General features: G+C 36.9%; 3 protein-coding genes, 4 long non-coding RNA genes and 1 other non-coding gene across 10 annotated transcripts in view; 5 read left to right on the top strand and 3 right to left on the bottom strand.

The window, feature by feature from the left end:
- Positions 1-1393, top strand: part of LOC141653026 (uncharacterized) — a 5784-nt gene extending 4391 nt beyond the window's left edge. Inside the window, exons 3-4 of the long non-coding RNA XR_012547302.1 lie at positions 1-485; positions 725-1393. The exon at positions 1-485 is cut by the window's left edge and continues 3269 nt beyond it. This is a non-coding gene — a long non-coding RNA (uncharacterized LOC141653026). The remainder of the gene's footprint in view (positions 486-724) is intronic.
- Positions 1394-18240: 16847 nt separating this feature from the next.
- LOC141654522 (small nucleolar RNA R71) lies at positions 18241-18347 on the top strand. The gene has a single exon (XR_012548080.1). It is a non-coding gene; the product is annotated as a small nucleolar RNA R71 (small nucleolar RNA).
- Positions 18348-22606: 4259 nt separating this feature from the next.
- On the top strand, positions 22607-28944 carry LOC141653024 (uncharacterized). 2 transcript variants are annotated; one of them, XR_012547300.1, is made up of 5 exons: positions 22607-22819; positions 23407-23597; positions 27397-27467; positions 27707-27833; positions 28581-28944. It is a non-coding gene; the product is annotated as an uncharacterized LOC141653024 (long non-coding RNA). The 2 variants fall into 2 exon arrangements; XR_012547299.1 differs by having other exon boundaries at positions 27397-27833.
- On the bottom strand, positions 24066-27661 carry LOC141653023 (receptor-like protein 6). Its single transcript, XM_074460666.1, has one exon. The coding sequence runs from the start codon at positions 27252-27254 to the stop codon at positions 24222-24224; it is 3033 nt and encodes a 1010-aa protein (XP_074316767.1). The 5' UTR covers positions 27255-27661; the 3' UTR covers positions 24066-24221.
- A 2134-nt stretch (positions 28945-31078) lies between the features above and the next one.
- On the top strand, positions 31079-32127 carry LOC141653025 (uncharacterized). Its single transcript, XR_012547301.1, has 2 exons — positions 31079-31406; positions 31959-32127. It is a non-coding gene; the product is annotated as an uncharacterized LOC141653025 (long non-coding RNA).
- A 3859-nt stretch (positions 32128-35986) lies between these two features.
- Positions 35987-41919, top strand: LOC141653022 (uncharacterized). The gene is made up of 4 exons (XR_012547298.1): positions 35987-36225; positions 36819-37004; positions 41311-41363; positions 41530-41919. It is a non-coding gene; the product is annotated as an uncharacterized LOC141653022 (long non-coding RNA).
- Positions 37937-41108, bottom strand: LOC141653856 (receptor-like protein 7). Its single transcript, XM_074461725.1, has one exon. The coding sequence runs from the start codon at positions 41106-41108 to the stop codon at positions 38097-38099; it is 3012 nt and encodes a 1003-aa protein (XP_074317826.1). The 3' UTR covers positions 37937-38096.
- Positions 41920-45776: 3857 nt separating the features above from the next.
- Positions 45777-53959, bottom strand: LOC141653020 (protein NETWORKED 1D). 2 transcript variants are annotated; one of them, XM_074460664.1, is made up of 5 exons: positions 53599-53959; positions 52701-52936; positions 50886-52141; positions 48077-50596; positions 45777-47150 (listed from the first exon to the last, which is right to left on the bottom strand). In XM_074460664.1, exons 2-5 carry the CDS (start codon positions 52801-52803, stop codon positions 45984-45986), a joined length of 5046 nt encoding a protein of 1681 aa, XP_074316765.1. In that variant the 5' UTR covers positions 52804-52936; positions 53599-53959; the 3' UTR covers positions 45777-45983. The 2 variants fall into 2 exon arrangements, with proteins under 2 accessions (XP_074316765.1, XP_074316766.1); XM_074460665.1 differs by having other exon boundaries at positions 53644-53911.
- Positions 53960-72089: the final 18130 nt, after the last annotated feature.

Raw genomic sequence — 72089 nt, 5'->3', positions numbered from 1 at the left:
TGACCGGATTTCCTGTTGCATTCGACACCGTCCCATGAACAGCAATCCACACTTGGCCCTCCTACCCATGATTTCATCTTTTCATACGGTATGATATCTGGATGGCTATTAGGAGAGTCACGCGAACAGTTTATATGGAAACTATTCTTGAACTGCAGCAAGGCTAATCGCTCTTGATGAGGACATGGTGGCTGAAAAGAAGACAGTGAGTTAGAATGTATTATTATGACATTAAAAGATACTACAAGTAGGCTAAAGTACAAGTGATGCATTGATGCTGATTTTTATGTGCAATTTTTTTCGTGTTTTTAGTTAATGCTTCGATTTTGGGATTAAGGCTCTGATGTTGTTGTTGTGTTAGTTATACTTCGATTGATTTGCAGAGATGAGAACTTGCTTGGGCTGGTTTTATAGGTACCCAAGGTTCAACCAAGTTAATGTCATTATCTGCCAACTTCTTTGTTTAATGTTTGCTTTGTTTTGAGGTTAGTAGATTCCTTTGATGCAGTTTTCAACGCAATTTTCATCTTGAATCAGAGACTCTTTCTGTTACTAGCAGAAGGGGAAGGTTTTATATATTCGACCCCCTATATCCTACAATTTGCAGGAGTCCTTGTGACACTCGGATAACGTTCTTGTATAGGGCTCTTCGTCTTTTTAATGGTCCATACTCCTTGATGTTAAATTTTATGTACTGATTCATTTATACTTGTTTATCTTATAGCTACTTGGATCGCCTTCCACTTGTCGTGATTGGATTCTTCTACTCCATTCACCATGTTGTATGAAGTGAGAGATGGGGCAGAAGACTTGGTGGATCGATTTCATACTTCAATATCGATAACATACTGGTATTATTGGTTGTCAATTGACTCTATTTATTCGGATTTACGTATATCACTTGGTTGGTTACTTACGTTAATTGTAACCTGATCATAAGAACTTTCTCAAAACAGCGTAGTCTAACGCATAAACTCGCAATCGTATCAAATGCCACTAATGGAGTGGAGTATGAATAACATATGATTGAGTTATGGAGACTGATTACTGGAATTATGGAGATGCAGACTATTTTGACTCACTCAAGAAGTCAAGAGTCGAGAGTCAAGACACACTTACGACTATTTTAACCTTCTAGGCTTCTATGATTGTACATGAGATCGATAGCCGGTAATCTTTTGTTACGTTAATTAATTACTCAACGTACAACTTTTTTCGTGTTTATTATATTTCCCAAGTTTTACTTTCCTGAAAATTTAGCTAGACAGACGCAAATTTCTTGAGGCAGTTAGAGCGACAATGACTTGGCTACTTGTGTTGTGTATGATAGATTTGGTTGTGTCATTGTGTGTGACATAGAGATCGATACCCATGATTTCATCTTTTCATACGGTATGATAACTGCATCAAGGCTAACCGCTCTTTTCGTGTTTTTAATCCCCCTACTACTAAGAGAATAAAAATTCTTTTAGTTTTCCCTCCAAAAGACATCTAGCTAAATAAGGTAACAAGTAAAAAAAATTCATTACATTATTATCTTTTCAATTAATATATTCTTATAATTAAACTCTAATATTTTTAATTAAAATTTATATTTATGATTTTTTCACTGAAATCCGTAATTTATTATGCAATCATTTCCATTTACATAAATATTATTTTTCATCAGTTACACTCTAAAATTACGCAAACCTGCTTCTTATGCAGTCTTTAACATAATTATTGTCATCACTTACACCCTAAAATTACGTAAATCTGTTTCTTATATTATCCTTCATCGGTTACACACTAAATATGGTGTATATTTTAAAGGACGTAACAATTTTTATGTTTTTTTTTAATTAAAAATAAAAAAATATTAGTCTAATTATTCGTAAATTGTCATTTTAAGTGCGTGGTATACTGTTATTACCTCTTATTGTTATAAGGTTTATACGCATTTTAATTAGATTTTACATTTTTACATCACTTAATTGTAATTTAATGTCATAAATTAGTTTCAAACAATGATATAGCATTATAGAGTTAATTTTTATAGTAAAGTAAAAATAGTTTAAGACAAAAATAACTTAACTTAAAATGTCTTTTGATGGTAATAAACTTTCATTTTCTACCTCTTACTAAGATTATATTAGTACATTATAACATTAAAGGTACAATTAATTTATGCAATTAATATAATGAGAATGTCTCTTTATAAAACAAAACAAAAAAATATCGTGTTGTAGCACGGGGATCTACACTAGTTATTCTTCAAGAGATGAAAACTTGGGTTGGTTTTATAGGTACCCAAGGCAGGGTAACCTCAAAGCCTCCTAAGGAGGAATTGCGAGGTCCTGGGTTCGATTCCCTAGATGAACACTTTCCTGGGGACCTGACGCCCGGAGAGGGAATAATCCCCGCGGGAAAGAACTCACATGGTACATGCGCCTAACAGGGTGGGGTCCTGTATCCGGGGAGGATCCAACCTCTTCGTCATCAAAAAAAAATAAAAAAAAGGTTCAATCAAGTCAATGTCGTTATCTACCAGCTTCTTTGTTTTGGGTTAGAACTGATGGGCCTACCGCCTACATAAGGGTATGTGAGATTTTTTTTTTTTTTTTTTTTTTTTTTTTTGGCAGCAACAAATAGTATAGCTTACAACAGAGCTTCTTGAGCAAGATTATGAGCTATCCTATTCACTCCCTTAGGACAAAAGCTAAGAGAGCAACAGTGAAAATGAGACGCAATAGACTTAAAATCCTGGATAATGCAAGTAATAGACGCAATAGGCTTTTCCGCTCCGGCCACCTGCATAACCAAGACAAGGCAATCCGTAACCAATCTAACATGAAGATACCCTTCATCCAACGCCCATTTTAGCGCCTTGATAGCAGCCTGACCTTCAGCTTGCAGGGCAGAAGAGGCAAACGAGCGAGCATGCGCAGTATTCTTTAAGGTCCCATCACCATCCAACAAGCACCACCCCATGCCAGAACTTCTATCATCCCTCCAAGCAGCATCACACTTAACACTGCAAACATTTTCACACACAGGTCCACCAACAATCCAATAGGGAAATGAGTTTCTAATTCTCTTTGCTAGTTCAAAATCAGAAGAGAAGTCCAACAAAGGCGCTTGAAGGAGGCAAGCATCCTTATTGCACACAACCTCATTCATACACTGAATGTCTCCAAGAACAGAACTGAGGGCACCCATAGGCCAAGGGCGACAACTCCTGAAGACCATATCATTCCTACAATACCAAATTCTCCAAAGGGTAGCGATAAGGGGAAAAAGGAGGGAGGTAGGATCTGGGCCATTTAAGAAATACTTGACCCAGTTTATGACCCAAATCCTAACATCAATATCCCCCCCCCCCTAGTGATTCTAAATCCTAAAGGGTAGCCAAACCAAAGAGCTTTTGCAAAGTAACAATCTCTGAAGAGGTGAGAAATAGATTCCACACAAGAAGGTAAGCCATCGCAGAGAGTACAAGAGGAGCACGAACTCATCTTGCGTTTGAGAAATTCAGAACCCACGGGAAGGGCATTAGCCATAAATTTCCATAAAAACACCCTTAGTTTGTTAGAAATAGGCAACTTCCAAAGCTTTGATTTGCAGAAAGCCACAATGGTTGGAGACATTCTAGAGCGATCAGCACTCGTGGCAGGTCCATCAGATAAGGCCTTAGCAGCATAGTAACCCGACTTGACAGTTTAAACACCATGTTTAGAAAATTTCCAATAGAAGGAGTCATCTGAAGGTTGACACAGAATATAAGTTGCGAGGATTTTCCTTGTAACTTCCTCACCCGGATCGAAACCAAGAGAGGAAAGATCCCATTTTCTGTGATTATCGTAAAGGTCACCTACCAAGAGCGTGGAGTTAGTAGGAACATCCAGAGAATCCCCACAAATATCATGAAGACTATAACCCTCTATCCATTTACTCTTCCAAGCATTACGGAAATGCAGACTATTACGAGTCACTCAACGAATCCGGAGTCGAGACTGACTTGTGACTATTTTAAACTTCCGTAGGTCTCTGACATGTACGTGAATTTTGTATTGGTGGTTTTTTTTTTTTCCTTTTTGACTTTTTCCAGTTAAATTGTTTAGACACTAAAATCTGATTACTTTTTTACCATGAAACTTATGAGTCTCCCAACGTGCGACTTTTGTTTTGAATTGTCAAATCTCGTGTTTTTAGATTGAGAGAGCAATCCGTTTCATTATAGACGGACACTATCCGTTTAAAGCTGTAGACGGATAGTAGTCATCTCACAAAATGCAAGTGGGAGGGCAAGTGAGGGTATCCATTTCCCACTTGCACTATCCATTCTCATTTTGTGAGAGAGACACTATTCGTTTACAGTTTTAGACGGATAGTGTCCGTCTAAAAGTGATAATTTGTGTTGAGAGACATTGAGGAAAATGTATAAAGGAATTTTTAAAGGCAAGTAAATTTCTTTGTTTGTTTAGATAAATGGGGGCGGAGAGGAAAAAAATGGAGAAAAGGGGCAATTAGTCAATTACCTCTTTTTTTTTTCAGTTGGTCTTGCTTTAGACGGGCCATTTTGGTCTGAAGCAATAAGACGGGAATTTGTAACCATTTTACAGTCACAACGTGACCACCATTAAAAAACAAGTTACCCTAAGTGGTAACACTGGCTATATTATTATGGTTACATTTAACCATAAAATTGTCACATATGCTCGTCTGAAGCTTCAGACGAAAAGTGACCGTTTGAAATAAGAATTTGTGCTTTTTTTTAGGTAACATAAAATGCTTAGCAAAGGCAGCTAGTCTTGCTATAGACGGATAGATCCGTCTATAGTTAAAGACGGGTCAAATAACTTGAAAGTGGTGACATTTTTTGCCCCCACCACCCTACTTGTTACTTGTTCTATTAGAAATGTGGTATTGTATTTGACCCGTCTTTAGTCTCTTAAATCAACATTCTTTTTAATTTCTAGTTCCAGCAGGACCATTACAGCACTCGGAATTTCCAAGTTACATCAATTTTTTGATGACTAGCTATTTACAATTACTAGTTGGTTGCACCGCGCGCGCAAGCGCGCGGTAGCCCAAGATATTTTAATCTACGACGTTTCACTTGCATTGATGCGTTTTACCTTGCGCTCATTAATTTGCGTAAACATTTTAATAACTGTATTTAGCGCAATTATTTTGCTTAGGGCTATTTTGCTGGCTAAAAGATAACTTTAGCATGATCAATATACAGTGAATGGTCTCTTGGCCTATGTTCAGTTTAATTTACTATACATTGAACAGTTGTAGTTTTTACATATAACTAGTGCTTTTAATTTAAACTGACATTTCAATTGTTTACGTTTCACCTGCACTAAATCGTTTGTTAGGGAACTTGTTTGTTCGATTTTACAGTTTGAGTATTGAATATAGGTGTTCACTGAATTGCTTAGAAATTTACTTGAACATCATATTGGGATTGAATATCATTTAGCATTGTAGGTGTAAGACAATCTGCAATGCGTATTGCTAAATACCCATTTGAAACGGCATATAATTTAGGGATGTTTGAAATAAGAAACCCTTGACTTATAATCATAACTTACAGATTACGTGTTCTTGCCATAATACTTTTTGGGTAAGATGGCATAACAAAGTGGTTTTAATTTGTTACATACTACTAACCATTGCCTAGTTCAAGAATAGCCTCACCAATTTATCCCTTAGTAGTCTACGTGCAACTTCCTTTGCGTACTTATACCTTAAACATGCGGGTGTTGCATGTCAAAATGTGTATCTGAGCATAAGTTTTTCAAAAGTTTTCCAAGCCTTCAAAGCTCCACTTTAGGTTCGAGACACTTGTTTGAGATACCACTCTAGTACCTTGTGCCCTTGAGAGAGAATTTTTCGGCGCCACCTCGATGTAAATTGGAGTACTTCTAATCTGATTTTCAACTTGGCCAAGGTAGTCTTCTCTTTCCTGCATTCAAAATGATTCATATGGATGATTAGTCGGATATTATATTTCTTACGTGAGTCCGTAAGTGCGGTGCTAAAGGTGACAAGCGTGAAAAGGCACGAGGGTCATTTATATGTGCCCGAATTGATGCACTTTTTGAAATAGGCACTGTGTTTAGGGTAGAATTAGAAGGATTTGTTAGGCAAACTTGCTTCAAATGTTATGGCCATCCTGCACTTATAATTGCCCTACTCCATTAGATTTAATAGTTTGTTCGGATAACATTTTTTTGGTTTAGGGATTCTTTACCTAGGAGTTGAAATAGCATTTTCTCAAAAACAGATCGGTGCATGTATACACAACCTCAATGTCTTCATTGTTCCCCTTCTCCGATCAGCCGCAACCTGACACATAAGCGTAGTCTTGTATGGTCAAATTCTTTCAGTTGTACTTGCAACCAGTGGCGTTCTTCCTGTAGAGTGTTTTGAACCTGTCAATTGCAATGAACATTTGCAATTATCTATAGCACCCAGCTATCAGCCGGTACTTCGCACGCAATTTTTTGGTAATAAGATGGACACTTACTTCTTTAGGAGGGTTTGTATGGTAGTTAATATGCGCTGCGTTTGTGGACGACGCACTTCACAGATTTGTTGGTTCTTTGCAGGTGAGTAGATCTATATTTGCCTCTCCCCAGTAACATTTTCTTGTTTAACTCAGATTATTTTGGTGCAATGCAAGTACGAAATGAGTGATTGAATTTTTACCAAGCACGCAGTGAAGCAGCATCCTCCCCTTGTGGATATAAGTTGATAAATGTTAAATAGGTTGTGAAGCGAAGATCCTCCCCTTGCGGGTGACACTAACCATACAATTATTTCTAGGACCACCTAATACTTAGCCGGTCCCTAAAATCCATTGGCGACCTCACTTTGATTGCTCCAAATGACGCCCGATGATTCACGCACGCACCACTGACTGAACCGGATTCATTGCAAAAGTCCTTGGTTTTTTTTTTGGGGGGGGAGTGGTGGTGGTAAAGTTAAACCTGAGAAAATACCATATGAGGGTCCTTCAGGGGTGTGGTAGCTATTAGCAATAAAGAGAGGCACTTATTCTAAATCAGCGGGTAGACAAATGTGGCGTTCTCTGGCAAATAATACCTACGCCTCTGAAACCCACACTGAATCTGTGAACACTTCATCCTATTGAAGTTGGCATCCTTCAGAGAGAACCCATAAAGGTTTTGACAGAAGTGGATCGCTTTCTTGGCCAAGCTATGCCTTGCTTTGTCTACAGTGGAACAACTATCTCCGATAAAATACCTCTCTCTGGATGCGTGGTCAGGCCAGGTAACTGTAAAACAACAAACATAGCGACCATCTGCCTGGGTCATGAAGTCCGCTTCATCAGCAGTTACTTTGTACGCCACCACCACCTGAAGCCAAATGGCCCACAGATCTGCACTGACCATCTTAGGTAGGGAAGCAGGCAGAGTGATCTTTTTCTTTTTGTAGATCCCCAGCTTACCATAGGATTTGGGTTGCTCTATAGACTCCAACACCGTGCTCTTCTCCATAAAGAACTGACAACAAGACTTATACATGTTCCTCATTTCTAAATTGATGTCTTTAATGATGACCTGATTTTTCTGAACAAGAAAATTCACTGCCTGCTCAGCTGTCTGCTCCTCGGATTCAGCAAGGTCCCTTCCTGGTTCCCCTCAAACAAACATGAGTTGGGCCCAAGGTCTCTAGCCAGCACCAAATTAGCCTTGGTCCTGGTTAAGTTGGCCTGGTTGTATATCGGATGTGCCCACTTTAGTGCCTTAGTTACATCAGACAATAGTCCGCGGAAGGAAATCTTGAACTCTCTTTTCTCACTTGCCATCTGAAACTCAACCTGTGAACCGAACAAATTAAAAGACTGCCCACAACGAACCAATTGCCTGCGCTGCCAACATCTAGTGAATGCTACTTTCTTGGAGCTTAAAAGAATGAGCAACTGAAGTATAAATATAAATACAACTGGACATGAACAGTTGCCAGCACTATACAAGACCACAATGACTCACTCTTTCAACTGGCCCAAGTTGCTAGCCAGCTGCCCCCTTTTCTACCTCCCCCTCCCCCTCCCCTTCCCCCTCCCCCCTTTTCTTCACGGAGGAAAGTAGTTGGCACCAAATCCGACAACGTTTATCCACCTGCCTAAATGGCATCTCCAACCATTCAGGCCATCAGAAGATAAATAACTTCATATTCTAGGAGGCACTCCAATTTCCAGGGGACGAAAGCGCAGCTTGAGCGCATGACCGCAGACTGTAAGGCAACAAAGCTCCACGCACCAAGCAAAAAACACCACTGCACCATTAATGAACCTGGTTCTCTATTCCTGTGGTTTCGTACAACTGCGTGCCTTCATCCACACAACTATGAAACACCACAATCCTAAAAGGATGTATTTTTTCAACAAATAGGCTTGCAAGACTGCCACCCTATACTGAGTATTCACTCACTCCCTAACAATGACCAAACCAGACCATAAAACGCCACACATTTTTCAAACCACAGATCCAATAAACAAGTCACGTCCTGAAGCACTATCGCTTGTAAAGCTACACACCCAAATCCAACATCAAATTTCAGTGGAACAACACGTGAAAGGTGTGGTACTTTGACTATAGGACACCCTACATCGCAAGAACAATAAACATCCAACGTACTTGAAACCACAATTAAACTAACCATACAACTGACAACCAACCAAGTATAACTGCCCTTTTACACTTCCTGGCAAAATTAAAGTTAACAAACCACAAATCGAAATAAACCACCATAATATAACGACCATCCCCAATTGTATATAGACAATGTCAGACACTTTTTTTGAACCCCTAAACCTATCCAAGTAATAAAAATATGCTATACACCGCCAATATCAAAACAGCAAGACGCCCTCCAAAACTCACACACCTAAAAATACAAGTAGCAGTTAGCAAGTGACAATCATCGCATATTAAAAAAATTAACAGCAATCCTTGTTTGACAAAAATATGCTACATCGCCAATATCAAAACAGCAAGACGCCCTCCAAAAACTCACACACCTAAAAATACAAGTAGGAGTTAACAAGTGACAATCATCGCATATAAAAAAATTGAACAGCGGTCCTTGTTTTACCTCTGCCCTGAGCTGCACTAAGTGTTGTTCCAATTACTGACCTGCGAGGCATACACCCAAAAAATCAAATTACGGCCGACAAAAGCAAGTAAAAGGATTAGGGTTAAAGCCTTAGATAAAATTGGACCTCGGGCTTGTGGAGGAATGAACTGTTTTTTTTTACTGTCCCAAGTAGACATTATATATAGCTGCCTAGACAACACACCTTCTTACAAGTACTATTCATGTAGTGTACACTTACATCACCACACCCTACCTCCTTGCTTAATTTACATGGTCAAAGGTCACCTCACCTTACATTTTTAGCTCTACTACAAGGCACCACTTAACCAAAACCCCACTCTAATTCACACAAACAATTATAATATAACAATCAAGTACCAATATAAGGTACCAATAAACTAAAAACCCCTAAGCTAAACAAGCTACACTGAAAACTACATAGCTCTAAATTTAACAATTACATAAACCATATCTCTGACCACTGGTCATTGCCTTTTTCCAATAAATAACAAGTACCTAAACCATATCTGTAATCTATCATTGCACGTTTAAGTACTGCCTATACCTCACTAAAATCACCCAAAAATTATGTGTAATCATTCCTTACCTACAAACCTACACAAAACTTTATAAGTGACTATTTGTAAACTCTAATCCATAAAACCCCTAAACCCAACACAAATTCAAGGCGCCAAACCAAACACAAATTCTAATTCAGTATAAACACAACATTTCTGATAAAACTTAATTCACAAAAGTGGTTTAAACTGCTCTACCTCTAAACGACACTTAAAATTAATTTCAGTGTCATTAATCAAAATAAAATGACCGCACACAAATTCAAGGCACCAAACCAATCACAAATTCATAGAATTTAATCCACAAAACTGGTATTAAATGCTGTAGCTCTAAACGGCAATTTATTTATGTGTCATTATTAAAGCACCAATATGTAGTTAATTCAAAAGTTAATTATCGGCACACATATCATTAATTAATCCAAAGGCATATAATATAGTTTTCAGGGCAAAATTATACGTAAAACGCAAAATTATCTCCGAACCTTCCAGTCGATCCCAAACTTGACATGCAAAATATGGGGAAGTACGGACAGCCTGTGACAGCTGTGGCCGTGCCGAAAATGGCGCCATCAAGATGGTGTTGTTGAAAGGAGCCCATCAAAGGTGATGGTAATGAAGATAATGTAGTTTTACTTTGTTAGCATCTAAGGTGTGACGGTGGGGTATGAATGACGAGGCAAGGGAGTGGCTTGTAGATGATGGAGAGTTAGAGAGATTGAGATAAACATGCGACGCTGAAGTATTAGCAAAGGCCCACTATGCCATGATGAGGGTAATTCATAACTCAGCCCCAAAAGAGCCCAATCCCGCACAAAACATCCAGCCCAACCTGCCAAGGAGGTACTATTCATTAGGCAAGTTACTATTCATCGATGAATAGTAACATGAGTGCTCTCACATTTTATAAAGGTGTTAGATTAGATACTTAATATGTGTCACCATTCAAATCTAATGGTGTAGCAGAAACTGTCCACTGACTGTTGTCACCAACAAACAAAAGATTGAGAATTAGGATATTAAAACAAACTAATATTGCTAATTTAACCTACAACAATGTAAAATATGGAAGACACTGAGCAAAGTTGCAACAAAAGACAGCATAAGAGATACTTGGGGGTAAAAAAACACACAGATCACCTGATATATAGGGCCCATGCCATTTAGCGGAAAATGGCATGGCTCTATTCCAAATGACTCCATGTTTACAGTAAAAGGCTGCAGAAACAACATTAAAAACAATAACAGTAAGCATACAAATAACAGTAGAAGCGAACCCTGGCCAAAAATAAATATATACCAAGAAGCGAACCTTGCCTAGAAACAAGGATTCATTATTCACTATTTCGGATTGGCAACTACCAGTTATCGTAAAACATAATTTTCCTCATGAGTGACCATGCCCAAAACAAATAATATACTCCCCCATCCCAATCATTTGTTTACCTTTGACTAAAATATCAAATGAGACAGAGGGAATACTTTCCAACTTTGTGAATTGCTCGACTACTAATGATTCAGTGTTATTCAATGGCAAATGCTAAGTGGGTCAGTTAGCCAAACAAAAATGTATGTCTACGATCTCCTCTATGAGATCGCTTGGAAAAATCACATTTGTTTAGGTATCAAACTGCAATAAATAACTAAATCACATTTGATAAAACTAAGTGGAAACTAATTAGTGACTTCTCCACAATCTCATCTAAGCTCTGTAGAACAGGATTGCGTTGAATTAGAAGCACGCTCTAATTTAATGCGAAGAAGGTGATAAACTAAGAGCTCAAAGACACAACAGTACCGATTTTCACCCGGTTGATGAAATGACTACTTAGCTTATTTACTATTAGCTTTGAACACCAAAAGAATAGACAACGCCACCACTTTCAACCACCATTGACGTCGTCATCTGGAACTTCGATCTCCAATAACAGTTAGTCAGTACCACCAAATGGATAGTACCCAAAGGATGAATAGTTGAAAGCAACTACCCTAAAAGGGTAGTTGAAACCAACTACCCTCAAATCGGCAACATTCAAACCAACTACCCTAAAATTGAATAAAACCACCTAAAATTGAACAAAACCATTTTGATTTCATACCTTTAAGAATTAAAATTCGATGGATCCCACAGCTGAGTTGTTTAAAATCAGCAAGATATCAATAATTGATAGAATAATTGAAAGATGAACAAACAATTGCTATTGCTAGAGGAAATAAATGAAACATGAAGAGGGGAGAAAAGGAGAATGAATGGTTGAAGACTGAGAAGGGAAATGAGTGGCTGACAAAGGAAGAGAGTACAAAAGGATGTAAGACAACCCAAATAAAATGTGGTAAAAAGCCTCCGTGAAACAACTGGCCAATATAAGGTACCAATAAACTAAAAACCCTAAGCTAAACAAGCTACACTGAAAACTACATAGCTCTAAATTTAACAATTACATAAACCATATCTCTGACCACTGGTCATTGCCTTTTTCCAACAAATAACAAGTACCTAAACCATATCTGTAATCTACCATTGCACGTTTAAGTACTGCCTATATCTCACTAAAATCACCCAAAAATTATGTGTAATCATTCCTTACCTACAAACCTATACAAAACTTTATAAGTGACTAATTGTAAACTCTAATCCATAAAACCCCTAAACCCAACACAAATTCAAGGCGCCAAACCAAACACAAATTCTAATTCAGTATAAACACAACATTTCTGATAAAACTTAATTCACAAAAGTGGTTTAAACTGCTCTACCTCTAAACGACACTTAAAATTAATTTCAGTGTCATTAATCAAAATAAAATGACCGCACACAAATTCAAGGCACCAAACCAATCACAAATTCATAGAATTTAATCCACAAAACTGGTATTAAATGCTGTAGCTCTAAACGGCAATTTATTTATGTGTCATTATTAAAGCACCAATATGTAGTTAATTCAAAAGATTATCGGCACACATATCATTAATTAATCCAAAGGCACATAATATAGTTTTTCAGGGCAAAATTATACGTAAAACGCAAAATTATCTCCTAACCTTCCAGTCGATCCCAAACTTGACATGCAAAATATGGGGAAGTACGGACAGCCTGTGACAGCTGTGGCCGTGCCGAAAATGGCGCCATCAAGATGGTGTTGTTGAAAGGAGCCCATCAAAGGTGATGGTAATGAAGATAATGTAGTTTTACTTTGTTAGCATCTAAGGTGTGACGGTGGGGTATGAATGACGAGGCAAGGGAGTGGCTTGTAGATGATGGAGAGTTAGAGAGATTGAGATAAACATGCGACGCTGAAGTATTGGCAAAGGCCCACTGATAGGTTTTATCGCGTACCTATGCAAAGATAATTTCCCTAGACACAATTAAATGTAGTAATAGGGGTCGAACACAAGGAAACGGGAATTACGTCTTGAATTGTTGTGAGTAGATTTTTATCAAGGTTGATTACGATTTTGGTTTTGTTTGTTTGTTTGATGATTAATGAAAATGCAATGTAAATAAAATATGATTAAAGGTAGTCTAAAGGGGTCGGGTTACCCATGCAAAGGTAAACATAATAACATGATAAACTTGTTAGTAATAATCTTGTCAATTGCTTAGGCTTAAAGACACCCACCTTACGGCATTAGTGTCAACCATAGACCGGGTCCTAGAGAAACTCTCGTCCATGACTAGGTCGTCCTACCACACATGCTTAGTCTAATTCAATTCCGTGCCTCTCGACTTTAGAACGAATGAACAAACTTAATCAATGACTATGGCCGATAATCAAAGATTAAACATAACAAAACAAGCATGTGGTGGAAACAATTGATCAATATTATTATGAACTTTATTTAGTCATATTATATGTTTGATTTTGCATGGCTCCCCTAGCCTTTAGACTAGAGGACTTAGCTACTCATACTAAGATGTAAAATGCAAACTAATTTGTAAAGAATATTAAACATGGTTATATGAATTATATTAGTTAAGTGATATAACATATGTAAAGAACAAAGCTAAAGCAAATATGAAAAACTTGATTATAATGACTATGTGATAACTAAAGTAATGGTGTAAATTGTAAACTTGTAATGAGAAATACCTTAATAAGGAAGATTTGTATGGAAGAACAAGTAACTAATAACCAAAAGATTGAATGACAAATGCTTGAAAATCTCTTGAAATACAAACTATTGAAAGATTAACTAAGGAATGCTTAAACAACTTATAACTTAAATGAAAACTAAAGAGAGAAAACTTATAATGCTTGAGGCTTATTGTAGTAGAATTAGACGTAAAATGAGATACTTAGAACCTAGGAATACCTCTCCTATTTATAGGAGAGGAGGAAGAACAAAAACAACCGAGAATCAAGCGGCCCCGATCGGGGTTGGGCGGCCCCGATCGGGGTGGTGTGCCCCTTCGTCATTCCACTACGTCCGTGCTTGATTGCGTGAGGGATCTCTATGCTTCTTTCGGTAGTGCTCAATTCCTAGCATCCTAAGCTCTTCTTGGCATCCAAAGCTTTCATAGCATCCAATGCTTGACCTTAGTAAGGACATTGAAGTTGGGCTTGACTTTGATTGTTGGCAACATTTGTAATTCTTATTTCAATCCAACAAATCTTCATGCAAACATCAATCCAATGCTCCATGCTTAGTCCAATGTTTGGCCTTGTTTAGCTTAGTGAACTTTGGTGTACAAAATCATAGGAAAAAGCCTCTAAATGCTTAGATTCCTACAAAACCGTAACAAACACAACAATACACCTAGAACACAAAATTAGCTCAAAAGTATACTAATTAAAGTATGATAATCAATAGAAACCGAGCTAAAATGAGGGGTAAAAGTATATATAAAATGAACATATCAAACTCCCCCAAGCTAAACCCTTGCTTGTCCTCAAGCAAGAAACCAAATCCATCAAATGCTATATCCTAAACAAGCTAAGCATAACGATTTTAAAAACCCGAAACAACATGGGCAAGGAATAAAGCAAGACATGGATGAGATTTATATGACGGCGTAGCATAGAAAACTTTGAATGAACCTTTAAGCTTTTGCATGATCTTTTGACTTATGGACTCTCACGGGACACTCAAACTCTTTTATATGTGAAAGGACAATTTTTGTGAGTGAACACTCAACTATCCTCAACTTATAACAATGTGTCCGCAATCTAATATGGTAAACATGTCAAAACTAGTAAGCAAGGATAATCATATGTAAGCATGATAAAGAAGCCAAATGGGTAGGAAGAAGGCAATAATGTAATGGGTAAGAAGGGGGAACAAATGAATTATGGTAATGTGGAGCTAAGTCAAGCTAGCAACTACCAAATTGTAAAGGTGCTCAATCCTATGTCTAACCCAATTTTGCAATGCAAATCATGAGAAAATCCTCCAAAATATATGAATAATGCATGAGATTTTCTCACATCAACTTCTTCTCTTTTTCCCCCTTTTTTTTTTTCTTTTTCAATTTATTCATCTCTTTTTTTCATTTTCTTTCATGCTTATTCATTTCTTTTTCTTCTTGATTTTTTTTTTTTTTTTTTCAATTCAATTCATCATCACTTTTTCTTCTTTTCTTTCTTGAGCATTAAGACCAAGCTCACATGATTGTCCAAACTTTGAAATAAATCCCAATTGAGCACCCGAACAAGGACAAACAAAGCTACTAGCTCAACAAGGGTAGGCAATTTATAATGTAGCTAGGGAGAATTGTTTGTGAAAGGAAAATTCTCCAAAATGCTATAACAGATGAATGAATGCTTACCAAGAGATGACATGAGAACCATACTTGTGCGTTTTGATAAAACACATATCATAAGGAGACCTACACTCACCTAAGAGAGACCGGATATGGATGCATCGGTCAAAAAGAGGCTCTACCTTACCATTTTGTAGCTTGCCAAAAGTCAAGACCAAGCCCATTCGATTCATTCTTTATCTCCCGCCTACTATGTCAAGACATCCCCATGTAGCTAATATCCCATCATTATAGAATAAATCATTAGCAACAAGCTATTAATAGGATAAGCAAAGAGGAAAGTAGGCTATAAGCAAGCATAAAGCAAAAATTTCTCTCAAAATTTTCAAATTTTCTACACTACATGCAACTACACTATATGCAAAAGCATGCAATCTATACTATATGCAAATGCAATCCCCCCCAAGCTAAACATCACATTGTCCTCAATGTGCCAACTATTCAAATTACCCAATCAAACCAAAAAAATGGCTCAAAGCACAAAACAGGAAGGACTAGAGGTTATGTTTAATGGGTTGTGAGATTTAAACTAATATGCAAAGCAATTAAAAACTTACTCAATTTGCTAATCGAGTATTTTATTTCTAATCTACGAAAAACAGTAAATTGCAGCAAAATGAGAAAAATAAAAGCAATAAAAAGCTTGGGTTGCCTCCCAAGAAGCGCTGGTTTAACGTCCCGCACGACGTAAGAAGCTATTTGATTTAAGTTTTGTCATTGAGCTTGCCACCGACCAAGCTCCATTTCATAGCTATCTTTGCATTTCTCAACCATTTGAAATTGTTCAAATAAAATTTCCTCTTCCTCTTGGCACTCCTAGCATTAGTGCCTTTAGCATCGTCTCCTACAAGGCAAACAACACCCATATCGTCCTCCAATGGATCCGTTAGTGATGACCCAAGCATAGTAGAGGCATAAGAAGAGTCCACAGTGCTAAATAAATAACAAGACTCTTGTAACATTGGACTTCTAATGGTGTTGTTTTTGCTAAAGGAAAACCGGTCATCACCCACTTCCAACGTCAACCTCCCATTTTTCACATCAATTAGCGCACCCGCGGTGTGTAAAAATGGCCTACCCAATATAATTGGGGTTTGTAAATCCTCGGCCATATCAAGTATGAGGAAGTCAACGGGTATGAAAAACTTGCCAACTTTGACGGGAACATCTTCTAAGACACCTAGAGGTCGCTTTAAAGAACGGTCCGCCATTTGCAATGTAATACTTGTGCATTTTAAAGCACTCATGTTAAGTTTTTCACAAAGGGAATAGGGCATGACGCTTACACTAGCACCTAGGTCACAAAGGGCCTTATCAATGGTATATTTGCCTATAGTGCAAGGAATAGAATAGCTACCGGGGTCCTTCGATTTTCGGGGAGACTTGTTTTGTAAGAGTGCACTACACTCTTCGGTGAAAGCAATGGTCTCAACCACATTGAGGGATCTCTTCTTTGAGAGGATTTCCTTCATAAACTTTGCGTAAGAAGGGACTTGGGTAATCAATTCCATAAACGGGATGGTGACTTGCAAATTCTTACAAACTTCCAAAAATTTAGCAAACTTACCTTCCTCCTTGTGCTTTGCTAGACGGTGGGGAAATGGCATTTGAACAACTTCTTTTGGAGGAGCATCCTCCACATCATTCACTATCTCTTTGGGAGCACTCTCCTTGTTTGAAACGACATCACTCTCCTTAGAATTAGGAGAGATTTCTTCAATAACCACCTCATCACTTTCTTTTTGCATAGGAGACCCAACATCTTTGGTATCAAGCTTGCTCTTCCTCTTTATCATCAACAATCGATGAGGAAATGGCACACGATTTTTAACAATAGGCTCTTCACTAGCCTTCCCTTTGTCATTTCCCCCAAGCTTAGCCTTTTTAACAACCACCTCATCATCCAAAGTCATGGATGGCCCATCATAGCTTGAACCACTTCTCAAGGAAATAGAATTAGCGGTTTCATGTGGTTGCTCACCTTGGGGAGGTAGTTGACCGTTCTTCCTTTGAGAGCTAGAAGCGGCTAATTGAGCCACTTGTTGTTCCAACATCTTGACCGCGGCACTATGAGCTTGATCATTCTTTTGAATTTGAGCCAACAACTCCCTTTGCATTTGGATTATCATGCCCTCAAGCTTACCACCTCCTTGATTGTTTTGTTGGCTATTTTGTGGTGGATTTTGTTGGTAATTATTTTGTGGGGGCCTTTGTTGATTTTGATAACCCGGTGGAGGGGTATACTTTTGTTGTTGAGGAACATAGGCATTTTGTTGTTGTGGGGGTTGAGGGTTTAGCACATTATTGCTAGTGTAAGACAAGTTCGGATGGAATTTTGAATTCGGGTTGTAAGTGTTGGAAAATGCACCCGGTGGATATGAACTTTGTCTAAAAACTTGAAAAGCATTTACCTCTTCAATGGGGGCTCGGCATTGAGCGGCATAATGACCCGCACCTCCACATCCATCACAAACGATGATTTGGCTTGTTGAAGACACAACATTGAGTTGTTGGATGGAATCTTTAGCATCTCTCTCCGCCAATTGTTGTTGGAGCAAGGCAATTTGAGCTAGCAAGACGGAGTTGTTGGAGGATTCTTCTTTACCTTTAGATGGCACAACTCGGGAATTGACATATTGGGCATCATGAATTGCCATAGATTCTATCGTGGAATGAGCAAGATTGGTGTCAATTTGATCAAACCGCCCATTGTTGGCGGAATCGAGAATCCTTCGGGACTCGGCACAACATCCATTGTAGAATGTTATTGCCAGAAACCAATCATCTAGCCCATGGTGTGGGCATTGCCTTTGAAGCTCTTTGTACCTCTCCCCAGCTTCATATAAGCTCTCAAGAGCTTGTTGACGGAATCCGGTGATTTGGCTCCTCAAAGTTTGAGTTTTCTCCGTGGAAAAACTTTTGATAAAAAGCGAGAGCCAAGGTCTCCCAATTGGTGATTTTCAAGGTGGTGCGGTCAAGGCTATTGATCCAAAGCTTGGCCTTGTCCTTTAAAGAGAAAGGGAAAAGTATTTCCCTTATTTGCTCTTGGGTGACGCCTTTTGACGGATCATGGAGCAATAGTCACAAAAGTTTTGCACATGCAAATTGGGATCCTCCAAAGGACTTCCCCCAAATTGTCTTCTCTCCACAAGGCTGATAAAAGCCGGTTTGATCTCGAAGTCTGGTGCGGTGATTTGAGTGGTTGTGATTCCAGCCGGAAGCATAGCCGCGGTGGGCTTCGAGTGATCGGAAAGTCTCACCATCTTTTTGGTAGTAGATGGTGGTGGTGGAGTTGATGAACAAGAAACTACCTCCCCTTCCAGAACCTCTAGATCGTCTAAATAAGACTTTCTAGCACTTTCAATTTGTATGGGAGAAGCGGCTTCTTTTACTTCCTTCCAAAAACGTCGTCTTCTCCTAAATGTTTTCTCGGGATCGGAATCCGGTGAAAGCAATTCTCCACTTCGAGAGGACCTGGGCATAAGACGACAATCTCTAGAAAAGTGATAAGTAACGGTCTCAAGGAACAAGTGTTCCTTAAGACAAAGAAAAACAAGATAAAAATCGACAATTCAATAGTCAATAAAACCGTTTCCCCGGCAACGGCGCCAAAATTTGATAGGTTTTATCGCGTACCTATGCAAAGATAATTTCCCTAGACACAATTAAATGTAGTAATAGGGGTCGAACACAAGGAAACGGGAATTACGTCTTGAATTGTTGTGAGTAGATTTTTATCAAGGTTGATTACGATTTTGGTTTTGTTTGTTTGTTTGATGATTAATGAAAATGCAATGTAAATAAAATATGATTAAAGGTAGTCTAAAGGAGTCGGGTTACCCATGCAAAGGTAAACATAATAACATGATAAACTTGTTAGTAATAATCTTGTCAATTGCTTAGGCTTAAAGACACCCACCTTACGGCATTAGTGTCAACCATAGACCGGGTCCTAGAGAAACTCTCGTCCATGACTAGGTCGTCCTACCACACATGCTTAGTCTAATTCAATTCCGTGCCTCTCGACTTTAGAACGAATGAACAAACTTAATCAATGACTATGGCCGATAATCAAAGATTAAACATAACAAAACAAGCATGTGGTGGAAACAATTGATCAATATTATTATGAACTTTATTTAGTCATATTATATGTTTGATTTTGCATGGCTCCCCTAGCCTTTAGACTAGAGGACTTAGCTACTCATACTAAGATGTAAAATGCAAACTAATTTGTAAAGAATATTAAACATGGTTATATGAATTATATTAGTTAAGTGATATAACATATGTAAAGAACAAAGCTAAAGCAAATATGAAAAACTTGATTATAATGACTATGTGATAACTAAAGTAATGGTGTAAATTGTAAACTTGTAATGAGAAATACCTTAATAAGGAAGATTTGTATGGAAGAACAAGTAACTAATAACCAAAAGATTGAATGACAAATGCTTGAAAATCTCTTGAAATACAAACTATTGAAAGATTAACTAAGGAATGCTTAAACAACTTATAACTTAAATGAAAACTAAAGAGAGAAAACTTATAATGCTTGAGGCTTATCAGAGTAGAATTAGACGTAAAATGAGATACTTAGAACCTAGGAATACCTCTCCTATTTATAGGAGAGGAGGAAGAACAAAAACAACCGAGAATCAGCGGCCCCGATCGACGGGGTCATGGCGGCCCCGATCGGGGTGGTGTGCCCCTTCGTCATTCCACTACGTCCGTGCTTGATTGCGTGAGGGATCTCTATGCTTCTTTCGGTAGTGCTCAATTCCTAGCATCCTAAGCTCTTCTTGGCATCCAAAGCTTTCATAGCATCCAATGCTTGACCTTAGTAAGGACATTGAAGTTGGGCTTGACTTTGATTGTTGGCAACATTTGTAATTCTTATTTCAATCCAACAAATCTTCATGCAAACATCAATCCAATGCTCCATGCTTAGTCCAATGTTTGGCCTTGTTTAGCTTAGTGAACTTTGGTGTACAAAATCATAGGAAAAAGCCTCTAAATGCTTAGATTCCTACAAAACCGTAACAAACACAACAATACACCTAGAACACAAAATTAGCTCAAAAGTATACTAATTAAAGTATGATAATCAATAGAAACCGAGCTAAAATGAGGGGTAAAAGTATATATAAAATGAACATATCACCCACTATGCCATGATGAGGGTAATTCATAACTAACCCCAAAAGAGCCCAAAACCGCACAAAACATCCAGCCCAACCCGCCAAGGAGGTACTATTCATTAGGCAAGTTACTATTCATCGATGAATAGTAACATGGGTGCTCTCACATTTTATAAAGGTGTTAGATTAGATACTTAATATGTACAATATATGAGATATTGGTGAGAAATTAGCAATCCGGCGAGATTTTGACCGAAAAAGTAAAAGGGGGCTTGATTTCACTTTAGAGCAAAGTTAAGGGGTTGTTTACACCAAATTAAAGTTCACAAAATCTCATTGAAGACGGCACATATCCGTCACTCCAGAGTGACGGATACCATTTCCTCTCACAAATGACCCAAATAGAGGAGAGAGAGAAGCACATGGGGGTGCCCCCACCTTGTCCCCCATATCCGTTTTGTGAGTGACATTACCCGTCACTTGCTCCGACCCGTCTTCAGCAAGACTAATTGATTAAAGTTAGGGGTTATTCTCACATTGATGCAAACTTAAGGGGTTACTTTACCACTTCCCCGATTTACTAAACTTCTAGAACTCAAAAAATATACAAAAACTCAAAAAAAGTCATTAAGTATCTTATCTTTATTAATTCAGAAGACAATACTTTATTCAGGACGTGCCACATCATTAATACAACTTTTTTTTTTGAAATTCATGTTATGGTGGGACCCGTTAATGTGCAAAGTATATATTTCTTCAGAATTCCGCCAATACAAACATGCGACAAATTCCGTCTAAGCACAAATCCAATGAAATAATACTATGAAATAATTTTATACATTTCGAATAAATGAAAGTGATGGCATATAAGCGGTATGAATTACAAATCGGAATAAATGAAACTAATTACAAATTATAGAATTTACATAATTATAAAAAAAATTAAATAACAATAAAATTACATAATTACGAGAAGGATTTATATTTAATTACGGGATTGAATTACATATAATGCGAATAAATTACATGCATAATTTTTTAAAACTAGATAGTACGATATATTTAAAAAAAACATGACGGAGTATTTACTTACAGTAAAAAAATTCGGCAACTTAACTACCAGCCGCGCACACCGAAAATGGTAGGGGACAATGATAGGCTACCGAGTAAATTTATTCTTCAACACGCGTTTCAAGCATTTCAAGGGTCACACGAAAAGAAAGCTTGAAAATTCTAATTTGTGATTCAGATATGTGTACTTCTACTACGACTACTAATGTAGTCTATCATGAAATTTTTCAATTTTTAGAATAATTTGCATTAAAGTAGATTATTAAATTATATTTTTTTTCGAGGTGTAAAGTTTTTTTATGTATGCAACTTTTATGTACAATAGTATATTACGTTATTTCCTCTTAAACCATTGCATTTGAGCACGTATTCGCTGATTTAGACAAACTACATAATTACAATAGAAATGCAAATAAAAAAATTTCATCCAAAAACATTAATACCGGCTCAAATACATACCCGTGCAAAATTGCACGGATTTAAAACTTGTGAGATATTATATCTAATGTACAATCATTTCTCTCGGTTCTGTAATCGTGTTTTTTTCAATTTTTGTTTCTCCTTTAGACCATCCCTGCCAGCGTCAATCACAGTCACGACCTTTACTTTGGTCACACTAATCACCACTTAATTAGAAAATTATGGTGACCTTTGGAGAGAAGAGGTCAATTTGTGACCTTTGGTGGAGCAAATTGACCTACCTCATGACCTATATGTGGCGATATATGATTGGTTGACAATATTAATAATTAATAAAAAAAATATATATGAAAAAGGTTATATAATGTGGAGAGATGTAATTGGTTGGAAAGTGAAAAATGATTGAGTTGATGACTGCAGGTCGTGACCTTCGGGAGGGTGAAAGTAGGTCAAGAGATAAAAATAAAGTGGGATTAAGAAAGAAAACCTGGCCGCGACCAATTAACACGACTGCCGGGATGGTCTTAAAGTAACACGGTTGGATGCGTATTAATTATTTTTCCCGCCGATGTTATATTGTCGGTATTTTCGCCCAAATCAATTTCTCCGCCCAAACTCTTCATGATTTGTTAGGGTTCTGAATTCCAATTGATGTGCATTATCTGGGCAATGGATCCATCTTATTCGAAGAAATCAAAGATGAGGGAGTAACCACCTGCGAGTCAATTTCTCAGGTACTCCAGATTTTTTCCCCAATTCTCTTTTTAATTTAAAACATTCAGTTGTTAATTAGTTATGATTTTGCATGTTTTACTGTGTAATAATTAGTATTTGGATTATGTTAATATGCTTAAATTATGGATTAATTTTGAGTATTGTGTGGCCAATTTAAGTGAGAAATTTATCGTTTATTATGGAGTAGCAGTCGTTCGATACAGTTCTATACACAATTTTCATTCTAGATCGTTCGAAAATAAGCTATTTGTGTTGCGGGTAAGGTTGCGTACATCAAACACTTCTTACACCGAATTTGAGAAATCCTTGACGTAAAAGGGTAATGTTGTGGAGTAAGAAATTGTGTTTTCAAGGATGATATTGATATTTATGAAATATGATACCTGGAGAAACATTAGATTTGAATTTTGATGCACATAGTGATGAATAAGGGAAAGAAGACCTCTCCTTACGGCTATTTTAACCTTCAATGATTGTGCATGAGATTAATGATGATATTGTCTTTGGCCCGGTCTTTTAGATGATGAATTTCATTATGGCGGTGCCTCATTCTTTGAGACTTGATTTGTTTTGTTATTTATTACAGTTTAGTTCAATTCAAATGGTTTCAATTGCAAAGCAGTCCGAAAGAACTTGACCACTTGATGAAGTTTCATCGAACACAGATTTGACTATGACAAGGAACCAGCATTTCATGTCTTCACCAGCATTTTAATTGGGTTCCTTGAAGTGACCCTTCCCAACTCCAATGCTATGCACAAGAGTTTTCCTTTCCAGGTAAGCCCAAGTTTAATGTTATCGCACGTTGAGCTGTTAATAGCTCATGCGATTGAAACGTATTTACTATTAGATTAGTTTTTGTTTGCTTGATGATTTCTATCTGATTACTGCAGAAAAATGTGATTGGTAGTTTTGCCTGAAAGGCTGAAATTGTATCAATTCAGTTCAGTCAGTGGAGAATTATGGTAATATGCTCATATCATGGATTAACTCTGAGGGTAACTGGAGTACTAGACCAAGTGGAGTGAGTAGTGACAAATTGTACACTAATCTTATACTCCATAAGGCAGTCTCATGATAAACTTAACTGTAGAGCTACACAATATATGTTATGTTGCACATTATCTTAGTGTGAGACAGTCTCTTAAGAGACTTTCTTGAAATTTTATTTTCTAGAGAATGGTATTTATGACCTTAAGTTGCTCTAAATTGGCTAAAAAAAAGTTACTTGGAGAAACATTTGGGTTTGATAGTACAAACTACAAAGTGATGAATAAGGGAAATAATACATTAGAAGTATACTTTACTTGATATCATATGATGAGCGACTTCTTGCTTAACACATAACTAAATAAAAGGTAACATATGAGAGACTTCTTGCTTAACACATAACTAAAGGTTTTAAAAAAGCATATTCAACAGCTGACGTTGCCGTCTTTTTGCTCTCTTCACTTTCCTCCTTGGCCTCTGTTGAAATGTCTCCATAAACCATTCATGATACTTGTCGGTAATGTAGAGCTTCCCAATAACAATACCAATTATAAATCCGCTCACACACCCGCATGATCTAACTACCCAGTCAACTAATCTGGAATGCTCACTGCGCTCGTCCTCTGTCATTGGCGGGGATACCACAGCTTCTGCATTGTTACATTTTTTAGATATTAGGTTTCCACACAGTCTTGAGTTTCCCAAATAAGAGCCGCTTAAGAAGGTGTCAAACTGGTTTCCTTGTGGTATAGGACCTTCTAAATCGTTGTAGGAAACATCAAAGACCTCAAGAGATGTTAACTGAGCCAACTCTGGGGGAATGACTCCGTAGAGCTTGTTCCGAGAAAGGTCCAAGGACTCAAGATCTATCATGTTAGCCACTGAGGTCGGAATCCTGCCATCTAGATTGTTGTTCGATAAGTTGAGTGCTTGCAGACCTTTGAGTTCCCCAATGACATCTGGAATCTTGCCTGTGAAGTTATTGCTGGAGAAGTCGATGACTCGAAAGACTTCAAGTATCTTTGAGTAAAGTCGCTCCTTGCCTTTGCTTGTTATAGTCATCGAGTATTGAATTGTCTCAAAAATTACAGATCCCTCTTCATCTTCACCCACCCCCACTACAAAAGTAATCCTTGTACTATATGAATCAGTTTGTCCCTCTTTCACAGCCATCATGTTGCTCCAATTTCGAAGATATCTCGATGGTAATTTACCAGTGTAAAAGTTGTGTGATAGATCAATGATGCGCAGATTACAAAACGGACAGCCTAAATCTTGATCAGAGATGTTTCCATGAAAATTGTTATGGCTTAGAACCAGAACTTGTAAGTTGGGGAGACTTCCTAACCATGACGGGAAAGTATCATTCATACGATTTTTTCCTATATCGAGAACCTCAAGCCTTGTACAATTTTCCAACGACCTTGGCAGGTCGCCTTCCAATTGATTTTCACTCAGGTTTATCATCTTTAAATTGCAGTTCGATGTGAAAGATATGGGCATACTTCCATGGAATTTATTCTCTCTCAAGTTCAAAACTCGTAATGAACTGCCAAGCTGTTCCCCTATGCAATGAGGGATCAGCTGCCTACTCAAGTTGTTGCTGGACAAATCCAGCATGATTAAAGATCTAGCCATGCATAATTGTTTTGGTATTACTCCTGAAAACAGATTGTTTGAGACATCGTAGCTCTTTATAGACACTGGTGGGATAGGAAGTTCTCCTTGGAAGTTATTACCCCCAATGTCAAATACTTCCAAACGAGTCCATGGGAGGGTAGTCACTGGTTGTTCAAAACCAGTTAAATTATTATGAGCAAGCTCAAAACTGAGGAGACTTTCTTTACTTGTGTTCACAAACCATTGTGGAATGCTACCCTTGATAAAGTTTTTTTCAATCCGCAAATGCTCTAGTTTCTTCTGATCTCGCAAGAATCCTGGGAATTCTGTTAAGTTGCAAGATTCTAGAAATAGGAGTTGTAGGTTGAGAAGAGATGAATTGGTCTGTGAAGTGGGGGGAAACGTTAGGTTAGTACCTGATAAACCTAGAAAGCGGAGGTTTTCTAAACCATAAAATGTCTCAAAGTTGCCAAACAGGTTATTGTAAAGCAGTGCCAGACCTTGTAGATTTTTTAGCTGAGTAAACCAATGTGGTATCTGACCCTCCAACTGATTTCCTCCTAGTTGTAGAATCTCTAACTGGGTTAGGTTCGCTATCCAGTGTGGAAGTAGACCCGTTACTTGAGTATTGGAGAGAAATAATTCACGAAGTGCTGTGAGGTTGGCGAAAGAAGGTGGGATCTTATCTCCTAGTGCCATTCCGCTGAGGCCAACGGAGGTTAATGTATGTAGCTTAGCCAAGTTTGAGATCAGTTGTCCAGGCTTAACATTGAGATTCATGAGAAATAGTGCTTCAAGATTTGTTAGATTTGATATAGAGGGTGGGACGACACCGCTAATATCATTGTCATCAAGGTACAAATGTGAGAGCTTTGTCAGGTTACCTAGAGAAGATGGGATATATCCTGATAATTGACATAGGGATAATTCTAGTGTTTCCAGTTGAGCAAGTTTTCCAATTGAAGGGGGTAAACCCCCGGACAACGATGTGCCAGATAAAAAAATCCTTTTGAGAGGACTATGAAATTGAAACTCCGGAAGAGACCCACCAATATCGCCATTGAAACTCAATCTGAGGGTCTCAAGATGTGGCAAATGAAAAAGATTTGGTGGAAGGTTACCATGCAAATTACAGTTGTCAATGCTAATCTGTTTTAAAGTCGTCAAGTTTTGGAGGCTGACTGGCACAAAGGAGGACGCATCAATATTTTTTAAATCGAGCTCTTGGAGATGAGTGAGATTTTGTATTAACTTGTCAAGGGAAGGTTTTTGAAGTTTTAGCAATTTATTTTCCATTGAATCCTCTCCAAGTTCTAGGACAGTGAGCGCGGACAACTTTGAAATTTCTGCTGGTATTTGCCCACTAAATTTGGACTTGAATAGCCTGAGGACTTGCAACTTAGAAAGTTGGTCTATCTCAGAAGGGATTCGAGAATATTTGAAGTTGTTATAACTAAGGATAAGTTTTGTGAGAAAGGCGAGGTTAAAGATAGTGCTGTTTGGAGGAAAAGTACCGGAAAGGCAACTGGCTGTGAGGTCAAGACCGATCACATGACCGGATTTCCTGTTGCATTCGACACCGTCCCATGAACAGCAATCCACACTTGGCCCTCCTACCCATGATTTCATCTTTTCATACGGTATGATATCTGGATGGCTATTAGGAGAGTCACGTGAACAGTTTATATGGAAACTATTCTTGAACTGCAGCAAGGCTAATCGCTCTTGATGAGGACATGGTGGCTGAAAAGAAGACAGTGAGTTAGAATGTATTATTATGACATTAAAAGATACTACAAGTAGGCTAAAGTACAAGTGATGCATTGATGCTGATTTTTATGTGCAATTTTTTTCGTGTTTTTAGTTAATGCTTCGATTTTGGGATTAAGGCTCTGATGTTGTTGTTGTGTTAGTTATACTTCGATTGATTTGCAGAGATGAGAACTTGCTTGGGCTGGTTTTATAGGTACCCAAGGTTCAACCAAGTTAATGTCATTATCTGCCAACTTCTTTGTTTAATGTTTGCTTTGTTTTGAGGTTAGTAGATTCCTTTGATGCAGTTTTCAACGCAATTTTCATCTTGAATCAGAGACTCTTTCTGTTACTAGCAGAAGGGGAAGGTTTTATATATTCAACCCCCTATATCCTACAATTTGCAGGAGTCCTTGTGACACTCGGATAACGTTCTTGTATAGGGCTCTTCGTCTTTTTAATGGTCCATACTCCTTGATGTTAAATTTTATGTACTGATTCATTTATACTTGTTTATCTTATAGCTACTTGGATCGCCTTCCACTTGTCGTGATTGGATTCTTCTACTCCATTCACCATGTAGTATGAAGTGAGAGATGGGGCAGAAGACTTGGTGGATCGATTTCATACTTCAATATCGATAACATACTGGTATTATTGGTTGTCAATTGACTCTATTTATTCGGATTTACGTATATCACTTGGTTGGTTACTTACGTTAATTGTAACCTGATCATAAGAACTTTCTCAAAACAGCGTAGTCTAACGCATAAACTCGCAATCGTATCAAATGCCACTAATGGAGTGGAGTATGAATAACATATGATTGAGTTATGGAGACTGATTACTGGAATTATGGAGATGCAGACTATTTTGACTCACTCAAGCACTCAAGAAGTCAAGAGTCGAGAGTCAAGACATACTTACGACTATTTTAACCTTCTAGGCTTCTATGATTGTACACGAAATCGATAGCCGGTAGTCTTTTGTTACGTTAATTAATTACTCAACGTACAACTTTTTTCGTGATTATTATATTTCCCATGTTTTACTTTCCTGAAAATTTAGCTAGACAGACCCAAATTTCTTGAGGCAGTTAGAGCGACAATGACTTGGCTACTTGTGTATGATAGATTTGGTTGTGTCATTGTGTGTGACATAGAGATCGATACCCATGATTTCATCTTTTCATACGGTATGATAACTGCATCAAGGCTAACCGCTCTTGATCAGGACAGGGTGGCGGAAAAGAAGACAAAGAGTTAGAATGTATTATTATGACATTAAAAGAGAGTAAGAGACTACAAGTAGGCTAAACAAGTACAAGTGATGCATTGATGCTGATTTTTATGTGCAGTTTTTTTTCGTGTTTTTAATTATTCTTCGATTGATATGCAGAGATGAAAACTTGGGCTGGTTTTATAGGTACCCAAGGTTATATCAAGCCAATGTCATTATCTACCAGCTTCTTTGTTCCTGGAGACGAGAGAGTGGTATCGGAAATGGCTACCACCTGGAGACGCCCTGTCATTGTCATTACGAAATGCAGACTATTGCGAGTCACTCAACAAATCCGGAGTCGAGGCTGACTTATGACTTCTAAACTTGGGTAGGTCTATGACATGTACGTGAATTGATAGCTGATATTCTTTTTGTATTGGTGGGGGTTTTTTTTTTCGTGATTTTTTTGAAATTTACAACGTAAATCAAAACATTTAAAATGTGCGTTCTATGTTGAATTTTTATACAATTGTTTGGTTAATTCATGAGTTTTAATAATGTGAATTTATAATGTTTTATATGACGATAGTAGCACGCATGTTCAGTAGTTATGTATCTTAATCGGTGATAAAATTTAAAGTTTAATTGGTAACATTGTTGGCATGATAGTATGAGTAAAATTGGATAGCTTAATTTGATTTTAATCAAGAGTGAAATGTTTATACGAGTCCAGTTGTTTGCATATTTTATATACATTTGGCATGCTGTAATATCTCTGGTGTGTTCATAACATTTGCATAGTGGTCGGATATATATAAATATAAAACTATATTGTCATATCTTCGTGAAGCAGATGGCGTTAAAAGTAATTTGATTATTCTAATATACTCGCATGAAAATTACAATAGTTATGTTTAAAAGTTTACACATGGATGGAAGTAATGATTGTGTCTAAATGTTCACACGTGTAGGATGTCATCTGAGTTCTAATGTCTTTCATATGAGTTGTGTGCCCATAGTTATAATTATTATCTTCATCGCATTAAATGATTTCAATTGAACCTAAACCTATGACACGATAATAAACAGTGTGTTATTTCTTATTGGATATATTCGTTATTACATTGTCATAAAATGCTAAAATAATCTTGCTATTGTAGCCCGACATTTGACATATCTATATTCTCGAGTCGTTACTATCAACCATATTTTAATAAAGATTGTTTATGATAATGAGATTGGCAATTATAATGGGATAACCATTTTAGGATTCACATGATATGCATTGTTTTAAATGATAGTCGTTATAGTTACGTTTAATTGAGCCGTGAATATAATTGAGTAAAGAAGTGCAACTAAAATCCTGATGTTGAAGTAATAGTCGTTCATTAATAAAGATAGGACTGAATTGAATAAGATGAACCGGTAAATTACAATATGTGAGTCGACACCTAAGCTGGTTTTGTTTAAAGGAATTAAATTAAGTTTATCTGATTTTGAGTTCGTAGTAAGTTTTGGACCCTAATTCTTTTCTCATGTTGATTGATTCCCTATGTTTCTAAGGTAAAAGATTACAATAATTGGTAAAATGAATAATTACTAATGATTTTACGGGTAACGGTAGCCTCTTTCAGTTGTTAGCAGTAGTTTGAGAACTTTTGTCATAATAATGAAGGTTACGAGGACGTAACCATGTTTTTAGTTGGGGAGGATTGTAAAATCTTGATGCTTAATTTGCACTTGTTTGTAGGTTATTGTTGACCAAGTTGATCTTTAGTTGTGGGATACCTATGCGAATGAGTTCTATATGTTTTGTTCCTACTTCTGTCGGTTGGTCGATGTGTAAAAAGGAGAGTGTGATTAAACTACTGGTAATGAGTTATGAGTTGGCCTATGAGCCGAGTGATGATTACGGGAGTTATGTTTACGGTCCCGTGCGACCATGGTTATTGAGTTACTTGAGTTTGAGATCGGAATTTAGATGGAAGATGACGGTGTTCTCAGATAATTATATAATTATTATATATCTGTGTTCGCATGTAGTTATTAGTTGTAGTTAATTGGGTTAAGTAAAGAAGAGCTAAAACTTCGGGACGAAGTTTATTTTTAGGAGGGCAGAATGTAACATTCCGTGTTTGTCAAGTTTAATTGAAGTGTCAAGTGGGTGTTAACCGTGTTAGAAATTCGTGACATCCGTAAGTACAATATACAATACCTTTCTGTTGTTGAGTATGGGAGCGAACTTCGGGACGAAGTTCATTTTAAGGGAGGAAGACTGTAATACCCCGTATTTTTATATAATAAATTAAACGGATATTATTGAATTAAACGTATATTATTGAATCAAACGGATATTATTGAATTAAACGGATATAATTAAACGGATATTATTATATATTAATTATTATACATTTTATATTACCAATTAAGTCGGGTAAATTATTGAGTCGATAATCACGTTAAATTATTTTAATTAACCGCGTTGTATCGATATAAGTTAATTGTGACGGGTTTATATGGAATTTGAAATGTGAGTCTAACCTTTCTCGACCTATCATATTTTGACAACACATTCTACTTTTATTAAAATATATCTTTATTATATATATTATTATTATTCTAATATTATTATTACATTATTACTACTACCTTTCCTCTTCCTTCCTTTACTTCTTTTCCTGCACACAACACATGCATACTTCCTTTTCTTTTCTTTCTTTACTATTCTTTACAAAAGCAAACACATGTGCCCACACTCCCTACTCATTTCTTCACCAACACCAAACACCAGCTTTCACGTATAAAGAGAGGGAGAGAGTGAGCGTGAGTGATGTCAGTGCTGCAAGGAAGAAATAAGGGCGGTGGTCGACGGCCGTGGGTGGCCCTAGTGGCGGTAGTGGCGGCAGGAAAAGGGTGACGAATTCGTGAAGGATCGATAATCAAATTCATTGCTTTACTTTCTGGACTGCTTAACTGATTAATTGGAACTGCTGGCATCTTGAGGTAGGGAAATACACTTGTCCTATTATCGTTATTGATCGAACTGTGTTGACTTGATTACTGGCTGTTGATTTACGTTACGATTTATATATACGGGAAGTGATTGACTGAATTTATCGTATTGAGTATGATATCACAACATCGGGTAACTGGCATGACTTTATGATTTATCAGTTCAGTGAATTATATACATATTGCATTGCATTAATTACTGTTGAGCATTTCATATGCATTGGAGTTGGAGGATGATGTGGTGGTGACGATGTTGAGATACGATGTGATGTTGTGATAAGGCCCAGGGGGGTTCTCGCAGACTTGCCCTGGTGTCCTCACCGTTGAGCCGGAGATCGGCTTCGGTCGATATATAGTCTACCGGGATCGGTATGGTCAAGGTTGTCCGGGTTATGAGATGTGTGTGATGAGTTGAGATGGAGATGGAGGTGACGGAGTATCATGCATATCATATTTTATTGTTTTATTGTTTTCCCTACTCAACCTCGCGGTTGACCTTGTGTATTCGTGAACACCTGTGATGAACCGTTTTATGGGGAGCAGACTTGACAGGTTTAAGAGATAGGACGGGAGCTTGATGGGCGTGAGACACTGGATCAGACGACCTAGTAGCTAGATCATCATCTAGAAGACTTCACTTTTATTTACGTCAGTTCTTGTAATTTAATTTGAAAAGAGAATTTGTAATAATTAAGTTAAAATATTATATAAATTGCCTTGGAGTTTAATTTGTTATTCACTACCTCGGGAAACCGAGATGGTAACAGTCCGTTTTATGAGGGAATGTCTTGACGAGGACTTCTTTTATAAACCGGGGTGTTACACACAATGTGTTTTTTCCCTCTAATTTTAGAATCCCTTGAAAATTGGTCACTAATTAAATAGCCGAAATATATGAAATTTCTTTTATATTCTTACTAACTTCTCTATATTCTAAGGTCTCCCTAATATAATAGTTGGTTTTAAAATTTTACGATTTTTTTAAAATAAGTTTCATATCCTTTACGATGTATACAATAAATTTACGTAATTTATTTTCGCAGTATACATTTTACTCATTATAGTACTTTTTGTACAAGATTTTCCATTTGTCTACCCCTGCCTAAAACATCAAACCTAATTCTCTCTACCTCTCTCTATCGTCAACTCTATACCTCCATCAAAACTGCACAAAATTCTTAACTTATGAACGATAATTCGAGTATGGAGTGGGTATTTAATTCATTAATCCATTGTTATTACTAATTAAATTGTTATAAATGTTGTAGTTTTTTTAATTAGGGTTTGGGTTAATTGGTGTGAACGTCTGGGATGGAGCTATGGAGGTATTGGTTTATTGGGATGTTGTCGGCGATATATAGGGGAGTGCGCCGCCAGCGATAAGGATGTCAGGTGGTCACCACCGGTCGTTCGACAGAGGCAGGTGCGTCAGAGAGTGGTCGGAGTTGTGCGTGAGGTCTGGGGTCAGGTAGGACTGGTGGAAGGCGGGTTGTGTGTGCATCAGTGATCGGTGCTGGTGGACGGCAATGATGGTGGTGTTGGTGGCAACGTGTATTACTTCGTGGTGGTGTATTACTCTTGGTAACAGGGAGATGTAAATTAGAACGTATTGTTGGTGGTGGCAATGTGTACTACGTGCCTGCTTGTTTGTAGATTTTTTTACTTTTTTTTTACATAGTACATTTATTCGGCAAATTTATTTATTCTTTATTAGTTTAATATAAAAATAATTTAAAAAGTAATGTGATTGTAAAATTAACTTATAATGAAATATATTTATCAACGCGATATATAATTACATGTGTCTATCAAAATAATATATCAATGTAGTACCAGAGAATGAATGTGTGAAATTAGAGAGATGGATTAGGGAGAAATTAGAGAGAGAAAATGGGAGAAGGAAATAAGAGGGCATAATTGTCAATAATGTACCGCGCGAGTAAAATGTGTACTGCGAAAATTAGCATCCATCTAAATTTATTATGAAATAATTTATTATCCCCCTACTACTAATCCCCCTACTAAGAGAATAAAAATTCTCTTAATTTTACCTTCAAAATGCATTTGTCTTATTAAAGGAAACAGTTAAACCTTTCTTTTAATAAACTATTTATATTTTCCTTAAAATATAATTTTATTATAATTATAATTATACTCTAATCTTTTAATTAAAATTCAAAATAATGATTTTTTTTTCATTATAATAAAATAAAATTGGTATTAAACTATAAACTATAAGTTGCTAAATTTTTCATAAAATAATGATTACTTTAGAAAGTAACTTACACATTTCCCTTCTACTAAAAGAATATGTCTCTCAATTTTTTCCGCTTGAGTGAAACGTTCTGTATTGGTCCTCGCACTATATCATACAAGTATTAATTATATATCATAAATAGGAGATACTATTACTAATTTTTAATTTGTAAACACACATTAATGAGATATTTAATTTTACTATACATGTGAGACTGCATTAATAATGAGGATGATATGAGAAAAATATTCTCCACAATTTTTTTCATAGTTCTATTTTCCTTTTTTTTGCTACAAAGGTACTCTACAGCTTGACTATCTCATATTGCAAATTCTCTAATTTTATTGTATATTTAAGTCATTACTTGAGGTTATTATTTTGGTAAATGTAATTGTATAATAATATTATTTTTAATAATTACGTAATAATTTATATAATTAGTTTTAGTTAAATATCAATCTTATTTGGTGTGAAAACTATCAAATTTTCGCTCTTATCCGCTTACCAAGCTATAATATTTAACGTCTTTGTATATTATTATCTAAAAAACCGCGCATTTGTGCGCCGGTTCTGCACTAGTTTATAATACAAAACAATACAAGGGGCAACAAAACATGTGAAAACACGGTTAAAAATAACATTTTATGTACATTTTTATTATTAATTTGATAAATAGTGAACCATTTTTTTAATAAATAGTAACTCACGGTTCGCACACAAACGTGTGAAAAATTGTTTTGAATGAAATTGCACGTTATTTATTTCTATTATTATAGTATGGTTAATTAGTGTATTTTCAATATATGTGGATGTTCTGTTACTCTTTGAAAAATGTATGAATTGTGAAATATGCAAAGATTAAGTTGGTTGGTTATCTCGTGTCTTCAATTTATAAAATTTAGAACTTTCTCTAATCGATGGTAAACGGCGCATTCAGAGTGACTATGAATTTACGTACTGGGTTAAATCGAGGCCGAGGTATTTCGATTTGGGTTTTTTTTTTTTTTGGTTTTTTATGAACAGGTGATAGTTTGGTTTTTAGTAAATAAATAAAATAGATTAGGTTATTAGGTGATAGTTTGGCTTTTAGTAAGGGACGTGCTTTTTCACATACGAATTTTACTCTTTCACATACGTTTTTTACAATTTTACCCTTGTCATTTTTTTCATTCTTTCACCAATTGTTCTTTTCCTCCTTTCACTCATCTCCTTTCACCACCAACACCCCTACTCCGTAAAGCCAACTGCCGGCCAACGTTGGCTAACCTCGCTCCGGCCGACTTCTTTCTCCGTCAGTGTTAGCAATAGATGTAACCGTGTAAAAATCGAAACTAAACGATCAAGAGATAATTGATAAACAAAATTAAACTGCGTGTACTCCGTATTATACTGTACTTAATACCTACAACATCAAAGCATCGCATAATAAATATTGATAATTGCTCAAAGTTCAAATGTCTATTTATGACTACGCATTACTAAATGATACAGTATACTTCAATTAGGCTGGTGCGAAGTGGGAACGATGAAGAATAAAAGCACAAAAGAATGAATTAAGAAGTAAGCATTAATTTCAATAACTGATAATAACTCTAATAATTTCAACCAAAAAAAATTAGTACGAGTAATTGATAAGCAACGAGATTACTTCATTAATTGATGTATTGTAATCCATTGTTCAATTTTATAGAGAAATTAGATTCGATTTTAGGGAAAAACGTAATAATGTAAGAGTTAATTTGATTAGGTTTAGGAAAAAGGGTATGATATGGAAAGTTTATGAAAAAATGTATGTGAAAGAGTAAAATCCGTATGTGAAAAAGTAATTCCGTATTAACATATATTCATGTTTTCAAGTTATGATCAATAATTTAAAGTTAAACTTGTAACGGATGTTTATGAATATTTTACTCATTTTTAAATATTTCACGTATATACACAAATTATTTTAAAATAATTTTAAATGATATTTATAAAATGTTTACACGTATATCCGTGCAACTTTGCGCGGGTTTTAAGCTAGTTATAGTAACACAAAATAAGCCAACCAAATTCAACTATACAAATTTTGTATAAAGCCTCGAGAGTTTGTGTAAATAATTGGTCTCCTTTGTGACGGGTTATCATTTGTGGCAGATATTTTGTGAGTTAAAATGGTAATAAAATGGGTTAGTGGAGAAAGGGGACCACATGAATAGTGTTGTAGAGAGAGAAAAAGTGGATACTTTGTGAGGTAAAATGGTATCCGTCACTCAAGAGTGACGAATATGTGCCGTCACAAACAAGAATTTGTGTTGGGTAAAACGGGTTCTCTGTAACCGGTTATTTAATTTATGTTTCTACTTTAAACTAACACGGTTGTGTGCGTATTAATTATTTTTCTCGCCGATATTATATTGTCGGAGTTTTCGCCCAAATCAATTTCTCCGCGCAACTCTTGATGATTAATTAGGGTTCTGAATTCCAATTGATGTGCATTATCTGGGCAATGGATCCATCAAATTCGAAGAAATCAAAGATGAGTGGGTAACCACCTGCGAGTCAATTTCTCAGGTACTCCAGATTTCTTCCCCATTTCTCGTTTTAATTTAAAACATTCAGCTGTGTGAATTGGTTATGATTTTGCAGTTTTTTTTTACTGTGTAATTAGTATTTTGATGACTTTGTTAACCACGTCTTTACCGACAACGATGGTAATTGCTTAAATTATGGATTACATTCGAGTATAATGATGCCAAGTTGAGTGAGAAATCTATGGTTCTTTTTATTATGAAGTAACGGTTATTCGATGCAGTTCTAAACACAATTTTCATTGTAGATCATTCGAAAATAACCTATTTGTGTCGCGGGTAAGGTTGCATACATCAAGCACTTCTTACCCCGAATCTGAGAGGAGCTTGAGGTACAAGGGTACTAATGTTGTGTAGTAAGAAATTGTGTATTCGAGGACGATATTTCTGAAATTTGATACTTGGAGAAACATTAAGCTTGGTGCACATATAGTGATAAAAAGATGGAAAGAAAACATACTTACGACCATTTTAACCTTCTATGATTGTAGAAGAGATGAATAAGTTTCGGGTCTGGTTTTTTGGATGGTGAATTTCTTCATGGTTGGACTTGACTTGTTTTGTTATAAATTCCAGTTCAATTCAGTTCAAATGATTTCTGTCGCAAAACAGTCAGAAAGAACATGACAATTAATGAAGTTTCATCAAACACACTTTTGCCTGTCACAAGTCACCAGCATTTCATGTCTTCACCAGCATTTTAATGTGGTTCCTTTTCAACTCCAATTGCTGTGCACAAGAGCTGTCCTCTCCAGACTCCAGGTAAGCCCAAATTTAATGTTACCGCACATTTAACAGTTAATAAGCTCATACATTTGAAACGTATTTACTATTAGCTTAGTATTTGTTTGCTTGATGATTTCTACCTGATTAGTGCAGAAAGTTGTGATTTCATTGTATTTTAGCTTATATATGATTGTTGGTTTCCCCCAAACAACTAAATTCAGTCAGTGGATTTGTTAACTGTCTTCGCGGAGAATTATGGTAATATGCTTATATCATAGATTATTTCTGAGGATAACTGTAGCAAATGGAGTGACAAATTGTACTCTAATTCTTATATAAGACGGTCTCACGATAAACTTAACGCGAGAGCTCTCACATGACTGAGGTTCTTTTTTCTTTTTATTCCGTGTTCCTTTCTTCTTCTTTTTTCCTTTTTTGTTTGTTTCTAGTGTGTTATTGTTGGAGCAGATGCAAAGTCAAACTTTTGACTAATATTACATAATAAGGGAATCTCACCATTAATGTCATTCATTCTTGATAATGACCATTCATTTCTCATTAAAACAAGCTTTAGATTCTTTCTAAGCTTCTCATACACTCTTATAGTCTTACATAATGGAGATATTTGGATTTAGTTAGAATGAATCTCAAATACATTCTTCCCGAACCTTTAAGGAAATTCTTAGCATACCGTCGAGTTCCAACTCCGTATGATTGAATACACAACCTTTAAGAGTGTGTTATGTGTGGCCTTGGGGGACGACGTCCATTTCGATTTGTACCAAAGTAAGGGCCAATTTGCCATCATGCCACGACACAACATTTACTTTCTAAACATATCTATTCACAACATTTATAGGTTTTGTTGCACATTATCTTGTGAGATTGTCCTTAAAATTGTATTTCCTAGGATGGTATTTATGACCTTAAGGTTTAGCTTGCTGTAAATTGACTAAAAAACTTGATACTTTGAGAAACATACGGGTTTCACAGTACTACTGAGTGATGAATACGGGAATAATACATAATACATTAGAAGTATACTTTATTTGATAAAATGTTGTATAAAAGATAAAACATGAGAAACAACTTGCTTAACACATAACTAAAAGCATTAGACTAGCAGATTCAACGTCGACGTTGCTGCCTTGTTGCTCTCTTTACTTTCCTCATTGGCCTTTGTTCAAACATCTCCACAAACCATTCATGGTACTTGTCAGTAATGTAGATCTTTCCAATTACAATACCAATTATTAATCCGCTCACACACCCGCATGATCTAACTACCCAGTCAACTAATCTGGAATGCTCATTGCGCTCGTACTCTGTCATTGGCCGGGATTCTGGAGCTTCTGCATTGTTACATTTTTTAGATATTAAGTTTCCACACAGTCTTGAGTTTCCCACATAAGAGCCACTTAGGAAGGTGTCAAACTGGTTTCCTTGTGGTATGGGACCTTCTAAATCGTTGTAGGAAACATCAAAGACCTCAAGAGATGTCAATTGAGCAAACTCTGGCGGGATTACTCCGTAGAGCTTGTTCCGAGAAAGGTCCAAGGACTCGAGATCTATCATATTAGCCACTGAGGCCGGAATCCTGCCATCTAAATCGTTGTTCGACAAGTTGAGTGCTTGAAGCCCTTTGAGTTCGCCAATGACATCAGGAATCTTGCCTATGAAGTTATTGCTGGAGAAGTCGATCACCCTAAAGACTTCAAGTATCTGCGAGTAAAGTCTCTCACTGCCTTTGCTTGTTATCGTGATCGAGTATTCAAATGTCTCAAAAAATACCGATCCCTCTTCATCTATACCTGCCCCCACTACAAAAGTAATCGTTGTATTATATGAATCAGATTGTCCTTCCTTCACTGCCATCATGTTGCTCCAATTTCGAAGATATCTCGATGGTAATTCACCAATGTAAAAGTTGTGTGATAGATCAATGATACGCAGACTACAAAACTGACATCCTAAATCTTGATCTGATATGCTTCCATGAAAGTTGTTATGGCTCAGAACCAAAACCTGTAAGTTGGGGAGACTTCCTAACCATGATGGGAAAGTATCATTTATACGGTTTTTTCCTATATCGAGAACCTCAAGCCTTGTACAATTCTCCAATGACTTTGGGAGGTCGCCTTCCAATTGATTTTCACTCAGGTTTATCATCTTTACAGTGCAGTGCGATGTGAAAGATGTGGGCATACTCCCATGGAAATTATTTCCTCTCAAATTCAAAACTTGTAGTGAATTGCTAAGCTGATCTCCGATGCAAGGAGGGATGAGCTGGCTACTCAAGTTGTTGCCGGACAAATCCAGCTTGATTAGAGATGTAGCTATGCATATTGCTTTCGGTATTACTCCTGAAAACAAATTGCTTGAGACATCGTAACTCTTTATAGACATCGGTGGAATAGGAAGTTCTCCTTGGAAGTTATTGCCCTGAATGTCAAATATTTCCAAGCGAGTCCATGGGAGGGTTGTCATTGGTTGTTCAAAACCAGTTAAATTATTATGAGCTAGCTGAAAACTCAGGAGACTTTCTTTACTTGTGTTCACAAACCATTGTGGGATGCTACCCTTTATAAGGTTTTGTTCAAGCCGCAAATGCTCTAGTTTCTGTTGATGTCGCAAGACTACTGGGAATTCTGTTAAGTTGCAGCCCATAAGCCACAAGAGTCGTAGCTTGGAAAGAGATGAATTGGTCTGTGAAGTGGGGGGAAACGTTAGGTTGGTACCTGTTAAAACCAGGTAACGGAGGTTTTCTAAACCGGAAAATGTCTCAAAGTTGGCAGACAAACTACTGTAAGTCAATGCCAGACCTTGTAGATTTGTTAGTTGTGTAAACCATTGTGGTATTAGACCCTCATACTGATTTCCCCCTAGGTGCAGAATCTCTATTTGGGTTAGATTTGATAACCACTGTGGAAGTAAACCCACTACATGAGTATCACTGAGATATAATTCACGGAGCTGAGTAAGGTTGGCGAAAGGTTGGACCTCAGCTCTTAATGTCATTCCATTGAGGCCAACATCGGTCAATTTATGTAGCTTGGCTAAATTCAGTTGTCCTGGCTCAACGTTGTCATACATGAGAAGTAGAGCTTCGAGATTTGTTAGGTTTGATATAGACGGTGGGACGACGCCTGTTAAAGCAGTATTAGCAAGGTACAAAAATGAGAGCTTTGTCAGGTTACCTAGAGAAGATGGGATAGATCCTGATATTGGACAAAGGGATAATTCAAGCATTTCCAGTTGAGCAAGTCTGCCAATTGAAGGAGGCAATTCTCCGGACAACGATGTGCCAGATAGAAAAATTCCTTTGAGAGGACTATGCCACTGAAACTCGGGAAAAATCCCACCAAGATCGCTATTGAAACTCAATCTAAGGGTCTCAAGATGTGGCAAGTGAAAAAAATATGGTGGAAGCTTACCATACAAATTACAGTGATCAATGCTAATCTGTTTTAATGTTGTCATGTTTTGGAGATTAACTGGCACTGTGGAGGACACATCAACATTTTTTAAATGAAGCTCTTGTAGATGAGTGAAATTTTGAATTAACTTTTCAAGGGAAGGATTTTGAAGTTTTAGCAATTGAGTCTCTGTCGAGTCCTCTCCAAGTTCTAGGACAGCGAGCTTGGACAGTTTCGAAATTTCTGCTGGTATCTGGCCACTGAATTTTGACTTAAAGAGCCTGAGGACTTGCAACTTAGAAAGTTGGTCGACCTCAGAAGGGATTCGAGAATAGTTGAAGAAATTATAACTAAGGATGAGTTTTCTTAGATAGACCAGGTTAAAGATGGTGCTGTTTGGAGGAAAAGTACCGGAAAGACAACTGGCTGTGAGGTCAAGACCGATCACATGACCTGATTTCCTGTCGCACTCCACACCGTCCCATGAACAGCAATTTGCACTTTCACCTACCCATGATTTCGTCTTTTCATACGGTATGGTAACTGCATAAGTATTAGAGGAGTCGCGTTTACAGTTTATATGTAAACTGTTCTTGAACTGCAACAAGGCTTGCTGCTCTTGACCAGGACATTGTGGCTGAAAAGAAGACAGAGAGTTAGAATGTACTATTATGACATTAAAAGATACTACAAATAGGCTAAACAAGTACAAGAAGTGATGCATTGATGCTGATTTTTATGTGCAGTTTTTTTTTTTCGTGTTTTTAGTTATACTTAGATATTATATGCAGAGATGAGAACTTGGGCTAGTTTTATAGGTACCAAAGGTTCAACCGAGTCTCTGTCATCTGTCAGCTTCTTTGTTGAATATTTTCTTTGTTTTGGGGTTAGAATTTTTGTCAAGTGTTTGGATTCCTTTCATGCAGGTTTTGACGCAATTTTCATCTTGAATCAGACTCTTTCTGTCACTAGCAAAAGGGTAAGGTTGTGTTGTGTATATTTGACCCCCTATACCCTACAATTTGTAGGAGCCTTTGTGGCACTGGAGTAACGTTGTTGTATAGGGGCTCTTTGTCTTTTTAATGTCCATACTCATTGATGTTAAAATTTATGTACTGATTCACCTATATTTGTTTATCTTGTAGCTACTTGAATCGCCTTCCACTTATCGTGATTGGATTCTTCTACTCCATTCAGCATCTAGTATAAAGTGAGAGATGGGGCAGAAGTCAGAAGACTTGGTGAAACAATCGTCTTGACTAAGCTACTTGACAATGGTGGATCGATTTCATACTTCAATGTCGATAATATACTTGTATCGTAGGTTGTCAATTGACTCTATTTATTCGGATTTAGGTATATCACTTGGTTACGTTAATTGTAAACTGAACTAAGAACTTTCACAAAACAGCGTAGTCTAACGCATACCAAAATAACGGTGTCTAGTACTTGGATTACTCATGTCGAAATCTCTAAATTTAGATACTTGTGAATTCTCATAATGAATTGCGTGAGAAGTTGGGAACTTTTTGAAATGCTATTGTCACTAGTCTCTTGTATAAGGACTCACTAGTCTCTTGTATATGACTATGAGTCACTCAACGTCTGAACGTACGACTTTTCTCGCGATTATTCTCTACAGAGTACTTGCCAACTTTTGCTTTGAATTGTCAAACGGTATATGGCATATAGGGTGTTTTTAAGATCACAAAGAGAGATATAGAGGAAAATGAATGGAGGAATCTGGAGGCACGTAAAGTTCTTTGTTTGGTTTGTTAAATTGAGGTCGAGGGATTTGGAAGAGGGGGAAAAATCGATGGAGAATATAGCGTTGTTTGGATTCTGGACTTTTGGAGAGAAACGAAGAGGAAATAGCTGAATAAGGAACGAAAAAAAATTTAAGGGGTTAGCAAAGTGTGACGGAAAATAGAGGGGAAGGTATTTGGAGGAAAATTAATAACCTACAACCTTAACCCCTTCTTGGTTGTACATTTAGGGTGTGTTTGGATAGCAAAAGTGGAGGGAAAGGGAGGGGAGGAAGAAGGAGGGAAGAGAAAGGGATGGAAGGGAAGGGGAGGGAGAATGGAGGAAGTCATTTTCCCTCCAAATCTTGCGTTTGTTGAAGATGAAATAATTTGGCTTGGAGGGGGGAAGTGGAGGGATTCATTTTCCCTCCCCTCCAAATCCCTCCACCTCCATTTTTTAAGCTGCCACCAAATAGTTGCACAGGTTAATATGTTATTTTTCATACGTTTGAGTAAAATATAACTTGGAAAAAAACGTGTGTAATACTTAAAAGCCTCGTCTAATTCATAATTATATGAGCTAATTTATGGTAAAATTTTATGAACCCAAATGCTTGACCCACGTAATAAAAAACAAATGCGAGTTTCAATACCTGCCTGCTAAAGATCGTCGACACATTACTAATTATCGTCGACAATTTGTAATGACTTTCCTAATCTACCCCTCACTCTAAAGCTCTCATATATTAACATTTTTTTCTTCAAGTACGACATTTCCAATACCACCGCTTCAATTCCGTTAGCAAATTTAAGAAATCGACGACAAGTAATCTAAACTAATTTAATTTTTAAAAAAATTGTATTTAGTTAGTAGATTTAGGTAGTTTAGAATAGAATCGTCATTGTTAGAACGATTAGTGATTATCGATTACCGCACCAAAAATTAATCTTAGTCAAAAAATGATTTTTTTTTCCCAAAAAAAAAAAAAAAAATCCGGACGAAGAATATTTTCGTCCAGACCAAGGTCCGGACAAAGAAATTTTTCGTCCAGACCATGGTCGAGACAAAAATATTTTTCGTCCAGATCCAGGTCCAGACGGAAAATATTTTCGTCCGGGATTTTTTTTTTTTCCGGACGAAAATATTTTTTGTCTGGACCTGGGTTTGGACGAAAATATTTTCCGTCTGGACCTGGCTCTGGACGAAAAATATTTTTGTCTGGACCATGGTCTGGATGAAAAATTTCTTTGTCCAGACCTTGGTCTAGACGAAAAATTTCTTCATCCAGGCCCTTTTTCAACAATTTTTTTTTTTTAAACAATTATTAATTTTCGTCTTAAATTAGTTTTGGGTGCGTGGATCGATAATCACTAATCCGTTCGTCAAATCATAAACTTGAAACGTAAACATATCACTTGAACATCGTTACTAGCTTGATCGTTGTTACCGTCATTATTCGATAGGTTTAAAACCGTTTTAATCGAAAAGTTCGTAAATTAAATTACGATATTTTTTTTCCAAAAAGCAATCTTTTTTGTTTTAGAAAGATTAGAGAGAGACAAATGGGGTTAATGGGGGGTAATATTGGAGAGATGTGTTAATTGTCGACGATAATTAGTAAAAGTGTCGACGATCTTTAGCAGGACCCCTTTGCATCTTTTCATTTTCTACGGTAGTAATGTTATTTTCTATTTCTAAGTATTTTTTGTAGATCTAGAATATTAGAGATTTTTAAAATATTATTTTGTTTTAGTTATTTTTTCCCAAATATTTATTCATCATTTTGACCATAAATGATTGGTAGATTTTTCTATTTTTATTAAATATTTTTCTTTAATTATTATAATCTGTTAAATAATTTGTTTTCACTTTTTTCTTTAAAAGAAATTTATTTTTTGGTATATAAATGCGAAAATTTTTAGTATTAATTTCATAATTTGATTTACGTCACATTCCTAGGTCTCATTACTCTCATAATTTATTGTTTTCCATCACTTCTCTATTATTATTTGATTACAGTTATACAATTTACTTTATATTTGTAAGTTTTTAAATATATAATCATTTTGGCCGAATTTAAGTTGATTATCATTGTTCACATATCAAGTCTCATTTGTAAATCATAAACTATGTGGAGTATTGCTTAGTTTTTAAGGTTATTTTATAACAATAATCCATCTTATTGGTGGTCTCCAATAAGGCAATAATCACTTTATCCTATTAATAATCTCAATTAAATCCAACTTAGGCACCATACCTTCTAATAACGAATCTGCTGATATTTTTTGAAGGTATGGTGTTTAGGTTGGATTTAATTGGAATTATTAATAGGATGGAGTAATTATTGCAGACCACCAATATGATGTATTATTGTTATGAAATAAGCCATGTAGGATAAATTCCAAACAAAATTAATTTCCATCAAAGAAGTGGGGCCTTGAACTTCCTATTTTAAGGACTATTTGACAAATAAGTTTTGTGGTTGTTCATATAATATACTCCCTCTCATCCACTTCAAAAGTAACATGAATCCACTTTTTATGAGAGGAAAAGTGGGTCCATGTTATCGTTGGAGTGGGTGAGAGAGAGTATAGGATAGGATTCCTCGTTGCCTTCTCGTTCCTCCCTTTTCATCTCTACTCTCATAATAATACGAAGCATTTCATTTTGGAAGAAGAAGAAATTACAGACATAGGTGTATATTTCATAGTCCACTTTGATTTTTTTTTTTTTTGTCGGGTAATGAGGAGCGGCCTCTCGGCCTCTCCTTCCGCTAGTGGCTGTTACACTGTCCTTATTGCCGGAAATAGATATACTGTCATTTACGGAGTACGAGTACATGAGCTAATCCGAATTTTCATATCTACTTCCCTGAAAATTCAGCTAGACAGCCCCAAATTTCCTGAGGCAGTTAGAGCAACAATGACTTGGCTACTTGTGTATGATAGATTTGGTTGTCATTGTGAGTGACATACAGGTTAGGTTAGAGCAATTACCCTTTTTTTAGGGTGAAATGTTCTTTAAATGTGGTTTGAAGGGACCATAAAGTTTGCTGGGGTTTTGTGGATGGCGCTATCGGTATGATGTGAAGACGGGAAGACTTGATCAAACGACTTAGACTTGACTCTGCTATTTGTCAAAGGTTGAAAGAATCCGCATAAATACGCGGCCAAAGTTTGAGCTCGTATATGTGGTAGTGTTAAGATTTACGCGAGAGGGTTTTCCACGTCCTACGTAGCAGTCCTACTCACCCGAATAACTATCAAAAGATATCAATGCCAAGGCTTGTCACTTTGTTGGGGCGTATTGTGTAGGTTAACATAATAGATTGTTTCGAGCACCTCTACCATATATTTACCTCAGCTGCATCATTCGCATCGAGTTTCAAAAGGATTCGGCTGATGGTGACCAAGCGGTCAAATATACACCGCCTTACCTACTCTTGAAAATAAAATTAGAATTTTCCCAGGGTAGTTCATAACGAAAATGAGACGTGCTATATCTCGTTTTATTCAAGTGGCGTAATACTGAATCCACCTTAATCGAAAAATAAAATAATGGTTTTATGTACACGGGAATTATTTAAAGTTGTAAAACACATTGCTCGATTCCAAAACCGATCTTGCCATGGATCTAAGAGATCGGATTCCTCGAAGCCTAAAGTGCAGTTTATTAAACACTGGACTCTCCTTCCCATAAAATAACGGGAATATATTTAAGTCAATAAATTCTACTACAAAACATATAAAAGTTACATGCATAACCATGGCGTTAAATCTAAAAGTTACATGCATAACCATGGCGTTAAATCTAAGTAGTCGAAAACCCTAACCTTAACGATATACTAACAGTCTCAATCAGAACCCCTGGTAGCTGGCTGCACACATCCACAGAAATGAGTCTTCTTTCGCCTTCGTGGGGTCCTCGTCCCGCCATAGAGGTAATCTCGTAAGAGAACCCGAGTGTTCCGCTCCACTATTCGAGCCCCACCTTTCCCGGCTTTGTTATTGTCAAGTTTCATTAGAAGAAATTGGATCTTTTGGATCTCCAATTGCAATCGTCCAATCTTCTCTGAGATCCTACGCGCTTGATCCATGCTTTTCTTCCTCCGGCCACTTCCATCTGAAGAATCGGCTATAGAAGATGACCCGTCGAAAGACATAGATGATGATGCTGATGTGGAATTTTCAATGTTCTTCATCACTTTCGCGCTATAATCAAAGAGCTTTAAGATCATTTGCTCGCTTTCTTCGAGTTGTTCTTTCACACCATCACATTCGGTTGCCTTTCCCTTTGTTGAGGTGTTCTCGGACATCTCCAACTTGTCCTTTAGGTCGCGCACTGTTATTTGAAGGTTAGTGAGCTTTTGAACATCAGAAGCCAGCCTTTCTAGGGTTTTCCTTTTGGTGTCTTCAACTTGGGAATCTCGGAACCTTCTAGAACTCAATTGATCATCGACTCCCAATTCTCTCTCCACCACTGACACTGACGAGGGACGACCACTCTTGTTCTCTTTCACGGCATCCAAGACAAAGTACTTGTTGGGCTTACCAACAGTCAGGTCAATGCTGCCCGAATGGTCTACGGTTTCCCACAACTCGAGTACATGATCGTTAGACTTCATTACCTTTCTGTTTCTGCCATACGACGAACAGTCCGATGCTTGATCCAGCACAATGTCTTTCATCATAAGAACCTCTTCTGGCTCAAAAGTGTCCGGACCCGATCTTTGCTTGAAGCCGTCAACAGGCCCGTTCCTCGGATCATCCCCAGGTTGTGATGGGACCCGCCGACTTAATCTCCCACTACTACCACGGCGTGAGCTGTTCTGGGACTTAAGACCTTCAATCTGTCGTAATGCCAAATCTAAGTCAGAGCGAACACCTGAATATTCTTCCTGTGCATGTTGTTTCAGCTCTATGATCGCCTTTTCCACGTATTGTATCTTAGTTTGGACTTTATCCAAGCTGACGGATCCATCAGATTGACATTCATTCGAGTCTTGACTGCCTTCTAAGTCCTGAAACATGACGGGTATTAGCATGATCTACGAAAAGAATGACTGAATCCTTTCTCCTATAAGCATGCTTTGTAATTGGCTAACGAAATTGAATAAGCACGGACTTTAATGCAGCCAGTGAATGTCTAGCACGATTAAATATTAGATCCTGACATTATGTCACACGCAACCATATAAACAAACAACAACAACATCAGAGCCTTAATCCCAAAATGATTTGGGGTCGGCTGACATGAATCATCCTTTAGAACCGTCCATGGATGAACGCACACCTCAAAATGCGAACAAAATAGGAAAGGAAAAATGAAAAACAAAAGGTAGAGTGAAACATAATACAAAAGTGAAGGTAAACTTATAGGTTTTAAAAATCGAAGTCCGGATTTCTTTTATAAAAACTAAATATTTAAATCGAGAATAAAGGATTGAAAACCGAAGTAAATTTAAGGGTCCGGAATACCTTAAAAGTGAACCAAGTAAAAATATATAAGAAAGAAGTTGGTAAAAAAGGTGTAATAAAAGAGAGAAGAACAAATAAAATTTTAAAAATTAAATAAAAACCATAAATATGTCAAAAAACAACAAATACTAAAACCATTCTGCAAAAAAACAGTATAGATTATAGAAAAGGTACTCCGTAGCTTTTAAACAAAAAATCACGAAGGACGGTGGTTGTTTGCAAACTTTTGTATGTAAACAATTCCTTCAAAAAAAGGAGCGAAAGGAGAAACAGCCATGTATCATCCTAATTTCATATTTTTCTAGCAGCCGAACTCCAATTCCAAAGACAAGCAAACAAGAAAGATGGCAGGTTAGTAGTCATAGCCGATTATGCTAAAAAAAAAAAACGTAGCAGGTAAAACTAGACTATAACAACTGAAATTTAAAAGCAAGATGATTTTGAGTGAAGCAATACACAAATGACATACCTCTTTCTTCCCATTGTCAACTTGATGAATATTCTTGAACGAAATCGTATGCTTCTCAAGTGATGCCACAGAGTCCTTCAAAGACATGATAGCCGAAAGATCAGCAACTAATCTCCCCTTTATTTCAGAATTTTCACCCTCTAATGCCCCAACTCTTTCTCTTAACTGAGCAATATCCATGCACTTTGAATAACTTTCATCTTCCAGGGCCTCATATGCTTTAACAAGCTCGGCAAACTTCTCTTTAATCAATGCTTCACGTACACTGCAACCCTGAAGTTCAGTAAAGAACGATCCTGCAATGGTCTCCCAGAGTTTGACTTCGTCTTTTCCTTTTTGTAGTTCAGAATTCAAAGCTCGTACTTTTGCTTCAGTTTCTTTTTGTTCTTTTTGCATTTCCAAGAGCTCCATTTCTTTCATGCACAAGAGATCTTTTCCGTTGACTATTTCACCCATTAACTGATCATTTGTAACTCTGACTTCTTCCAGTTCGTTCTCTGACTTCTTCAGCGAGAGCTCAAAGACGGTGTTTTTGGTCCGGGCGTCATTCAGATTTCTCTCTATGCTTCTCACTTTTTCCTCAAGAATACCATGGTCGCTACAAATCTTCTCTATGGTCTCAGTCAGCTCTGTGACTTTGTTTGATTTCTCAGAAATGACGTTCTTTAAAATAACCGTGAGATGATCGAGTTCAACTACTTCCCCAACCATACAAGAATACTCATCCTCCAAATCTTTAATGGTGAAAATCAAGGATTTGTTTCCCTCAACGACCCTCGAATTCTCGTTTTGTAGATCATCATAATCCTTTTGCAAAGTCAACAGCTTCTCCCTCAGGTTTTCCACTTCAGCGAGAAGAAGAGCTTCCTTCATATTCCCCTCCCTGACTTTAAGGATTAGTTCTTCATTATTCTCTAGAAGCTTCTGAGTCTCTTTCTGCTGTGAAAGTACTTCTGTGTTCTTGCTCTCAAGCTCCTTCTTGAAAGCGTGAACAACAGAATTCAGATCAGACACATCTTGTTTAAGTTGCCGAATTACTTCAACAAGAACCGACTTTTGAACAACTAGCTCCTGCTTCTCATCCCAAGCTTCACAGAGGGATGATTTAATGTCATAGAGTTTTTCTTGTATCAGGTATATTAACCTTCTGTCTTCATTGCTGCAGTCATCGCTTGAAGGCTCGATATCGGCTTCAAGTGTATCCAACAACTGGAACATCCCCATCCTCAACATTTTGACATTATCCTGATGGTCAGAGCTCTCTTTCTCCAATTCCGAAATGAGTTTCGCGGACAGCCTGGACGCCTCCACAAGTTTTTCACAGAAGCCCAACAATGAGATATTACCATCTTTCAAATCTTGGATAGATTTATATAAGAGGAAGATCTCAAACTGCGCATTAACAGCATTATCCAATTCTTGATCAAATTCCTCCCTCAAATGGTCGCCTTCTTCTTGGATTTGACGGATATGATTCTCCAAATTAGTATGCTCATGCTTTTCGGAAGCTAAATAGATCTGCAATTCTTTCACTCTTTCAAGGGTGGATTTTCGTTCTTCCTCTAAGGTCGAGTACCTCTTCTCTAAGTCTTCATGCCTTTGGCCAAGGTCTTCGAGTCTCTTGTGAGTTAGATCTAACTCACAAGTCAGCATCTCTTTCTCGGAGACTAAAATGCGATTCCGATCACTTAGCAACATACATGAATCTTCCAAGTTTCTAGATTTTAACCTCAACATTTCAAGTTCCGCATTGACGTCAAAAAGTGTGTTCTCCAAAAGAGTGTTCCTTTGAGAAAGTTTCTCGAGATTTTCAGTTGTCATTACTAATTGAGAGATCAAGGTACCCTTCTCAGTCCCAAGAGTAAATTTTTCCCCCATAAGCAACTTACAAGATTCCTCCAACTCCTCCACCTTTCCTCGAGCCCCTTCCAACTCAGCACTCAAATCCGACATTGAATTCTCAAGAACCTCGTTCTTTTTTACCAGTCTTTCCATTACCCCCAATTTCTCAACAAGAGAAGATATCTCTGTAGTACTCCTCTGGCAGTTTTCATTCAGTTTCGAGTTCTCATCCTGCAAATCTTGATGTTTCTGACTCAGACTATGTAATTCAGCTTTCAGGCTAGAAATTTCCAGCTGAAGAGCATTTCGTTGGTCAAGTAACTCTTCTTCGAGCTTTTCTTTTCCGCTCTTCAAGCCAATGATTTCTTCCTGCATGTTTTTCATGGAAATGGCTGATAACGAGTTCAAGTCATCCAGGCTCTTGTTTTCATCCTTGACCTTCTGGACTTCATCCTCTAACTGTTTCTTCTGGTTTTCTAGTTCTTTGAGAAGTTGGACCTTCTTCTGAAGCTCGTTGGCTACGGATCTGAGATCTTCTTGAACTTTTGAATGTAAGTTCTGCAGTGATTGGAACCCAGCTTCTGTCTCCATAAAGCGCATGCGCTCTTCTTGTACACATGTCCAAAGTCTGCCCAATTCCCTCTGCTTCTCAGAGAGTTCTTGGTTCTGGGTACTCACCTATATTTATAGGAACAATACAAAAAATTAATGAACAAATAAAATACAACAAAAAAAGTGAGGCTACGACATCCTCATAAGAGAACCACAAAGTTTCATACGAGAGTGTCTCATGATAATCATGATAAAATTATCATGAAACCGACCCATACAGTGGAGACGTGGAGTAAGTATTCTTTGATTTCAGTTAAGTAGATTAATGGTTCGGATTTATTTCTAGCTAAATTAACAGAGCAAAGTACAAATTGTTCTAAATGTGTTGCAAATGGTTCGCATTTTAGATACACACCTTTTGTCCCAAAGAATCCACCTCAGACTGCAAAGACTTGTTTGATCTATCCAACAACAGGCACGTCTCTTCAGACTGCTTTATCTTAGCAACCCCGTCTTGAACCTCAGCCTTCAACCTCTCAGTCTCTTCTTGAATGACGATAATTTCACGTTCCAAAGTTGCAATCTTCTCCAAGGACTGCTCATACTTAAGAACAGCAGCTTCTTTCTCTTCCGTCAATCTTTCTATAGTTTCCTTCATAGTATTAACTTCCCTTTCAGCATTTTCGGCTCTTTCCATGGTCCTACTGGCATAGTCCTCAGCTAACAACAATTTATTCTCCAAATTGGCTAACTTCTCCAGAGCCTCCATATACTTGGCCAGAAGGGCTTCTTTCTCGGCCTTGACCCGAGAGAGTTCGTCATTTAGATGTCCAACATCATCTTCGGCTTGAGAGACATGGCGCTCCAAATTGGCTATTTTGTCCAGAGACTGTCGATATTGTGTTAAACTAGCTTCCCTTTCAACTTCTACATTGGCTAGGAGTTCCTTCAAGCTTTGAACTTCGGCTTCAGCTTTGTTAGCTCTTAAATTTAACCCTTGTGAATCCTCTTTTGCCTGCGAGAAGTCAGATTCTAGTTTGGTCAATCTTTCTAGAGTCTTCCTGTACTCAAGTAGACCAGATTCCTTTTCAGTTTCTAACTTCGCAAGCGAATCTTTTAGACCTTGAATATCACCCTCAGATCTTCCTAATCTTTCAGATTCCGACAAAACTTGAGGTAGAACATCTCCTTTCTCTTCTACTCCTTGAAAATTCAGGCCTTTTCGCGCCTTTCCAACCCCGTTCAGTTGCTTGAATTCTTTTTTGCTAGACCCGTTTGTGAAATTTGCACCTGGTTTTCCAGAGAGGAAATCTGATGAAGACAAACCAACAGCACCCTTACGCAATTCATCAAGGTCTGAACCAGCTCGGACAGGAGCCTGCATCTCAGGTGTACGAGGATCAGAATCATCAGCGGGGTTCATAGGCCCGTCTTCAGTCATGAGGAATGGGACTTGGTTGGGAAATGCTTCTGCCATGGTTTTATGGGCCTGGCGGATCACCCCTGTTGCGTGATCATATCTTTCCGCCAAAGCACGGTATGCCCGGTAAAACTCTTCAACGAGTTTCATAAGCTCGGGGCGCTTCTTGTAATACATTTCGGCTCGCCTTGCAAAAGTGTCTTCATCTACTTCAATAATCTTAATCATTGATTTGACATTGCTATCCATATCTGCAATAGAAAAAGATTCAGGTTCTTATTGTGTTGCTTTAAAAACAATTTCTTCTCTTATGAGACGGTCTATTGAAAATATCGTCGGGAGAGGACTGACATTAGCTAATTCTTACTAACCACGCTAGTGACTAAAATTCGGTTATTCAGTCTTGTTACTGAAACAATATGTGGGTAGGGTTTCAATAACGAATTGGTCTCAGACTATACGAGCATAAGACCGTCTCTTAGGAGACTAGGTGAGATGCTATAATAACTATACCAAGTTACTGTAAAGATCCCATATCGAAAAGAGAGAAAAAATCCCCGTCTTCTTCGTGTATTTTAATATTTGTAGTGATTACAGCATCTATATAAACACACAGATAGATAACCATGTAGCTATTCGGGACAATACAACATAAAACATGCCTTAAATATACCATCAGAACTACAGCAACTTCAACTAAATAAATCCGACTCAATCATAATCACTTCAAGTTCACAATGTCTGACAGCAGTTGCATCAATTGCTTTCAACAAAGGTAACAAATAAAAAGCCAAAGAACAAACATAACACCTGTAAGATTTTCCTTCAGCCATTTTGAGTTCTTAGGGCTAATATGGCTATCCCACCACCATGAATACATGTTTTTACTCTCTGATCGCGACAAGGCCGTCATTATCTGACCCAAACACACTACCTCCTTCAACAACCTTGCAGCCTGATCACACTAACTAAACTGTGCCAAAACTAACAATACTCCCTCTCCCTGTACAGAGAATGATCCTTTGTTCCTTTTTATGTATATATACCTGAAAATGCAAAAATATATTAAGATAAAAATCCAAAAATAATCATCTGTTTACCTTCGATTAAAATACCCCTTGTAAAAATGAAAGGTAAACAAATGATGGAGACGGAAGATTATGATCTAACAATACTATACACACAACAATACAGTCCAACAAAGTATATGATCATACAACAAGAAATCCAAAAGACCCACCTACAGAAAAGATCAGATTTTATAACAATAAAAACAAAAACTTACATATCAAAACACAAAAAAAAAAAAAAAAAAAAAATTAAAAATCACAATTTCCCAAGTAAATTACCACTAAAGTTCAAGTCTTTGCAATAATTTACCTCAAATTATGCACTTTTACATTACCTAAACAGCTAAAATTTCATCAAAATCATAATTTTCATCAAAAAGATAACATCTTGAATAATTCAACCAAAAGTCACCAATTTTTAACCTACAATTCCCAAAAAAAAAACATGAATTTCACTACAAATTAATCCCAAAAAACCCAAAATTATATGCTACTCCTATAATTAGCCAACAATCTAATTTTTACTCAAAAAATTGATTTTTTTTGCAACTATATACTCCTAGTCATATGATCCAACTACAAGAGTAAAACAAGCAAAAAAAATCAAAAAAATTATAGGAAAAATAAAAATTACTCACAGTAATAATAAATTAAATTGTCGGTAGAATTAAGAACACAAATACCCAAATTGGTTTGGTTTGCTTCCCTTTGATTTCACCCCATTTTAGTTGAAGAATGAAGATCTCTTCTTCTCTTTGTTTGTTTCTCTCTCTCTCTCTAAGACCCACCAAATAAAAATTAATATAATAATAATCTCTCTCTACTGAAATCCTTTTCCTTCCTTTTTATTCTTTGCTTTTTCTTACTGTTTGTTGTAAGCCTTTGGAGGGCTGTCACGCTGCTAAAGAATACAATTATTTTGATACTCTCTTTCTCTCTCTTTTGTCTACCGTACATATAACCCAAATACTCGTCAAAGACCGTCTTATACAAATTTATCGTGAAGCAAGATCTTTTAATAATCACGGGACCAACTCATAAATATAATAATTGTATAAGACCGTCTTATCGTGTCAAAGCAAATAAAAACAGTCATATATTGATAGTAGTTTTTAACCAATACAAAAATCGTCGCATAATATAAATAATCTTTTTATTGTTTAATTTGTGATTTATGAAAATGATTTATATTCTTTATTATTTTAGGTATATAATAACGATTTTTATATAATATGGATTTTATGATAATACTCCGTAATAATTAATAGTTCAATGTGTTATCCTATCTTTCTAGGGGATATGAGCTATAATTAAGCAATATATTCTTTTGGAAATTTATTATTGCAGCAATAAAAGTTGATTAGGCAACGTCTCTTTTTGTGAGGAATGCTAGATTTCCTGCGTTATATATCGACTTATTTTAGGTGGATTAAGATTTTATTTTCAAAGTAATAATTAATTTGAGATCTCCACGGAATTGCGATTTCGCTATGGTTTTCAATGGTTTGAAATTTTAAATCAAACAACACAAAACTTTTGTTAGTTGTGTAATATATATGGATTAGACCATAAAATTTATAATCTCGGATATTTAATTATTCATTTTTTTCCTTTAAAATCGTGATAGAATGTACAACGGTCTTACAATGACTACGCACAAATATGATTATACATCCACTGTTGTATATAGAGCATTGTACAATAATCTGATGAGCTTATATGTATTTTTTTTAAGCTAATTTAAAGTTAATATTTTTAATGTGAATGAATGGGTTCAGATACTTTCTAATAAAGTTCATATTCTTTAACATAAAACTCGGATACTTTATTACAAAGCACGTATTCTATATCGTACAACTGGTTGTATAATCCATGAATTGATGATTATGTATGCAACGTAAGTAACTGTCATTTAGAACGATTCATAAATTTAGAATTTATAATCTCAGACATTTATAACTGTTCGTTTTTTTCCTCCAAACAGTGATAGAACGTACAACGGTCTTACAATAGCTACGTATGCAACTTAAGTAATACATTTTAGAACGATTCATAATTGAGAATCTATCGGATTATATTGATCTCGCATTTATATTTTTGAAATAAGTTATTTACTCAATAAACTCACCAAAACTTGTGTTAGTTGTGTAACGGATTAGGTCATAAGATTTATAATCTCGAATTTCCAGCAATTCGTTTTTTTCTTTAAAACCGTGATAGAACGTACAACGATCTGGTCTTATAATAACTACGTATGCAATTTAAGTAATGTATTTTAGAATGACTCATAATTTGGAATATATCTTTTCATATTAAATATAATTGATGTATATATATTTTTAAAATAAGTTTTATTTACTCGGTACACTTGAAAAATTGAAAAGGCAAGATTATTAGCATCTAGCGTATCTCTTGGGAAAATATTGTTTTTTTGATGGAATCAAAAATGATGTTGTAACGTTTAATTGTTGGCTTCTTGCTTGGTCTAGAATTGAACGTTGACCTCATCAATAAGCAAGGTGATCAATGTATGAACGTAATGTGGAAATATTTGCATGTTTTACGTGCACATTCCCATTATTTTACTCCTTAATTAATCAACGCATCGGATCTTGAAATTATTCTGATTTATCTTTCATTGTGCCAGAGAATCCTTGTGAATTGATCATGGCCGGAAGAATGAGAGATTTACGAAAGCTTGACATGTGAATTTATGATTGGGCATTAGTATTACCTGAATTATACATCTAATCTAATGTAGTACATTAAATTGAATAGTTTTTTAGCATTAAAATAAAGTTTTTGAGTTTTAATTTAAAAATTTTGAGTTTTATTATAAAAATTTTGAGTTCATTTACTTAAACATTAATCTCAAAAAGTTACTTTATAACTCGAAAAAATTACTTATAAGTTCAGAAAAATTTAATTTTTGACGTCATAAAACTAAAATGTAATTTATAAACTGTATAGAAATAAAAAAATACACAAAAACTCTAAAACTCATTAAGTGTGATGTAGTACATCTGAATATTTGATGTACAATCCTTTTTCTCGTATTACCCCCTCTATTTATACGGTGTTAAAAATTCGTCTCACACATTTTAATCGAACGCGTAGAAATGAAGTAAGTAAAAGGAATGTTTTTTTAAGGGAAGCGATGAACTATATAGGCCTTATTGATAAATAGTAGAATCAGATTTATAATAGCGGATAGCAGATTTTTGTAACATGTTTGACTAACAAACAAATTTAGCAGATTTAAGAAAAAGTGTTTGATAATTAGCAGATTGTAGGAAAATTATACCATTTTCACGTATAGATTGAATCTACTATTGCAATATGCTGCTAATGGAGTAATAGCAACATATTCAAAAACAGTAGATTCCGACTAATATGATATCAGAATATGTCATTTACCAAACACATTAAATTAGTAGATTGATTGGTCAACGTACTATTTAGGTTGGAATCTACTAATTTCAGCCAATATATTTAACAAAGAGGACTCTAAAAGCGATTTTTCTAATGTGTAGTAGTGTTAATGTAGGAAAATTTTTGGTTATAATTCTCTCCATGAACTATTGATTTCCGATTTTTAAATATGTGCATTGAATTCCAAGTTACATTTATAGTATGCAATTAAGCATATTTTTTTAGTTACTTTTAGACAAAATCATAAATATAATTAGACGTTTGTGAGCACCAAAAAAAAAAATTAGACGTTTGCATGTATATATGGATACGGGTCAGCTGTCATCATACTCCGTATATTACCAGGTGGCGTTATCTCATTATTCTTTCGCTAAATAAGTCAACGACATGTTATACGATTATAGTCATGCAACGATTTTACACAAAATTAACGGTAATATTTGGCTAGTTGTCTCCCTTTCCTTTGATAAAAACCTAACACTCAATTATTCTAATAGCGAGCAATAAGTCAAATTTGAATGGTAATCTTATAATTTTTAACTTTTTTTCCTTTTACAAATGAGTGTTTTAATTAATGATTTTAGATGGTAAATATAAAAGTATCATTACAATAACATGGGCAGTGACAAACATTGATAAGTAACTCGAGCATTAAAAAAATGTCAATTATTATTGTTTTGGGTGGTAAGGAACTCAATTATTTGCCACTAGCTACCTTCCATTATTAAATCTTTACCCCCTTCAAAATAAAAAAATGTTTCCAAAGTAAAAGAGAGGAGGCAGTTACTCTTGTGATGCAGTGTGCTTTTCACTTTGTCGGCTTTTTTACAGTAAACTCGGTAAAAGCGCAAATCATGGAGAAGCATAGTGTATGCCCGTATCGCATGCCTTAAATAGTTAAATGAGTTAAATCATAAAAAATAGGGTTTTTTTTGTCAAAAACTACCTTATATTTAGGGGTAATTGTAAAAAGACTACCTTATATTATTTTTTTTGTTTTCTGCTACCTTTGTTTTCATTATTCTTGGTCAATAACTACCTACGCTAAGAATCTAGACAAATTTGGTCAGTTTGTCGGCTTAAACCTATCTCCCTTGACCCTTTTATGTTTTAATCTTGCTTAGGCTCGACTTTGGGAAGTCGTAATGTGCTTACGGTTAACTTTAGTAAATCTTCGTAGTTATTATTGAAATGTGAAAACATAAATTTTGCTTATGTGAAGTTAAATTGTGGGCTGGACGCAGTTGATAATTGTTGTTTGATGTTAACAAAGTCATGTGAGATAGGTTAATGTCGCTAAATCGGTCAAATCTCACCATATTTTCAGCATAGGTAGTTTTTGACCAAAAAACGAGAAAACAAAGGTAGTCTAAAGCAGAAAAATAACATAAGGTAGTCTTTTTACAAATACCCATAAATATAAGGTAGTTTTTAACAAAAAACCATAAAATACCACAAATTCTCATTTGTGACGGATACCGTTTTCTCTCACAAAATGTCCATTGAGAGATGGGTGAGAAGCACATGGGGGGTGCCCCACCTTATCCCCTCTCCCTTTTTGTGAGAGATCACAAGTTTGTGACGGGATTAGCCCGTCACAAGCAAGACTAGCTGAAAAAATACTCGGAAGTAAAAAATAGGGTTTTTTTGTCAACCTTTAAATTTTTTTTTTTTTTTCCAAACACCACCTTTTAAAAAAAGTTTGTAAAACACAACTTTTAATAAATTTATGGTTGTCAAACACGACTTTTTGGCCGAAAGACTTAACATTTTGCAATGTGGTAACTTTCAGTCGATGTTTGAAATAGCAAACGATGTCGGTTTGAGGTATTCTTGGACTCGTTGGAAAGGTGGAAATACAAGCTTTCCAGGGGTTATCAATATGATGGTCAAAGGGGGCCTTATGTGGGGTCTATTGATGTGTAAAGTAAGGCTGGTTGGAGAGGCTAGTTCTAAAGCGAGTGGTCATAGTGTTTTTCGTGAGTCTTTAAATGGGGTTAGGGTGTTTTATTTGGTCTGAAATTTGGTATATAAAGAGAAGGGAGTGTAAGGTAGATCGTAATTGTGTTGTTTTTTATGGTTGTTTGTTGTAAGTGGTGGTTTAAGGTGAATGAATTAATTGAACCACAAAAAACAATTCTACTCCCCTTGAACCACCACGTGTAGCCAACAACCACCACAAACAACACAATTAAGACCTACATTGCACTCCCCACTACATACATACCAAGTTTCAGACCAAACAAATAATCATAATCTCATTAAAAGACCCACTAAAAATTCCCGACCACCCGTTAATCTCTCCGATCAGCCTTATTTTACACAGCAATAGACCCACATAAGACCACCTTTGACCATCGTGTTGATAACCCATGGAAAGCTTGTATTTCCACCTTTCCAACGAGTCCAAGAACACCTCAAACCGACATCGTTTGCTATCCCAAACATCGATTGAAAGTTACCCCATTGCAAAATGTTAAGTCCTTCAGCCAAAAAGTCGTGTTTGATAACAACAAATTTATTAAAGGTTGTGTTTTACAAACTTTTTTTTAAAAGGTGGTGTTTGGAAAAAAAAAATTTAAAGGTTGTGTTTGACAAAAAAAACCCTAAAAAATATCTATAGGTAGTGTGCGATAACTCAAACACCAGTTAATGGAGTATCATTTAGACCATCCCTAAGCAAGGGTCGCACTAATTAGGTCGCGACCCATTTTCACTCTTAATCTCCTTTTATTAATCTTGACTCACTTTCACCTTTTCAAGCAGAAGGTCACACCTAGGTTATCAACTCAATCATTTTCCACTTTTCAACATTTTCAATCATTTCTCACATCATCTATCCCACCAAAACCTCTCTCCTACTTTTTAAATTTTATAAATTTATTCATTGTAAAATACTAAAAATTATTATGTTATAATTTTTGTTTGAGGAAATATAAGCTATAATTAGTACACAATATACTTGAATTAAAAGTAAAATTCAGAAAAAGAAAAAAAAAATACAACAAAAACCAAAAATAACTGTTAGTCTCTCCCTCTCTTTCTAATTACTCTAATTTATTACCTTCCAATCTCTATGCAGTGAATGTATTATACAACCGGTTGTATATACAACTTATTCAGTGTTGTGGAACTTTGTTACAAAGTTGTCGAGCTCTATTAACAAAATTATCGAGTTATGATACAAAGTTGCTGAGTTTAACAGAATAATTATTAAGCTCAATAACTTCGTAAGCTCAATAACTTGTAAAATAACTCAACAACTTTGTGTGAGAGCTCGATAACTTTGACGCGGTTGTACAAGACTAATATACAACTAGTTGTAGGATAGTATTTGTGATCTCTATGTTACCCAGATAGCCAGATCAATCTCCCCCAAATAATTTTTGTCCCTAATTTCCCTAATTAATTAATTATTCCTCTCATCTATTCCCAAATTTCCCTTTCCTCCTATTCACCATAGTTAAATGATAAACTATCATGTCCTTCCATCTACCCACCCTTCATCTTCTTCGTTCCCATCACTGCCCTCCTCCATCCTCCTACCCAGATCAACACTTTCAAAGTTCAATCACCACATACGTCAAACCAAGGTATTTAAAACCGTATATATGCAAATTTGAATCTAGTTATAATTTATTTTTGTATTTGTAAGTATGTTAAATACATATAAAAATATTGTTGTGCAAAATATGTCATAATTGAATTCATTGTATAGATAAATTAAAAAGTGGCTCAAAAAAAATATACCCGTATTTTATTAATCTTGCTTTAGTATATAATTCTAATTTTATTTATTAAGTTTTAGTTTTGGCAAAAATGCAGAAAGGAACAGTGTTGCACGCCTGTAATATTGCAGGTCTTGCTTTAAGTGTTCGTCCTTTTTTTTCTTCTTTTTTTTTCTCTCCAGCCGACCAGAGGGTGCCACTTATTGGGTCACCAACTGGGTCAAGAAGCTCTATTGAAGGTCATGGGATGACCTCTTCTTACATTGGGTTAGACCATCCCCAAGCAAGGTCACGAGGGAGGTCGTGACCTTGTTGAGTCGCCTTAACTAACAATTAAGCACAAGATTAGCGTGACCTCTTTGTGACCTGTTGGTGAAAGAGGTCAATTTGTGACCTCTTTGGTTGCTCTTAACCTTATTAGGTCAATTGGTGACCCAATATGTGTCACATTATTATTGGTTGTAAACAAAATAAAAAGGGTTGGAAGGTGGAAAATGATTGAGTTGATGACCTAAGTCGCGACCTTCTGGTTGGGAGGTGAAAATGGGTAAAGGTTAATAAGGTGAGATTAAGAGAAAATTCGGGTCGCGACCTAATTAGTGCGACCACTGCTTGGGGATGGTCTTACCCTAATTTTGCTCTTAATCCTTGATTATCATGACCCAACAAGGTCATGACCTCCCTCATGACCTTGTTTGGGGATGGTCTTAAGACAATTCAATTTTAAATGGTTCTTAAAGTGAAATTAAATTAAGGTGAATATGAAAGACGATTATGAAATGTTTTAGTTGAAAATAGTCATAAACAAGATATACTCTTGTCTCTAACTCGAATGAATTTACGATTTATAATTCAGAGACTTAATGTAATTAATTTGATTATATTATAAAGTAGAAGTATATCCCAACTTTCTTTCTTTGAATTTTAAACCACAAATTTATACATGTGTTGCAAAAATATATTAGGTTTATCATATTAGACGAGAATTTATGATCGCCAAAAAGCATTTACTTTAAACGTCTCACTTTTTACAGGTTTTATTTTTGACCAAGTGAGTCCCGAAGTATTAGAATATAGAAAATTGGGATTTGGATCTAGGAGGTGCCCTCTATAGCAAGACGAATCGACCTTCCACAATTGACCGGACCTTTCTAAGGCCCGGTCGGCCGGCCTGCTCATGACCTGGACCGACTCAGGTTTTCACATGCTCAATCTGATACACCTCCATTATCTGACAGACCCGCCGGCCGCCGTCAACGTCCTTTATTATATGTTAGATGTAGACTCATGTAGTTGTTGATAAAATGTACTTTCGAGTGTCTTAAGGTTGAATTACTCAAAACGAGGTAACTTTCACTAGGTATAACAAAATTATCTTATAGTAACAAAGTTTATGATAAGACTATAGTATATATAATACTTAGGGGCCGTTTGGTTAGAGAAAGGGAAAGGGAAAGGAAATTAGAAAGGGTAAGAGGGGGAAAGGTAAGGGATTACCTAAAATTTAACTAGTTGTTTGGTTACATCAAGAAAATGAAGTGTGGTGGGTTGTGGTTTGTTTTGGTGTACGGGTGGTGGTTAAGGTGGGGTGGTTGTGGAGGTGGTAGTGGTGATGGTGGCGGTGGCGGTGGCAGTGGGGTGGTGGTGATGGTGGTTGTGGAGGTGGTGCTGCTGTGGTGATTTATGTGGAGTGGTTGTTGTGGTGGGGTGGCTAGGGTGGTGGTGGTTTTGGTGGGATGGTTGTGGTGGTGGTGGTGGCGTCGTCGTCGTTGTGGTGGTAGTGGGGTGGCTGTGGTGGTGGTGATGGCGGTGGTAGCGTCATGGTGGTTGTGGCGATGGTATTGGTTGTGGTGGTGATGATGGTGGCGATGGCGTCTTGATGGTGACGGGTGTGGTGGGAGTTGTAAGTGTTGTGGTAGGTAAATAAGGTGGTTGAAGGGTAACAAGGGTAATGAAATCTCATACCTTGGGGGGGTGGGGGGTAAGGAATTAGATGGATTGAGTGGTAAGGAAGGGAATTTCATTCTCTTTGTTTGCGTCAAACAAACACCAAGAAAGGAAATAAATAGCTTTGTTTCCCTTTCCCTTTCTTATAGACCTCCAACCAAACGCCCCCTTAGGTCATTTACTTTTGAGTTGAATGAAGTTGAATTGAATTAAAGTGAGTTAAACAGAATTGAAGTGAACTGAACAAGTCATTTACTTTTGAGTTGAATGAAGTTGAATTGAATTAAAGTGAGTTAAACAGAATTGAAGTGAACTGAACAAGATTGAAATTTGTTGAAATGAATAGAGTTGAATAAACCGAGCTAAATTAAAGTTAGCTAAATGAAGCTAAGCTTATTAAAGTAAGCAGAATGAGGATAATCTCACTTACGTCCTGTTTGGTAATGACGGATTAATTTCAATATAAGCAGATTGCAAATGATATATTTTATCTGAAGGTTTGACTAACATATTATAATTAACATAATTAATTTGGGTGTTTGGTAATTGACAAGTTACGATTAATAGATTGTTAGTTTTATTTGTAAAATGAAGTAAACCTATTTTAGAATATGTTAATCAATATGCTAGGGTAAGTAACATATTGTAAAACAACATATTGACCCAAATATGATGTTTATCAAATACTAAAATTAACATATGAATTGATCAAACATACTAAAATACTTAAATATGTTGAAAATCGATTAATATACGGTTTACTAAACACCCCTTTAATTTCTTTCTTGAGCCAGTGAAACAGTGAAAGGGAAAGGTGTGCCTAGGGATGGCAGTGGGTCGGGGACCCGACCCAGACCCTGAGGGTCGGACCCTAATGGGTCGGGTATGGGTCTCATTTTTTCAGACCCAATGGGTATGGGTCGGGTATGGGTCTTAAGAAAATATTTCGGGTCCGGGTCCGGGTCTAAGTTATGAGACCCATACCCGACCCTTAGACCCTTTATTAAAGAAAAAAAATCAAAATTATAACTTTTCTGAATTTATACTAGCAGACGGTAGAAACGCAACTAAAGTCTCTTTCTCTTCCCCCATCCCATAAAGTGGTAAAACTCAACCAAACACTTCTGACAATACTACCACTCCACCACTGACACAAGAAAATCACCACCACAGCACTGATGCGCGATTGGCAACCACCTCTCTAATAGGCGGCGACCGACAACCACCATTAACGGCAGATTAATAAACTCATAATGTTAAAGTAGTATGATTTTTTTTTTTTAATATTATAGACCCTATAAATGTTAATCTTGTTATACTAAAGTGGCGAAACTCGGACCATGGGTAGACCCAGACCCTACCCTTACCCATAGGTCCGGGTATGGGTCCTCAAATTTTAGACCCTTACAGTGCAGGTGGCCTGCACGGGTCCAAAGGGAAAATCTCGGGTCGGGTCCGGGTCTAGGCGGACCCTACCCAGACCCTACCCATTGCCATCCCTAGGTGTGCCGTGTGGGCTTACGAAGTAGGTGGGTCCATGGACGGTGAAGACGGCTAAATACGTACCAAGGGTTCTTAGCTTTACAAACTCAACCACGTGTCTAGGGACTTTTGTACCACTTTGCCTAACCGTATCAAACTTATCGTATTCATGATTTAACTGATATCAGTTAACTTAACTGGTAAAATAATAATGAAAATGTAATATTTACGTTCTTTATTTAAATCCTTTTAGCATTAAATTTGCCTTTATAACTCTTTTTAATGGAAAAAAAAATTATATTATCAGTTGTATTATTAGAGCATTGTACAATCACATTAAATTTAATTGAGTTTATGTATTCCCTCTATCCCAGTTATTTATTTACCTGTTTTAATTCAATTGTTTACCTTTTTATTTTAGAAAAGTCATTGATAGGCAATTTGCATCACACTCAATATGATCCACTTGTCATTCAATTATACTAACCACAAGTCCACAACTCATGTTCTCATATTTCCTTGATCATTGTGGCAAAATCAAAGTTAAACAAATAACCGGGACAGATGAAGTATATTTTTTGTAGAGCTTTTTAAAAAAAATATTGGTTGTATTTTTCTTTTTTACATAATAATAAAATCTAATTAAGCTTATGTGTATTGTTTTTGAATTGCATTCTAAATTTTTAAGCTTAATATTTATGTAAAACTCGGACTCTATAACAAATTAGCAACAGTTATAATACAACTAGTCTAGCTACAATTTATTTAGGGAGAATGCACATGGTGCCCTTGAGGTTTGCCATTTTGCACGATATACCCAAAATTTTGATCCGGAAAACTTTAAGAGGTCATAACTCGTGTTTAAGAAATCGGAATGTGACGGGTTTTTTTGTCATATCGATCGCCTTTTCGAGAACTACGATTTGGAAAAAAAAAAATAGTCGTATTTGGATCCCGTGGCTAGGAGTTTTAGTATGTCAATGTTTTTTTGACCGAACTAACTTTGAGTAACCATATCTCTTGGTAACGAATTCCAAACTTGAATTTTTTTTTTTTAAAATCGTAATTCTCGAAAAGACGATCGATTTGAAGAAAAATCTCGACACATTTCGATTTCTTAAACACGAGTTATAATCTCTTAAAGTTTTCCGGATCAAAATTTTGGGTATATCGTGCAAAAGGGCAAACCTCAAGGGCACCATGTGCATTTTCCCATTTATTTTTAGTTGTTATTATAACCTTAAGACGGACAACAATAGTGCATATCCATGCATCTTGAATTGAGATTAAAACGCATTTTCATAACACCTTGTTCGTATAAACGGAACAACCTTCTACTAGTCCATAATTTTTTTTTATCATATTTATTCTATTTAATTCGTTAAATTAAAAATTTAAGATGTTTATGATTTATTTTAAGCATTATTGATTTTACGATGGTAAAAAATGTTACCATGATCACTTGTGCTTCTAAATAGACTATTGAGTTTGTTGATGTAATGATTTTGTCCCTTCAGAAAGTTTCAAATATATAATGAATATGGCTTATCTTATTATAATAGCTACAAATGATCCAAAAAAAATATATATGATCATCTAAACACAAATTCAATTTTGGTTGTTTTATCAATTTAAAGCAACTAAATTTGCCCTTAAATCCTAAAACACTAATACATAATACAATTTATTGGCAGATTTAATTATATCGTTAACGTTACTATCTAATGGTGTTAGTTTCCAAATTGTTATTACGAGCAAAAATGTAAAAAAATAGGTAGTGTTATCATATAACACCGTGATTTGAAATTACCTTCTCACTCACACCTATTAGTAAGTTATACACAAATTCTCGTTAAAGGCGGACAAAATCCATCTTTTTAGAGAGACTTTTCATAAAGAGTAAGTGGAAGAACAAATTGGGGAGGGGTTATCAGACGTTACGAGTTAAAGACGGTCACGAATAAGACTGACTAATACACCTTTCGGCTTGCTGTTTTCTTTCTATTTCATTATAATACTTCTCACATATATTAGAGAAACGAGAAGAAAATTAAAAGCTAGAGTAAGTACTAAAGAGATGAGAAACTTGAATAGTAAGTTTGAGATCGAGTAGGGGATTCCACTTTGGTGTACGCATCACATGATCCACACAAATTGTGATGTGAGAAATAAACAATGTACTTGGTTGGAATTATATTGTGCAAGTTGGTCAAGGACAAGTGTAACCACGTAACTATTGGAATATTTTAGTTGGGAAACTCATGCATATAGTCCTCTCTTCTTTAATTTCCTCATTAATGGCCTTGCTTGCTTAGTTGCTTTACCTTTCAAAGCATTCTTCAAACTTTTCCTACGATTATTGTAATTGTTATTGTATGAGGTCAATTTGTTGGAAATTTAGAATAAGATGTGTAAGAAAATAAAGATTTTACTTGTTTTTTCAATGGCACAATAAATAAATACAAATAGTTACGAAAAGAAATTGAACATTATTAACACTTCTTCAAATTTCAATTAGCAAAAAGCGAAAATCTACAAAATATTGTTAAGAGAGTTCTACCCCGCAAGGTGATGAAGCGTGTAATTGTATGGAATGTATTGTATGCTTGATTGTATGAATTACATCCTTTTATGTGCTTTATATACAAGCTAAATAAACAACTAAGTATGGTGAGTAATGTTTACAATATCAAACATATGGAAACAATAATAAACAACTAAGTATGGGTAGCCTTGATTTGTGATATGTCAGGAGCCTTTTGTTGATGTTGAGCAACGGCTCTTTGGAAGCCTATTAATAAAATATGGCAAAGAGAGATTGTTGCCTTTGGAGAATGATAGCCGTTGGAATGGTAGCCGTTGGAGATGGGCTGAGCTTTGAGCTCCTGCGTAATACCCCCCCTCAAGCTGGCGCGTGGAGAGTCGAGACGCCCAGCTTGGAGAGCAAGTCATCGAACGGTATTCGACCAAGTGCTTTTGTGAAGATATCTGCGAGTTGAGCTTTAGTGTGGACGTAGCTTGGTCGAATAGTTCCATTGAGAATTTCGTCCCTGACGAAGTGGCAATCGACTTCAATGTGTTTAGTCCGCTCATGAAAAACGGGATTGCGGGCAATGTGTAAAGCAGATTGATTGTCGCATGAGAGAGCAATCGGTCTGTCATGGTTGATCCCGAGAAAGTGTAGGAGTCCTTTTAGCCACTTAAGTTCACAAACGGTATAAGCAATGGCCCTAAGTGCGCCGGCAGAGGATTTGGAGACGGTATTTTGTTTCTTGGTCTTCCATGAGATGGGTGAGCCACCTAGAAACACGATGTAGGCGGAGAGCGAGCGGCGTGTTGTTGGGCAGCTGGCATAGTCCGCGTCACAGTAGGCAAGTAGACGTAGTTCGTCCGTTGTCTTGAAGAGAAGGCCTTGACCTGGGCTGTTTTTAAGATATCGAACAACTTGTAAGGCGGCTTGCCAATGGTCAAGCCGGGGAGTATTCATAAATTGAGCAAGAATGTGGACCGAGTAAGTGAGTTCGGGTCGAGTGATGGTGAGATAAACGAGGCGACCAACCAAACGTCGGTATGGTTGAGGGTCTGGGAGGACGGGTGAGGTGGATGCCCCAAGTCGGTGATCGGGTTCCATTGGAATGGTCGCGGGCTTGGAGCCTAGAAGCCCTGTTTCACCCAAGATGTCAAGGGCGTATTTTCGTTGGGAAACAAATAAACCGGTGGTGCTCCGGGCTATTTCGAGACCTAAAAAATATTTTAAAGGACCAAGGTCTTTCATGTGAAAACAATTACTTAAATAGGTTTTAAAATGAGCGATTTTGGATGCATTATTTCCACAGATGACCAGGTCGTCGACATATACTAAAACATGGATTTCGGTTGTGTCGTTTGTAATTGAAAAAAGGGAATGGTCATAGGGGCATTGTCGGAAGCCATAAGATTTAAGGGCGGAAGCGAGTTTGGCGTACCAACAGCGCGGAGCCTGACGAAGACCATAAAGAGATTTTCTTAACCTGCAAACCTTACCATTTGTCGTGGAGGAGAACCCGGGTGGGGGTTTCATGTAGACTTCTTCATTGAGGTCACCATGGAGAAAGGCATTGTGAACATCCATTTGGTGGATGTCCCATCTTTTGGCAGCGGCTATTGTAAGGAGAGTGCGGACGGTCACCATTTTAACTGTAGGAGCAAATGTCTCATTATAGTCGACTCCTTCGATTTGGCGATTTCCCATGACCACCAGCCTAGCCTTGTAACGCTCAATAGTGCCATCGGCATGATATTTAATTTTATAGACCCACTTGGACCCAATTGCCTTTTTGTTGGGCGGAAGATCTTCGAGTGTCCAAGTTGAGTTTCGTTCAAGAGCATCGATTTCGTTTCTCATCGCATCGCGCCATTGGGGGACCTGCATAGCTTCCTTGAATGTGCTAGGCTCGTGGTTGTTAGTCACGGCCGATAAAAAACATTTATAGTTTAGAGAAAATTTATCGTAAGAAATAACGTGAGAGATAGGGTATTTTGTACCTGAAGATGACGTTGATGTGGTGAGAACTTGTGCCAAGGGGCGTTTCTTTGGTTGAACGAAATCCTTAAGACGGGAGTTAGGTATTTTTGTACGTTGTCCTTTGCCCATGTGGGAGGGAGTAGACGGTTCAGATTGGTGGGTCGTGGTGGTGGAGTTGTCTGGAGTGGGCGATGGTTGTGTCTCGGTGGGTGGAGATATGGAGGGGGTCGAGGGATATATGAGAGGGACTGGGGTCATAGATGTGGGTTCGTCGAGGAAAGGGGGCGATGTAGGGGGTATGTCATTAGGCTGTGGTGATTGATACGGGAAAAGGTGTTCGAGGAATTTGACATCGCGGGAACAGAATTGGGTCCCTGTGTCAAGGTCGTAAACCCGCCACCCCTTCTTTCCCATAGGGTACCCTATAAATAGGCATTTTCTGCTGCGGGAGGCAAATTTATCGCGAGATCGATTTATGGTTTTGGCATAGCACAAACACCCAAATGTGCGTAAATGGTGCAATTGAGGAGGTTTATTAAAGAGAATTTCATACGGAGTTTTTCCATGATGAATGATGGTCGGGGTTCGATTAATGAGATAGACCGCGGTAAGGATGCATTCCCCCCAAAATATTATGGGTAAGTGAGCTTGAAATAAAAGGGCCCGAGCGACATTTAAAATATGACGATGTTTTCTTTCGACTCGGGCGTTTTGTTGAGGAGTATCTACATTAGAATTTTGAAAAAGGATACCGTTTTCGAGAAAGAAATTGGTTAAAGTTGTAAACTCATTGCCGTTGTCGCTTAAAAGTTTTGATTTTCTTATTAAATTGTCGTTCCACAAAAGCAAAAAAATGTAATAAAGTTTGTCGTGTGTCACTTTTCCGGCGAATTAAATAGACCCATGTGGAGCGGGAAAAATCATCGACTATTGTTAAAAAATATTGTGATCCACACGAAGCAGGTTCGGAGTATGGTCCCCATAAATCGACGTGAATTAAATCAAAAATAGTTTCTGCATTATTCAAACTTAAAGGAAATGGTTCTCGAGTTTGCTTAGCTCGAAAACAAATATCACAGTCCTTGCTATGAAAAGAAGTGGTAACAGTTTTGCAAAAAGGTAAAAAACGAGAAATATTGGAGGAGGGATGCCCCAACCTTCGATGCCAAAGTTCATGTGTGTCGGTAGAGGTGGCGATGGGGACGTGAGAGGTAGGATTGCCTACTTCCGTCAAAAAATATAGCCCCTCGGCTTGTTCACCCGCACCAATCATCATCCTCGAAAAACGGTCCTGAATAAAACATAGACGATGAGAAAATTGAATTGTCAAAGATGAGTCACGTAATAAAGAGGAAACTGAGATAAGGTTGCAATGCAATTTATCAGAATATAAAACATTATATAAAATAAAACGGCTTGACAGGTGAACATCTCCACATTGCGTGGCTTGTGCACTGTCTCCATTTGGTAGTCCAACCGTTACGGGTTGAATTTTTCGAAGATTAGTAAAATAAGATATGCAGCCCGACATATGTCGAGAAGCACCGGTATCAATAATCCATGTGAGAGATAAAGGTTTACCACTTAGACGATTCGAAGATGACTGTCCGGGTTGTCTGGATTGCCAGATTTTATGAACTTCAGCAAGTTGCGTTGGAGTAAGTTTATTAAAATCAAATTGTTCAAAAGCACTATGAGCGGAGGAAGTAGCAGAATGTGACGGGAGGAGGTGGGACCGAGACTACATGGGCCCGAGCCATCTCACCACCGCCGACAACACCGTGAGCGGGCGGAGGGACATTGGGACCGTGGGCGGCAGGAGTTGCGTGGGTGGTGACCGAGATGGGCTCGTGTGCCATTCGAACCCGTCTTTTTCGTACGATCATAATTAGCTCGCCTTGAATATCGGGAACCACAGTGCGACTCATATCGGCTTCGTTAATATAGATACGATCGCGGGGACGATCGCCCCACCATTCCGGAAACTCGCTTTGTGACACGATAACGGACGGGTACAAGTGGCCAGGTCGTCTACAAGCAATGCAAAAAGGTCTAGAGGGGTCAATTGGTCGAGAACCCCCACCAAGGTCTCGGGTTGTTATGGGTCCTAGCGGCAAAGGCCATAGTCTCGGGTTTCGGTCGATTTTATTCGCGAAAAAATTGACGCATTCCCTCCTCTTGGAGGAGACGATTATAAGCAAAATCAAGTGTAGGTAGAGGGGAAATACCAAGCAATTGAGACCGAGCATTATCATATCGATCGTCCAAATTTATAAGAAAATTTCGAACGCGTTTCTTATCGCGGCGAGTATCAAGAATACTTACCGAGTGCGGTACACGGTCGCACGCGCATGGTGGAAGAGGGTCTGCGGCTTGGATATCGTCCCATAATTTCGTGAGGCGGCCATAATAGTCAATCGAGACTCGGTTGGACCCGACGACACGAACTCAACTCCCTTCTAATCGAAATATACGGGCATCATTGTTCGCGCGAAATCGATTTCGGATATCGTCCCAAATTTGTTTGGCTTCGGGGCGATATGAAACTGATCGTCGAATGGTGGAATCCAGAGAATTATAAATCCATGCGGTGACGAGAGCGTTTTGAGACAACCAAGAAGGGAAGTCGGAGGCGGTGGCGGTAAAACTGGCTTCTTAATAGTACCATCGATGAACCCCTGTTTTCCTTTGGCAAGCAACGCAAGGGTAAGGCCACGGGACCATTCATCGAAATTGGTTCCGGTGAATGCGATTTGTGTGATATTGGAACTAGGATTTTCGACAGGAACGTAAGTATGTGTTTGAGATGTCGAGGAAGAATTAATAATTTGATTGTCGTTGGTATTCGACATAACTGATATCGGGTTCGAAATCGTCGATCGAAAAAAAATAAGAACGAAGAAGAAGAAGGTATTAGGAGGAAAGAAACTTGGCTGATACCATGATGAAGCGTGTAATTGTATGGAATGTATTGTATGCTTGATTGTATGAATTACATCCTTTTATGTGCTTTATATACAAGCTAAATAAACAACTAAGTATGGTGAGTAATGTTTACAATATCAAACATATGGAAACAATAATAAACAACTAAGTATGGGTAGCCTTGATTTGTGATATGTCAGGAGCCTTTTGTTGATGTTGAGCAACGGCTCTTTGGAAGCCTATTAATAAAATATGGCAAAGAGAGATTGTTGCCTTTGGAGAATGATAGCCGTTGGAATGGTAGCCGTTGGAGATGGGCTGAGCTTTGAGCTCCTGCGTAATACAAGGTAGGCTATACTGGTTTGCTCACTTTTGCACACATTAATAACTACGAAGTAACATACAACGGGATTTTTCATCATTTGTTTCTCTTATGATTTATAATATAATTTCCGATTTTAATGGAGCAACTGATCCATTATCTTCTCCGTTATGTTAGATTACACTAGATAACGCAAAGGAGTATGTAGCCTTTACAACTTTTAAATTTATTGTGACACCCTTTACCACCCACCGAAACTAAATATGCGAGGAGTACTTTTTCAAGTTAATAGTTTAATCTGATTAATAGGTAGTATTGTCAAAAAAAACGATATAGTGACATATTTACTGCGCATACCTTGTTATAAACCTTAAAAATTACTCCATAAAACATATAAAGTTTACATATTGTTGATACATAAGTGATACATGCATCTAATCCAACTTAACAAGCTCCAAATACAAATACATGAGATAAACGAGTACAATATTGTTGTGTCTTTATCATGCAATTGTTAACGGCTAACCAAACTACCAAATGATGCGTGCCACCAACAATTATTATATGTGAGGTGTGACCCATTAATATTTTTTGACAAGGGACAAAGAAGGTATGTTATCATGGGCCATTACTCCTACCAAGTATCAACATCATTATTGTTGAGAAAATCAAATGCATGAAGTTTTAATCCGGAATTGGATTCGAGAATTAAATTAGGGTGGTACGAAAAATTGAGACTTTGACGAAAGGGCTTCAACCATGTGTAAATTGTCTTTAAGTTCCTTAGCT

Source organism: Silene latifolia, chromosome 4 (genome assembly GCF_048544455.1).
Source record: "Silene latifolia isolate original U9 population chromosome 4, ASM4854445v1, whole genome shotgun sequence".
Classification (NCBI taxonomy): domain Eukaryota; kingdom Viridiplantae; phylum Streptophyta; class Magnoliopsida; order Caryophyllales; family Caryophyllaceae; genus Silene; species Silene latifolia.
The sequence above is the reverse complement of the archived record's forward strand: the minus strand, read 5'-3'. Positions and strand labels throughout refer to the sequence as shown.

Bases quoted from the DNA above. Each gene is read 5' to 3' on its own strand.
- LOC141653023 (XM_074460666.1), bottom strand. From the start codon at position 27,254: ATGCATCACTTGTACTTTAGCCTACTTGTAGTATCTTTTAATGTCATA.
- LOC141653856 (XM_074461725.1), bottom strand. From the start codon at position 41,108: ATGCATCACTTCTTGTACTTGTTTAGCCTATTTGTAGTATCTTTTAAT.
- LOC141653020 (XM_074460664.1), bottom strand. From the start codon at position 52,803: ATGACGGCCTTGTCGCGATCAGAGAGTAAAAACATGTATTCATGGTGG. The intron at 50,597-50,885 runs GTGTGTATCTAA...CTATAAATATAG, and splicing joins TGGATTCTTTGGGACAAAAG to GTGAGTACCCAGAACCAAGA. The intron at 47,151-48,076 runs GTATGTCATTTG...GTCATGTTTCAG, and splicing joins TTGACAATGGGAAGAAAGAG to GACTTAGAAGGCAGTCAAGA.